The 72089-nt window shown below is 40.8% G+C and overlaps 1 protein-coding gene across 1 annotated transcript; it reads left to right on the top strand.

The window, feature by feature from the left end:
- The first annotated feature begins 14581 nt into the window (after window positions 1–14581).
- On the top strand, window positions 14582–44226 carry ST8SIA3 (ST8 alpha-N-acetyl-neuraminide alpha-2,8-sialyltransferase 3). The gene is made up of 4 exons (XM_075184961.1): window positions 14582–15213; window positions 21941–22063; window positions 30593–31150; window positions 37655–44226. Exons 1-4 carry the CDS (start codon window positions 14948–14950, stop codon window positions 37935–37937), a joined length of 1230 nt encoding a protein of 409 aa, XP_075041062.1. The 5' UTR covers window positions 14582–14947; the 3' UTR covers window positions 37938–44226.
- Window positions 44227–72089: the final 27863 nt, after the last annotated feature.

The raw sequence follows: 72089 nt of genomic DNA, 5'->3' as shown, positions 1-72089 counted from the left end.
ATTGATACTATGTTTCAAAGGACTGTTAGCATGGGAATTATTGATCAACAAATTAAAGATTTTTTTAAGAATAAAACAGAGGCAATCTTTTAGATGCTATCGAGTATACACATGTTCTGTGGTTTTAGGAATAAGATCAGTCAAGCAACCCAATATTCAATATATAGATATTGGCTTGCTATGATTGCCAACGAGCCAACGAGTCTACACTTTTGTCCTAAAGATTCTTTAGATGTCTTAAAAACACTGAGATTACTATCATTCCTATAATAAATTCTACTTCTGCAGATGTTGAGTTTTATGCAATGCACATAAATGTAATGATATAATACAAGACACAACACATTGGGCCTGATTCATTAAGGAACTCAAATTAAGAAGTTTCTTATTTAAGTCTCCTGGAAAAAATGATGTTAAAATGCAAGGGGTGAAAATTAGTTTTCTGTTTTGCACATAAGTTAAATACTGACTGTTTTTAAACTGAGAAATATAATTCTTATTTTCCCTTAAATCCACGGGACCAATATTCATATAATAGCTTATGCTCATATCTACAAGAAAAACTACGCACAAAATACAGTTTCATTTAAAACGTGTTGTATTATTAACATTCTAATTGTAAAACGTATGTATATATTATAAAAGAGTAAACAGTGTAACAATATTTTATACAAAGTATAGATTTTGGTGCAATACATTACATTGCCTGTTATATAAATATACAAGTGATTGTGTATGTGTAAGTGTATGTGTATGAGTCAAGCTTTACCTATTGTCTAAAGGTGTGCGAATGTGTGTGTGTGTGTGTGTGTGTGGAGGGGGAGGGGGGGAAGGAGGAGAGAACACACAGGCAAGACTCCATTCTTCTCACATATATACGGTTACCACTTATGCTCCTATTATTTCATTTCACTTATCTCAATGTCCAACAGCCATTATTCAATATCCACGTTCCCATCACATGAAATATTCTAGATGGCAGCCATTTTACAAGCTTGCCAGCTTCTAGGTACATTTTCTCCTTTGTCTGAACTCAGCATGCTCTAAACACATGGTATTTCACCTTGCTGCCATATTAACTACATCACCATTTCCAACAATAAACCACATTATTTCAGAGATTGAGTTACAAACTACCCTTAAAACCAACAGTTTAACAAAACGTTATATTGAACAATCTGACCACTTTCTGAACAATCCAATCACTTGCTATGCATCTAAATCCTAATTTCCACCACACGTTTCAACAGCAGCATAGTAGACTTTCCAATACCATCTACACGGTTTCTTCACTTTCCCATGAAACACTTTTCCAACATCACCATTCTATCGTACACACAAACTATGCACAACCATTTACATACACTTACTATACATTTACACTAAACTGCATTAAACAAACTATTTTCATACACTTCTATTACACAGCATTTACAATTTCCATTAGCCTTTTCCAAGAACTGAAATACCTTACAATATTTAGAATGGCCGACTTGCTTTGTTAGAAGTTACAAGCACATGTTGTAGCACGCTTGTAATGGCCTAATTGGCTACCAATGAACAGGGTCCAGTTCTTAAACCTCTAGTAATATGCTTTTAAGTCCACACAAATATCTATTTTACACAAGAGACATCTATTCAAAAAAACCTTTGTAACAAACACAAATGCTTACATGACCAAAACTTCACTAATTCAATTTCATCTGAACTCACACAATTTCATTCAAATAACCTAACAAAACTCCATTACAACATTAAACCAACACAGAACCACACAGCAACCATCTTCCATTCAAAACTCAGGCCATGTGTGTCCTCCCAGATAGAAAAACAGCCAGCAAGTGAGCTTCCCTTGTTACATGAGATCAAAAACTTTTCTTGTGGGCGGAGTTTACCTTTCCACAAGAACTGCTCACAGCATTCACATGCTAATAACTAGAGATGGGCGGGCTCGGTTCCCCGAGATCCGAACCTGCCTGAACTTCACCTACCCGAGTATCGAGCCGAACTGGCTCGGTACTCTCGCGCCAATTCGGATTCGAAAAAACGTCATTGTGATGTCGACGGATCTCGGAGCTCGGTTCTCGCGATATTTGTAATCCATAAATACCCGCCTCCACAGCAATCCATCGCCATTTGACAGAGGGAGAGAGAAGGGTTAGATCGCAGGCAACATTAGAGCAAGGAACATTAGAGCAGGGACAGAGCAATTATTCTTGCAATTCTTCTAGCAATTGTTATAGCCGTAAGAGAGGTTGATAGAGGCATTTTTGCAAACATTACTAAGTGTTTGGGGTGTCATATTCCCTACTACTGAAACTATTTTCTGGCTGCAGAAAGTCTTATCTAGCAGCACTATCTATTGAATATTTTGCACTACAAGTCCTTTGGGGTGTCCCATATTCCACAGTGTGAAACCACAATTTTTCTGGTGTTGAAAGTCTTATCTAGCAGCACTATCTATTTCATATTTTACACTATAAGTGCTTTGGGGTGTCCCATATTCCCCAGTGTGAAACAACATTTTTTTTTGTCTATTTCTATTTATTTTCTACAGTCTAGACCGGCGAAATTGTTTTCTATTTTACTACTAATGGAGGGGGGTCTGATACAAACTGACACCAAACTGCCTTTGTCCATTTCTATTTATATTCTACAGTCTAGACCGGCTGAATTGTTTTCTATTTTACTACTAGTGGAGAGGGGGTCTGATGCAGACAGAAACCAAACTGCCTTTGTCCATTTTTTTTTATATTGTTCAGTCTATACAGGCTGATTTTTTTCTATTTAACTACAAGTGGAGGGGGGTGCCTATACAGACAGACACCAAACTGCCTTTGTCCATTTCTATTTATATTGTACAGTCTATACCGGCTGTTTTTTTTCTATTTAACTACAAGTGGAAGGGGGGGAGGGGCTAACACAGACTGACACCAAACTGCCTTTGTCCATTTCTATTTAACGTACATTGAATGCAGGCTGATTTTTTTCTATTTAACTACAAGTGGAGGGTGTAATATACATCCAAAGATGATGGCTACATTGCCAATAGTCAAAGATGGAGGGGAAGACAACCAGGTTTGTCTGTATAATTTGCAGGCAAGTGTTAGAATTAAGGACAGCCTACCAGGGACTAAACTGTTTTTTTCATAATTTATTAGCTTTAGAATTACCTCACTTATCCAAGAAACAGGTGGAGCACTAAATTAGGTTATTTTAGACCAAAAAAAATACTATTTTTTACAAAAATAACAAAACAAAACCAAACAAAACCAAAACCAAAACCAAAACACGCAAGGGCGGTTTTGCCAAAACCAAAACCAAAACACGAAGGTAATCCAGATCCAAAACCAAAACCAAAACACAGGGGTCAGTGACCATCTCTACTAATAACTGACCAACTGAACAGACTTGCACAAACATTCACAAACCGTATGTTTCCAGTAGGGGGAGGAGGGTTTGGTTCAGATCAACTTCAGCTTCAATTATAAAATGAAATATAAAATAACAGATTATTTATATACTCTTCATCAGTTGCTATAGGCAACATCTCCCCAATACAAGTAGGACATTAAAAAATCATGTGACATCAGACTATTATGCCGGAGCAATACGTCACTAAAATCTGTCTGGATAAAGAGAATTAACCACAAATATAATATGAATACAGTTTTCTAGATATAAAGCAGTGCTATTCACATACAATTTACTCTTTAAAATAACTCTAGGCAAGCTGGATAGATGATGCGCTCTTCATAAACAGAAAATATATTCGTACAGGAAAAATGGAGTAGACCTTTTGAAGTTGCAGAAGTTGCTATGTACTATTTAGCTGTATCTATCACATTCCGTGTAGTACTACAGTGACTTGTGTCTCTGTAGCTTTGGATTGCAATGTCTCTTTACTAACTCTATAGTAGGAGTTTTACAGGTGTTTCCTAGGTGAACATTTAGTAATTTCATTCTCTCTTGCAATAAATTAAACACTTCTAATAAACATTTGAACTCAGTGTTCACTGTCTTTCAGTACTTTGCTAACAGTTTATGGAAATCACGTTTTTACAGTTCTGCACAACAGATCAGTTGTGCTTGTGAAAATTAATGTTGCTAGACAATATGGAGGCCAACCACAAGATGGAGAATGTCTCTGAGGCGACAACCACAAGATGGAGAATGTCTCTGAGGCGACAACCACAAGATGGAGAATGTCACTGAGGTGACAGTTGGTTACAGTGTAATATGGAGGTTCTGTGTGACTGCTAGAGAATCTCTGTCCCTGGACACACGTTACGCTTCTCTAGTGATTAAACATAACTTTCAGCAAAATGTTCAGCATATTTATTCATATAAACTGTAAGGAATAGATAAAAAAAATGAGATATTTTTTTCCCTAAAACTTTTGTTATGCAATTGACTCTAATGACGCTGTATATAATTCATATACAGCTTCTTGCACAATTTCTGCTCTATATAAATGCTTCAATCATATCTTGGCTAATAGTTTACTGTTAATAAATGTGATTTGTAGATATTCTGATTACTATATCAGTGGCGCACGCAGGGGGGATTTCTGAGTCTCCAGAAACCCCCCCCCCCCCGCACTAACTTAGTGCCCACCATAGCGGCACTGTCCTATACAGCAGCCGCGGCGCTGTCAAAGAAGCACAACCGCGGACGCTTCTATGACAGCGCCGCGGCTGCTGTATAGGACTGCGCTGCCGAAACGGAGAGCTCTCTCTCGTGTTTTTTGGGGGGGGGTTTTGGGTCAGGGGGACAATCCTGCGTGCGCCCCTGTATATGAAACTATTTGCTGTGTTTTCCTATTAGAGTAACTGTCACTACTTGCAAACAGGTAAATATGTCTCACTGTCGATTCTTTCACTGTCTCATCCTCTTCTGTTATTTCCCTCTATCTATTTATTAATTTCTCTTTATAATGCTATCTCTCTTCTCACTGTGTCTCACCACCTTTGTTCCCTGCTGCTCATCCGTCACTCTATCCAATTTCCTGATCACTGCTGCTGTCACTCCAGTTCGCTAGCTGTCTTTTTCTATATGTTTTTCTCTATTTTCTCAGTATATATTTTTTCTCCAAAGACTGGAACTTTTTTGCAGCCTCTCAGCACAGGGTTTTTCCTGGGTCCTTGTGTCTCTCCTGTATAAGCCTGACATGGTCAGGGCCTGGATTACCAATGGGCTTGATGGGGCTGCAGTTCCAGGCCTCTCCACAGAAATAAGCCCAGGCCAGGAGTAAAAAATAAATTTAAAAAAATGTTTGTTTTTATGTGAGGGCACCTACACTGTCTATTGTATGTACCTATAGAGGATCAATATAGATTTATACAATAGACAGTGTATTTCTATATATATATTTATACATAGATTCTTCTTTTTTTTTTTTATTAAGTTTTCAGAACTCTGTACTTTGTTAAATGTTAAGTGGAAGTGCAAGCTATGCTCTCCGTGGTGCTAGCCACACCCACACACAGCTGGCCACACCCACACATCACTGGCCACACCTCTGGTGGGACGGCACTTCTCATAATAGGCCTTTTCAACTCCAGGCCCATGTGGCCCTTTATCCGGCCCTGGACACGGTCCTGCTACACAGGGTCTTAGTGACCCGCAGTTTCCAGCTATCAGAATCGCTCAAATCTAACATTAAGATTTAAACACAATTTACAGTAATCTGTTATTCCTAAATAACTTTATGGGGCAATTTCCATTGTTATCTCTCAGGAGCGCACGCAGGATTCTCAGGATTCTCTCCCTGACTCAAAAAGAAAAAAAAAAAAAAACACGAGAAAGAGCATGCGCAGCAGCTCCGTTTCGGCAGCGCTGTCCTATACAGCAGCCGCGGCGCTGTCAGAGAAGCGTCCGCAGCGGTGCTGTATACAATACAGCACTGCCGCTGACGCTTGTTTGACAGCGCCGCGGCTGCTGTATAGGACAGTGCCGCTATGGTGGCCACTTAATTAGCGCAGGGGGGGGTTCTGGAGACCCAGAAACCCCCCCTGCATGCGCCACTGTCTTTAGCAGGCACTGGAGACACTCTGGTGGACAGTCAATCAAAGGAATCTGGGTGTCAAGATAATGACTTCCCCCTAGCTAGACTCAAACCAAATCCTATTCCCTTTCTCAGTGTTACTGAAAACATGCTTTAGGCAGCCTACCTCAGAAAAATGTCAGTACCTTAATACATTTTCCGCATTTACAATGATATACATCAGACGCGCTGTTCAACAATACAAATAAATGTATGCAATAAGTTATTTCTTGCCATTTCTTTTTGGGGGAAGGTGTATCTAGCCACACCTCCTCCAGTGGACACCACAAAAGGTATGTGGTTCATATGTGGCAATAAAAGGGAGCACGGTGGTGTACATTATCATCGTCATCATCATCATTTATTTATATAGCGCCACTAATTCCGCAGCGCTGTACAGAGAACTCACTCACATCAGTCCCTGCCCAATTGGGGCTTACAGTCTAAATTCCCTAACATACACACACAGACAGACAGAGAGAGAGACTAGGGTCAATTTGTACATGACAAAGTATAGGAAGATGGGGGCATATGGGATAAGAAAAGAGTGGGGTTCATATGTGACAAGGGGGGATCAGTTGGGGTCATAATATGTGACAAGAGGAGGTGGGGGACATAACTTGAACCAAGACCAATATGACATGATTCTCCACGCGGCATAATGTATTTTTGCCTTGTATTCAAGACTTAAGTGTGGGTTCGGTGAACATGGCGTATGTATAGCATAGGGCAACGGTTCCCAAACTGTGTGCCTAGGCTCCCTGGGGTGCCTCGGTGATCTCACAAGGGTGCCTCGGCCGGGGCCAGTGGTAAGCAAGGCGGGGTACTACTTGGTAATTATTTTGGCTTAGGGGTGCCTCGAAAAAATTATGGAGGCCCTAATGGTGCCTTGAACTGAAACAGTTTGGAATCCACTGGCATAGGGTCTTAGATCATCCACCATTCGATAAGACATTAACGCGGAACTAAATCTATTTTAGTTACAAAATGATAAATTGCTGTCATTGATTTGGATCAGTATATACTGCCCTGCAATGTATGATGTCTTACTTCTTTAGCTGTTTACATAGAACATTTTTTAAAAATAGAAGAGATGCTAGATAATGACATTTGTAAAGCTGGCCTCACACACGGCATCATCAAAAAATTGGCCTAATGATCATACTAAGTCATCCCTAAAACTGATATAATTTGACTGAAGTTGCTGCGATCAGTATTGGGTACGTTAATAAATGCAGTCGGCCACTTTAGGCATGTACCAACCACACTAACAGAATCACCTAAATACGCAGCTTCTTTGAAGAATGATTGTTATATGGTAAAATGTACTTAGAAAGAAAGTATTGGCTGAATTAAGAGTTTATTAAATATATATACAACTAAAATAATAAAAACATAAAACATGCAAAATATTACCAAGAACTAATACATAGACACTTATTATAAGCAGTTATCAAGAGCAAGAGCCAATGAGCAACGTGCCATACAATATTATTAACGTTCTTATCCACAGTTCATAGGAATGAATGACATATCATCCGAGCTTCTTAGAAACAGAACTGTCCCATGTCAACTGCTTACCTTGAAAATACAACATATGCACTGTGGTGAAAAAATCGAATTCAAATGTATCGGATTCCAGTACAGGGGCGCACACAGGATTGTTGGGGGGGGGGGGGGGGGTTCCCCCCCCTGCCTGACCCAAAAAAAACCCCCCAAAAAAAACCAAGAGAGAGCTGCTGCGCATGCGGCAGCGTTGTCCTATACAGCAGCCGCGGCGCTTTCAAAGAAGCATCCGCGGCGGTGCTGTATACAATACAGCACCGCCGTGGATGCTTCTTTGACAGCCCTGCGGCTGCTGTATAGGACAGTGCTGCTATGGTGGCCACTTAGTTAGCGCAGGGGGGGTTTCTGGAGACTCATAAACCCCCCCTGCGTGCGCCACTGCAGTAGATTAGTAATCAGTACATTTAGATTAGTTGTCCACCTCAAATGGACCTCTTTCTTTGGTATTATACATTCCAGGAATATTCAAACTGTGATCTTTAAATAAGTTCTCATTAATCACAGGCACCTATAATCTCAACGTAGCAGCTCCAACAATGCTCACTAATCGATTAACTAACACGTTTCATTTTTTATGGAGACTTTTTCAAAGCATATGATTACTTCAAGTGTATTGCTATATATATACCTCTATGGTTCGAATTAGGAACCTCCTTCTTCTCAATATATAAACATTTTGTAATGTTACCACTATATAAATTGAGAAACACTGTTATTATTATTATTTTATTATTATTAATTTTTATTTATAGGGCGCCACTAGGTGTCCGTAGCGCCGTACAGGGACAAACAAAGTTACAATACAAGGGGAGACAGTACAGTACAGTAAACAATAGGCACAGTAACTCGGTGAGCTCAAAGCACAGCTAGAGGAGCGAGGGGAAGGTCCTGCATATGGCCGAGCCCGAGAGGGAGGGCCCAGATGACAGGGAAACCCCCAGAGGGGAGAGGAAGGAGTGAGAGGGGACGGGGGGGAAGAGGGTCCTCGAGGAGGAGGGCTAGGTAGCTGGAGAGCCGAGTTAAGAGTGGTGAGGACAGGAGAAGAGATGACCCTGCTCAGAGGAGCGTACAATCTAAGGTTATCTTTATTTTTTTAATTAGTATGATGATTGGACACATAATGATTGACATCTTGGTTTAAAAACGGCATATCTTAGCCGCGGGTAACTCGTCAACCCGCCTTGTTTATGTAGCAGATGGATTAGTATCTCTACTTTCTATTCTGTTATAGTAGTAAAAATAAAGGATAAAATAATAGATATAGGAGTGATTTTCATTCATTTAACTATTATCATTGTATCCACTATTGTGTTTAAGCACTAGTCTCTATCTTCTACATGCATAATCCATTATAGACCAGAATCTATTATGTATGCATCAAATTCACTGAACACTTGTTTCTTTCTCTGTATCCATAAAGGGCACCATTATCTTAATTTCATATATCAAGATTCTTTCGCTGATTCATCGATGTTCTTAGCTTATAATTATGACCGAGGGGAGCAAGTGTTTGACACATGCAGGGCAATGGGAGGAAGGGTCATATGTGAGAATAGATGGTGGATGGGGGATATATGTGAAAAGGGGAGGGTTGCTGGGGGACATATGTGACAATGGAGAGTGGATGGGGGACATATGTGACAATGGATGGTGGATGGGGGACATGTGTGACAATAGATGGTAGATGGGGGACATGTGTGACAATGGAGGTTGGATGGGGACATATGTGACAATGGATGGTAGATGGGGGACATGTGTGACAATGGAGGTGGATGGGAACATATGTGACAAGGGGAGGGTGGATGGGGGACATGTGTGACAAGGGGAGGGTGGATGGGGGACATGTGTGACAATGGAGGTTGGATGGGGACATATGTGACAATGGATGGTAGATGGGGGACATGTGTGACAATGGAGGTGGATGGGAACATATGTGACAAGGGGAGGGTGGATGGGGGACATGTGTGACAAGGGAGGGTGGGGGATATGTTACAAGGGGGGTTCAGGCATGTGTAAAATGGGGAGTAAGAGTTGGGGGCGTAATTTCTAACTGATGGAGTTGGGGGAGTATAATATGACTGAAGAGCAGGAGAGAGGTACAATCATCAGGACCACATCACAGATATCTCCGATGCTCACTAAAGTATCACACAGTAATACCGTCCCCATATCCTGGGAACAGTGATCTTGTCCAATTTACTCACTTGTCTGCGTCTGGACATATGTTCATGGAAGTGTTCACCTAAGGTGTATATACATATGCGCAATCTAAGATGGTGGTTTGTGTTCTGGTCTTTCCATGGAGATCAAGTTGGTATTTGGTGAAGATTGTGCCATTGTGATCATTTAAAACACTATAAAACAGTAGCTGTGCATGTCACATGTTTAATGTCCTTAGTTCAACTCATCCTGCTTCATTTTTACTGGAAAATCAGGAGGAGGAAAATGAAAAAAATAAATAATCTAAAAAAATGAAGGGACATATTCAATTAGCTTTGCTTTCCGTGATTACGTTGCAAAGGGAAATCCGCGATATTGTGGTACCGTATTGTCACTTTACACGTGCAGCCGCGCATAATCGCGGACCACAAAGCTAATTAAATATATGCCCCTAAGATACATACTTATGGGTGGTTTAACATACACCCTTGCAGGGGCAGAACGGTGCACCACCAGGGACTATAGCAAAGTTTGGGAAGGGGCCCCACCAATGCAGCTATAAACTCTTTCTTCTCATCTGAGCATATACGCTCGGTGCATATGCCCACGCAATGCCAGGGTTGCCAGCCTGGGCCAGGCACGGTGAATGCTCAATGAAGCAAATACATAGTTTACAGTATTTTTTGCAATCTATGGCCCATCCATCTTCTTCCTGCATTGCCCTTATGATAGGGATCATTGATGCCTTTTTAAATTTTCATTTGAACTGCATTCTGTTCTGTTCAATGCCTGTGTTCATCCAGCCCAGAGCACACACATAGTGCAAGCCATCACAACGTCTTGAAAATTTCTTAAAACAACCATGTGCATTTTTAATTTTCAAATTCCACATTCGTGCATGGCAAAGTGCTGCTCACATGCTTGTGTACAACAGAAAAGTACATACAAACATGCTTAATCAGCACCAGTTTTATGAGATATAGACATACACGTGGATGTACACTATTACTGTGCAACATTTTAGCTGCTACTTCTTAAGTTTAGTGGCTGCCATGTTAGACATATTCTTGAGTACATATAAATCCAAAAATAACGTTCTTGACAGGCAGGGTGCACTTAGGGGTCGGTTTCAAGTTACCCAGAAACCCCCCTTTCTGTATTCACAGAACCTCCCAGTTGGTAGGTATATTACATGTACTTTAACACATTGTCTGCAGCCTAGGACATGTTTCCATGAGCATCTGCATAAGTTTTCATGAACGTTGACCTCAACAAAATGGCCGACATCACTTTTGTCTCTAGTGTATTATTTTACAGTTTTGAATCTAGTGCTTGTCTGACATAGAAAATACAGAAAGTAAATGTACTGTTATCATCTGCAGTCTGATGTGCAGCACTGAATAAATAAATATAACACTAATTGTAATCATTTTTATTTTAATTGGGTGTTAGTGGAAATTAATATTAGTTATAAAGGGTAATATTAATTTGGGTGGTTAGATTTATGTAAAGCAGTGTTCACATTAATGTACAGCTTACCTTATGCCTCATTCTTTTTTATGTAACATTTTATTACATTTATGTACATTTTACTGCTCTAATTCTAGTTTTCATATCTGAATACAGCACTACGGCCTAATTTCTGTTTTGTATGCAATTCTGAATTGTTTTGCTATGCTATGAATGTGTGAACACTGCACAGTACTACTTCTCTGTATGTCATTTCCATGCTATAAATATATAAACTGCACAGTACCACCTATCTTTTCATGCTGTATATTTGGACATTGCACAGTACTACTTCTTTTTATGTAATTCTCATGCTGAACATTTGGGCTCTGCATAGTACCAACTCTCTCTTTATGCCATTCTCATGTTGTACATTTAGGAAAATCTCCCCTACCCATGCACCATACGCCTAAATTCTTGGAAGCCCGGCGGTGGTCATGATTTTTAAAAAAATTAATTAAAGTTAAGCTTAAAATTTTAAAATAGGTAACAATTACCAAGGTTTCACCAAAATTCCCTGATTAGGGTCAAATTTTGCAAAAAAAGTGAATAAAACCGTAAGAAATATAAGCTGTGGAATGAACCCTCTTTCTTTTGGGAACAAAATCACTGCACAAATTGTCACAACATTGCCCCAATAAGAGCAAAAAAAAGTACTTATCCTTCCATAGATTTCCGCTATTTAAACGGAGAGCTCCAAAGTAGAGTGACCCAGAAAATCTTCAGTTCTTATAATTTGTTTTCGAGTCACATCAGTACTGTCAGCGTCTGGCGGTTTCATCACAGGCATATAAATCACAAAACACCCCAGACCCTATTTATGAAAAGATCCAGCGGTCATGTGACCCCGGCCGACCAAACAACAGTTAGTTCTCATTGTTCGTATTGAATCCACTGGTTCTATGAATAATGTTTAGCAAAATTCAGTTGCTATGGTATCAGTGCAAACATACGCTCGGACCGAATGTCCAATAAGCAAACAGGTCCAATAAGTAAACATAAATCATCATCATCATCACCATCTATTTATATAGCACCACTAATTCCGCAGCGCTGTACAGAGAACTCACTCACATCAGTCCCTGCCCCATTGGAGCTTACAGTCTAAATTCCCTAACACACACACACAGACAGACTAGGGTCAATTTAATAGCATCCAATTAACCTACTATTATGTTTTTGGAGTTAAATAAAACATTTATTGTTATGCTGTCTATTTAATCACCCCGTTATCACTAGCGAATGGGTCCATATGTTTCTGCATGGGAGACATTATTTTTCAAGCAGTGCAGCGTTAATTTCACTGGTGCGCTGATCACCGCCGTTACCATAACTTTTACAGGAAAATAAATATAATGTTCACTACAGCCCTTTTATAATAAACAGCCTCTGGTGGTGTGCTGCGCACTGTGACGGTACCATAGGATCCACTTGGTGGTTCTAAACACGCCCCTTGGGCGGAGAACAAGCATTGCGCTTAGGTGTTACTTGCAAGATCTCCTGAAAAGATTATCCAAAAACAGGGGCACTGAGAGTGGGGGGGTGCAGGTACTAATTACCGGGGCCCGGGCATGCCAGGGGGCCCGGACTGAAGACCACAACCTTTTTTTTTTCCCATTCACCCGGCGGGAGGGAAAGGGCTAATCGGAAGGGGGGGGCGGAACTAATCAATTCGGCCTGTCAGTGATCTGATGGAGACAGGAAGCCAGGCAACAAATCAGACTGCTGGAAGGCTGCCTGTCATTGCAGAGCGCTGGAGCGGAGCTATTATCCTCTAAAGAGAATGTCTCCAACGGATGTCAGCAGGTAAGTACAAGAGGCCCGGGGGTGGGGGTGTTATATGCCTGGCATTGTATATGTATATGGAATTGTGTGTGTATGTATGGCACTGTGTGTATATGGCATTGTGTATGTGTATGGCTTCGTGTGTGTGTATGAATGTATATGGCAGTGTGTGTGTATGGCAGTACATGTGTGTGTGTGTGTGTGTGTGTATAGCATTGTGTATGTGTGTGTATATATGGCATTGTGTATGTGTGTGCGTGTATATATGGCATTGTGTATGTGTGTGTGTATATATGGCATTGTGTGCTTGTATATATATATATATATATATATATATATATATATATATATATATATGTATGGCATTATGGGGTGTGAAGGATATAATATATTTTAGTTCTACTGTACACCATACATTGCGATCAGCTGTATTTCTGTATTCTGTATTCCACTATGGTGATAGAGTGATCATCTTTGCTTCTAAGTTAAAGGCATAATATGTCATGTCTAAAGAGGTGCAGCCACCCCCCATGTTGGCCATGCCTCCACCACTATGTGGCCACTCCCTCTTCAATGGCGCCTCCAAGCATCAGCAGCACACATCATTTCTCCTATGTGTGGAGGTGAGGGAAGCCTAGAAAGTTGCTGTACAGGGGCCCCAAATTCCTCTTGGCGGCCCTGTCCAAAAGTAGGCAAGTGTGGTACTTTGTCATTACAGTATCTCTTTTAACTATGGGAATAAACAATTGCAAAAAAAAAAAAAGCATCCATCACAGCTTTTTAACCTCTAAAATAGTATAGGGACTGTGTATTAAATTGGCATCCGCCATTAAAACGTGAAAAAATGGATATCACAGTTTCTCCTGCCATAAGCCACTCAACGTTTCTTCACGCAGACGCCATAGATTGATATGGGGAATGTGAAGTTCTGCAAGGCATCAAGCTTTGAAAACCTTTGCATCTCTGAGAAAGATAATGCCATCTTAAGGATGGCGTTACCTGTCATGTTCTATGGGATCCAGCTGACGCCTCTCCGGCTTCGCTGGACCCCTCACCCTTGGAAGTACTGTACACAAGCTCATTGCACTTCCTCCATTCACTGCTGGTAAATAGGAAAAACAGTTAGCGCTAGATGGGTAGCCCTGGCGCGGTACATTTCAGCAGTGCTTAAATATGCATCACTGCGATATTGATTGGCGAGCAGGATTTTAATACACAGCAGGGGCGCACGCACAATACACAATACAGCACCGCCGCGGACGCTTCTTTGACAGAGCCACGGCTGCTGTATAGTACAGTGCCGCTATGTAGGGGTGGGGTTTCTGGAGATCCAGAAACCCCCCCTGCATTATAAATGGAAAAAGGAGAGATTCTGCTGTTCCACCTATCCCTGAATATGGCATAAGCCTGTCAGTTCATTCATTCAGTCCCTTGTATCTGAATTACTATGTCATGTGTGGGTGAACTAAGTCCTGTGAGCCTTAATAAGGATTAAATCTAAGGGTGGATCTCCCTGTGGTGTCACACAGCTCTCTGCCTGTTTCCTGTGGTATCCCTGGCAGAGGAAACCTCAGTGTAACAGATGCACTACGCATGCACCCAGCCACCTAATGCATATGGATAGCCGGGCTCTTTAGTAATAGCAGAGAGGGATTCCTGGGGTTGACGCTTTTCTCTCTCCGATTAGAGGCAGTTACACTAATGAAGCTGCTGCCCATCTGTCTTGGAGGGTGAGGACAAGGCTGGCAGTGTGGTACCATGAGGGGGGATCTGAGCACAGACGTATCACAGCCCACAGCCAGCTCCACTCTGCGGCTCAGCCCTCCATTTTATTGTTAAATCTTTTCTCCCCCTTTTTTTGCTGTGGCTCTACCTCGCTCTATGTGGATTATCTGGTCGCTGTCTCCTCTTTGCGCGTCTCCCCATCGACCTAGTTCTTGTGTTGCATTGAGCTGGCTCTCCCCAGGGATGAGAATTTGCAAGATGGTCCGGGTGGCTAGTGTCCTGGGTCTGGTCATGCTGAGCGTGGCTCTGCTCATCTTATCCCTCATCAGCTATGTGTCCCTGAAGAAAGAGAACATATTCACCACCCCTAAATACGCCAGCGCCGGGGGCCCCAGAATGTACATGTTCCATGCTGGCTTTCGGTAAGTATATACATTGCATTGTAACATGTCCTGTGCGTTGTGCAATTCATCACTTTGGGGGAAGGGGAGGGGGGTCAGTGTCAGTGGTTTGTTCATCTTGTGTCTATACCACCGTTGTGCACATACTGCTTGGTCTGACAGTGCTGAGATTGTACATCATGGAGTGCATGCCTGATATATATTCCAGGGCCATCCGCTTTACGCAGGCGCACTGAGCTCCTTGCGTCCTCCTGTGCTGCTGGGGGCTCCTCTCTGCTCCTCATCAAGAGGTCATGATTTTAATCATATTGTAAGTGAGGTCCACATGCATGTTTGTCACCCATCTGCAGCTCCTCCCTCATAGGCCACATCATTATTTTACTAACTGCCTTAGTGGGATTGTAACAATAAAGCCTTTAGCAAGTGCTGAGTGCTCCAACATAGTAACCATTGTAAAGAATGAAGAAAAACTTTGATACAAAGGTGAATGAGTTCTCTGTACAGCGCTGCGGGATTAGTGGCGCTATATATATAAATAAATAGATGATGATGGTCAATATATAAAAAAGAAATAATATTTACATATACATATATTTATATATATATGTGCGTTTTTGTCTCTATCTCTCTCTCTCTCTCTCTCTCTCTCTCTCTCATAATATATAAAGGCCACAGGTATCAGCCTGTACTGAATATACCCCTTGCACCTCAGTAGCTGTGTTGAGAGTTGTAGTGCTATTTGTTTACTATATTGTACTGTTATTTCATGGACTGTTTTGTTGCTTAGACTCTGTACGGCGCTGTGAACCTCATTTGGTGCCCTATAAGTAAATGTAAATAATAAAACGAGGGTGGCGATCTACCGCATTTGAAAAGTCCTGTAGGTTTATAGTTAATTTTGAACTAAAAGTAGGCTAACACAGCTGTCCCAGGCGCTGAACGGATAAGGGTCTGCTGATATGTGCTAGGTTTATTCCAAGGGCCTAATTGAATATACTGCATGAATTATTCACCTGTGTATGTTAGGAGGTGACTTTACAAGTCAGGGAGCTCTCCGTGGTACTAATTGTCAGGACATCTTCAACTGAGGAAACTGATCCCCAACCTACAGTTGGGTTTAGTCTTCAGGCCCTTCGTTTTCATGGACGGATATAGGTTTTACTAGCTCTTCCCACGTGCGTTTTCTTATCATTGGCAATGTCCTCAATAACAAAATGATGCATGTGCATAGTGTTTATTAAATGTAATGATTTTTTTTTTAGAAGTTAATAGTTATTTGGTGCAGAGGAGTATTTAAAATGCAATACAGTTAAATTACAGCCATGTTCAGTACATCGTAATAGGGGTTACAACACTCTATGGACCCCCTAGACTGTATCGTGCTTATATACACCTGACCATCAGCAGAATTGTCCGTTGAAAATACTGGGACATATATATTTATACCCTTATGTCCATTGTATGGTATTGTAACTGTGTGCTAGCAAAATACTTAATAGGGCACATTGTACATGTGCTTCATATATAAGCCCTAAGAGGATATGCTACTGAAAAAAATATTTCATGCATTAGAAACGGCAAAAAAATTAAGAAACAATACAACCACCACCAGCTGAGCAGATCACCCAATTACTCTCTTCCAATTACCTGTTATTATTAATGGGTATAGTACCTGACAGAAGTATAAATGTCGCTGCTCACATAAAGTATGGAATTACAGATGCAGTTTGCTACCTTTGCGTTGGGTGCCAAAATACCTTGGCCTCCACTTGTGTAATATGTTGCATTATAACTAGTTCCTTTTCATCATCATCATCATCATCAACATTTATTTATATAGCGCCAGTAAATTCCGTAGCGCTTTACAATTGGGAACAAACATTAATAATACAATACTGGGTAATACATACAGACAGAGAGGTAAGAGAACCCTGCTCGCAAGCTTACAATCTGTGGGACAATGGGAGTTTGAAACACAAGGGCACGTGCTACATCATATTGCACAATGAACCATTGTTTCAATGACAGCCCAATGCGGAAACCTCACAAACAGAACATTTACAAGTATATTATTATATTTTGAATGACACGTTTCCCAGAGCTAGTGTACCCATCCCCATGTTTCAGTCTGCTTTACCTGAATCGCTGCCTGGGATATTTGGATAAAGAATGAACAAAGGCCAACGCTTTTCAATCAACCTCTAGGCCCGTAAACCTGACATGTCTGTTATTTATAGGTGTTAGGAAACTCCTGCAAATTGAATAGTTTTATAGGGCGTAATTCACTGCTTCTCGGTTAACAATAAAAAAAATCACATTTTGGTTTTATTAGAACTTGATTTCTACCCTGCGGTCTGAAATAATTTTTTTCAGAATTCAAACGGATTTGCCTTTAATGAACTTAATGCTGTTCTTTAAGAGAGCACACTGTTAAAATGGTTGAAATCTGGCATTTGGCAGCTGGAGCGCCTGTTGAGATTTAATGCTAGTCTTTACCAGCAGCATGACCACGACTCCAATCACGTGTATAATATAAATCCTCTGGTTTGAACAGATTAAGCTAAACAACTGGAGCGCCTCTGAGTAACACAAGTTATTGTGTGTTGTAACAGCTGGTGATGAACTATTTAATTGCCGCCGATTGCACCACAAGTACATTTGCTAAACTGCTGTGAAATTGTGATCAGCTTATCACCCAACTACACACAATGTACAGTAATTGCATACATTTGTGAATCAGGGAACAATGCTGTATTCCCGCATATGAATATATCCGTTATAACACTTTATATTGTTGTGTGCGTGAATTACCAACGGGTTTGGATCATATTGTTATAACATTTATATACATTTACTTTAATACTATTAGCATTGTGTAAGTTTGTAGGCCTTACTTATAATGCACAAACACATACCTGCACATAATACCATTAAAGACTTACAAATATATTATAAAAAGGTCTATATTAATGAATCTAGTAGTATTTTCTCTTTGGCTTTAACTACTTTTGCGGTCTAGGAGCCGTTTTGGCCTAATCTTGTATGTGGTCGCTCTGTCTTAAGACTCAGGGCCTGGTTCATTAAGGATCTTAACTTAAGAAACTTCTTATTTAACAAAACCATGTTACAATGCAAGGGGTGCAAATTAGTATTCTGTTTTGCACATAAGTTAAATACTGACTGTTTTTTCATGTAGGACACAAATACATGTTAGCTTATTTGTACACTGAAATTTAAAGTTGATATTTGTGTGCTACATGAAAAAACAGTCAGTATTTAACTTATGTGCAAAACAGAACACTATTTTGCACCCCTTGCATTGTTACATGGTTTTGTCCAGGAGACTGAAATAAGAAGTTTCTCAAGTTAAGATCCTTAATGAATCATGCCCCAGAACATTATCTGCAAACTATAGATGCATGAAAAGCTACATGTAGATAAAAACTATGCTTATTAATTGTTTATTCTCAAACATATTTACAGAGCTGTTTGGGTTGTTTAGAGGGCCAGGATTACTATTCCCACTAGGCCAGTGGTTCCCAAACTGGTGGCCGCAGCTCCCTTGGGGTGCCGCGGTGATCTAAAAGAGGTGATAAACAAGACAGAGGACTAATTGGTAATTATTTTTGCTTAGGGGTGCCTTGAAAAAAAATATGGAGAGCCTAAGGGTGCCTCGAATTGAGAAAGTTGGGGATCCACTGCTCTAGGCAATTAATGGAAGAGTCTGTCTTCAGTGCTGCACATAGTCAACTTCATAGATCACTGCATATAACACCTATGTAACTGTTTATAGAAAGTCACTGGAGATATGAACCATCATATAGCAAATATAGATACTGGCTATTCCAGGAGTGGAAATAACCATAACCTTGCATATCGCACAGGAGAACACAGTTACCAAATCAATTTGGCTGTACATTCTCCTTGCCCGCTCACTTAAGCTCACCTCCCAGTTCCAAAATAGTCCAGCTGGTGGGCAATCCAGCCAGAGATAGACCGTCTCTGGTGAGTCGAATCTGATCACTGCTTTCATATGTCAAATTTGGGATCACTGCAAATCCCATTTTGGGACTAAATCACTTTTCTCCCCTATCATGCGCTTCTGGAATAACGCTTTTAAACTTTTCTGGAGGGCAATGATTGCCCCGTTTCCTATCCTTGTATGAGAGAGGTATCCTGATAGTTTGAGAGGTCATGGTCATTGCATTCCGCTGGCTATGCTGCAAGAAAAATTTGTTTTCCCACCGGTCAGCCCCTTTGCATACCTACAGGTTAGACACTTTGTCGACTGTCCCCCTAAACCTGACCTAACCGGGTCCCTGATCCTGTTTAAGTATCTCTATGTGCCCAATATTCTCCCAAAAGGCATTATTTCCACTCTCTGTAACCTATGCATCACAACACAAACAATCCTCTGCCCCAAAACATGAGATCAATTGGAAACCTGATTTGGGCAGGCCCCTGGAGGAGGACACCTAGGCCACAGTGTGGGAGACCTTGTGAAGGAGAATGCCTGTAAAGTATATTATAGGTGGAACCTGGTTCCAACATAGTTGAAAAGGATCTACAGCACTGCATCCAAACAATGCTGGAGAGGCTTCAGTGAGATAAGATCTAGTTTCCATATCTGTGGTCCTGCCCTAAGATCACTCCTTTCTGGGATAGTGTAGCCAGCAACATTACTAAGCTCTGGATCTCTAATGCCCATGCTCCTTCCTACTTGGCTTCTCTTTGGAGGGACTGGATAAATACTCAAACTTTCCATGCAAATCCTCAATTTGGCCAGAAGTTTGGATGCAAAGCATTGGAAGTGTCCAGATCTCCCTTCTTGACAGCAGCTCCTTAATAAAATACGGCATTTATCGTCCATGGAGACAATTTCTGCATACTTAGATAACAGGTCCAACAAATATGTCAGAACACCAGGGTTGGAACATAGTTCTCTAGGTACCCAGTCCTCTAGGTTCACGGATCACACAGGTAAGGAGGTTAAAAAGAGATAATGATCCCTTTATTTGTCAAAATATGCACGCACGCAATAAATACAACAGTGCTCCCCGAGGTGAAAATTATTTCCCCACCTTCAAATAACCAATATCAGTATACACTCATTATCAGTACAATCCACAACAAAGTCCCCAGCAGCATATCTCAAATAACAGAGTCCCAACAGTCACAAAACTCCCGACAACAAGGTCAAAGTTAAACAAAAAAAGTGGTCCTGTGGATTCCAATCCGATTGGTGGGTCTTTGTATCTTCCTGATTCCAGCCGCTTGGCTTGGTGGGACTCTGTGTACTAGTCTCTCTACTCCTGTAGGTGCACCAATTCTCCAGAATCTACGTGTCTCTCCCATTGGAGTGATGGTAAGTCTGGTCTAGAATTCAGCACTCATTCTTTCCTAGAGGATTCCTGGTCCAGCGATCTCTTGTGGCACTGATAAAGTATATCTATTTAACATCAGACCAAATACCAGTCCTCTCAGAAAAATCCAACAACCCTCTCTCTCTCTGGTTCCCCTTTTTAACCCCCTCTCAAAATCCCCTGGTCCTTGCCCCCCCCCCCCCCCCCCCCACCCCATGGCCATCCTCCCGGTTACGGATCCATTCTTATTGGTGGATGCTGGGGTCTGGGAGGTACTGAGTGTGGAGGTAGAATATGTTCTCAGCAGTTGCTCCCTTGCTGTTTTCCTGCCATCAAGTCTGGCTTGTATCATCTTGGAACAATGGTCAGTAAATACCCGAATCCACCTCCTGATCTCAGATAGTGTCTAGTCCCTCCCATTATTAACCCCTTACATCACTTTGTGACGTATAAAGGTCCCCAGCTGTTCCTTACTTCCTGTGGGTCTTCACCCCTTCCCCAGGGCCATAACAAACATAGACCCGGCCACTGGGTGGTATTTAAGAATTCATGGTTGGGCTGGGATCCCGATTGGCCCACTGATGACAAGACCAACCTGGTTGGTGTGGGCTGCTGTAGTTACTAGTCCTGTCACAAAATATACTCAAGTTTGGTGCAACTAGATCATTTATAACAGTCCATCTACCCAAAGAGACCCTTCCAAGGATTTACAGACCGCTTCCTTTAGTTGATTGTAAATGTTTGGTTTTGTTGTTACATGCAAACGCTTTAATTTGCCCATAGAAGACCTGGCGATGCCGGGGGTCCCGGCTCTGGCCTCAATTACCCTTTCCCCTAGTTTCCACCTTTCCCCTATCCGACCCCCCACCCACAACATACTGTAACACATTTTACTATATTTAGATTTTTGGGTTTTTACTTATCATTGCCGGATATCAACAAGTACTTGATATTTCCTTTTCTGTACTATTTCAAATAGTTATGTTAACTTGGTGACTGGTTTATCCATTTACTTACCTATTTTGTACAACTGCTACTATTCTCGTCTCTGGTAATAGTTTTTGCTTTTTGTATTGTATTTGAAAACATAAAATTCCAGCTGTCCCTTTAATACATCCCTAATTACCTACATGTGCTAGACATTTGTTCCAAGCACCTAGTACTCTTTCTGTAAGATACTAATGTCTTATACAATATTTCATGAAGTCAAATAGCTCAAACAACCATAAGAGCTTCCTAAAATAATGTGAAGATTTTATATCTGTAGGAAATCTATATATCTTACAATTTTATAAGGCTTCTTCTTGTATTTGTGGCCTCAAACATCTGACAGTTGTTATATAGTCCTTTCTGTGCATACATTTTATCTCATTATATATTGCCAGGTCGCAGTTTGCAATGAAGTTTCTGGATCCCTCGTTTGTTCCCATAACAAACTCTCTGACACAAGAGCTGCAAGAAAAACCAGCCAAGTGGATATTCAACCGAACAGCATTTGCTCGGCAGAAGTAAGTTTCTCAAAAGTACTTTTAAATGTCTCATTCTAGCTACATAAACCCCCATCAATATGACTAGGTTTCCATCATAGATTGTTCATGCCTTCTGTGGCTATGCACAAGCGTTTATTTTTAATATTATTACTTAAAGGTGATTTATTTTTAAAACATTGCATCTACTAGTTACACTTTAGTGTGGTTTGACAAAAATTGAGGGATTTTACACCTTCAGACAACCTTAATTTATCGGTTACATCTTTCTGCGATTTTCCCCAACGTATGTTTGTCCTGTGGATTAGTTAATTTATTGTTTTGATTTTGGACACTAAACATAGATACTCCATGGTCATTTATGTACATAGAATACATGCGTCCCTGCAATGTATATGCCGTTTTGTGTCATCATTTGCTGAGTTTCTGTTCAGAGAGAAGTACACAAATGGCATTGCCCAAGGAGGTGTCACGATCACTTACCTATCCTCGCTCCAGCACTGTCAGAGGGTACTGCCACTACCGGATATCGACACATCACATGGCCGCAATCTAGAGGCGGGAAATTCAAAAGTGCTGCACTATTTCAACTTGAGACAATCCATTTACCAGTTTCCGGCTACACTTGACATCTGCCTACTGATTTGTACTTCACTGACAGTCCGTTCACCAGTTGCCGTCTACGCTTGACCTTTTTACCCGCCTCCTGATTTTGTACTCCGCTGACCGCCTGTGAGCCAGTTCCCGGCTCACCTAACCTCATTATTATCTTCTGTATTCCACGCAGACCGCCTGTGTACCAGTTCCCAGTTCACCTAACCTCATTATTATCTTCTGTATTCCACGCAGACCACCTGTGTAACAGTTCCCAGCTCACCTAACCTCATTATTATCTTCTGTATTCCACGCAGACCACCTGTGTACCAGTTCCCGGCTCACCTAACCTCATTATTATCTTCTGTATTCCACGCAGACCACCTGTGTACCAGTTCCCGGCTCACCTAACCTCATTATTATATTCTGTATTCCACGCAGACCACTTGTGTACCAGTTCAGTTCGTTACCTTGTCTAGGCTTCACCTACCTCCTCACTCTCATTTCCGCAGTGTTACATCTAGTGGCAGGCCAGAGAACCGCAATCTGCGAGTTCTAGGCAGCTAAACCATCCTGTCTTATGGTGGTACTTGGGGAACTTGTTAGACTTCACTTCCATGGTCGTCCAGCGCCAATCTAGATTAGCACTTGGAGTTCATACTCCTGTGGTCTATTACAGTTTGCTCTGACCAATGGATTCCGCGGATAATCCCTCACCTAGGGACCTCCTACAACATCTCATGGGGAGAGTAGAGAAACAATCAGGACCACAATTTTTCAGGGCTTTTCCAACCGCATAGACACTCTCCAAAATACTCTTGCTGCATCTGGCCAGTCTGTAGCGCAGTCTGAGCCAGCACCTCCACCAGCAGCCACCTCCCAGTTGCGCATTCTAATCCCCCTAAATTTGATAGGGATCCCAAATTATGTGAGGGATTTCTGAACCAATGCGCTATTCAATTTCAACTTCTTTCTAGGAACTTCCCCTCAGACAAAGATAAAGTCGCTTACATTATCTCTGTCTAGCGGGGCAACTTCTTGTGTGGTCCTCTCCTTTATGGGAATGGAATGACCCCTTACTACACAATTGTGCTAATTTCCTGAGCACCTTCCAGAAAATTTTCGATGAACCAGGAAGAGTGTCTAATGCAGCCACCGAAATTCTGCATCTGCGTCAGGGCACTCGATCTGTGGGCCAGTATGCGATTCGATTCAGGACTATGGCCTCTGCACTCCATTGGGATGACAAAGCATTGATAGCAACCTTCTGGCAGGGACTCTCCGATTGGATTAAGGACGAGTTAGTTTCACGACAACTTCCCTCTTCACAAGATGAGCTAATTTCCCTGTGTAACAAGATAGATCTTCATTTTAAAGAACCAACACAATAGAAGGAATAGAACTGCCGCAATACCTTCCGCTTAGCTCCCCAGTTCCAGGCACCTACTGTCACTCTTGAGGAACCCATGAAATTTGGCCAATCTCACCTTTCTTGCGGAGAAAGAGAGAAGATTTAAAAATAAGTTATGTCTTTATTGCTGTTATTTTCACTGTATTGCATCATGGCTCCAGCTCCCATTCCTCTTCCTGCCCTTCTGGATATGGGTTCTGCAGGCAATTTCATCTCAGCATCCAGCGTTACTCAGTTTTCACTTCCCACTCTGCCTCTAGAATGTTCCATTTATCTTACCGGCGTGGATGGAAGCAAAATTGCCCATTGGTCTCATCCAAGTTCATACAGCTCCCCTGACCCTATAGATTGTGTCACTGCATAAGAAAACCATTTCTTTTCTTGTCATTCCCAGAGCAATTAACCCTGTGGTATTGTGAATTCTATGGCTCTGCCTTCATTCCCCCACTCTTGATTGGCCACTCTCATTGCCGACATAGAGTGGTCCCTCTGGTTCAATTACTTAGCTCTAGCACCTAACCAGTCACTCCTTTCCCAGTATCATGACTTTGTAGATGCCTTCAGCAGTCAAAGAACAACAGATCTTCCTCCTCATCGGATTTGAGATTGTGGAGTTAATTTACTCCCCGGTAAGCCACTTCCTCAGGGTCATGTATATCCCTTGTCCGTTACAGAGACTAATGCCATGGCATAGTTGTGTTATGGTCACTGTTCCCACCTGTTTTCCTCTTCCTGCATTCACTTGCTGGTCTGAACTGAGCATGCATACACCTGGTTTGCTCAATACTTCCTGCATCCTCTTGATTGGCTAATTGCCTGTCAGCGCTGTCTATTTAAAGCACCTGCTTCTCTACCAAGTTGCCAGATCTTCAGGTCTACTCTCCTGTTCATTTTCCTGTTCCCTGGCTCCTGTTTGCTACCTGTTCTCTGAGGTCTCCGGCACATTTATCCGCAAATCATCACAGCCTCTCTGTCTACTTCACTATCCTGAGGTAAAGCTCTGCAGATTATTGCTACCTGTTCTCTGAGTCTCCAGCACATCTATCCGCAGATCATCACAGCCCCTGTGTCTACTCCACTATCCTGTAGTAACGCTCTGCAGATTATTGCTGCCTGTTCTCTGAGTCTCCAACACATCTACCCGCAGATCATCGCTACCAGTCTCCAGTATAACCTGCATACTTGGCTGCTGTTCCCTACTCTCAGTACATTGGCTCTACCGTTGCCCTGGGAAACTGCCTCTAAGTCTCTCAGTCATTGAGCTAATTCTCATCCATGGCGTCTTCAGTTATTATCTTGGTTCTCAATACAGTCTCGCTCATCACCCCCTAAGAGGGCCACGACCTGCGGTCTGGGAGCAGCTAACTCAAAACTCCCTTACACTCCGCGCCTCTCGGGAGGTAATATCACGTTAGCTGGCTGTACGGGCAGTCCTCTGACCCTAACTCAGTGACAGTATGTCCAGAAAAATCTGAAGTGGGGCTTCATCCGAAAATCATCATCTCCTGCTGGGGCAGGATTCTTCTGCGTTAAAAAGAAGGACAGCAGTCTTTGTCCCTGCATTGACTATCAGGACTTAAATGCCATCACAGCAAAGAACAGATACCCGCTTCCCTTAATTACTGAGCTCTTCAACTATATCAATGGGGCCCCTATCTTTTCTAAGTTGGACCTCAAGGGGTATACAGTCTCATCCGTATCAAGGAGAGGGATAAGTGGAAAACGGCCTTTAACACCCATGACGGCCACTTTGAATATTTGGTCACTCCATTCAGCCTATGTAATGCTCCCACAGTTTTTCAAAGTTTCATCAATGAGATTTTATGAGACCTTCTTTATCAGTTATGGTATTATATTTGGATGATATCCTCATCTTTTCCAAAGATCTACAGCCCCAACGAAAACATGTGGCAGAGGTTCTCACTCATCTCAGAATTTAAGCATCTGTTGTGTAAACTAGTGAAATGTGTTTTCAAGCAAACTCAGTTGCCTTTTTTACAGTTACATCATTTCCTGTACTGCACTTAGAATGAACTTAAAGCCATCACCGGCTGGCCCCGAAAAGCACCCAGCGGTTCATAGACTTTGTGAATTATTACCGCCAGTTTAGCAAGGGTTATTCCACACTGGTTGCTCCTATCACCGTCTTAACCAAAAAGACGGCCAATGCCAAGCAAAGGCCCTCAGTGGCGGTGAAAGCCTTTAAACTGCTCAAGACTGCCTTTTCCTCAACACATGTATAGAAACAACCTAATTGTCAGCTTCCCTTCTTCATAGAAGTGGACACATCATCTTATGGAACTGGGGCCATCCTATATCAGCGAGACTCTTCTGGGACGCTTCATCCCTGTGGCTTCTTTTCGTGTAAACTCCAACCCGCAGAAAAACCCTATGAAATCGGAGATAAGGAGCTCTTGGCCGTCAAATTTGCCCTCACGGAATGGAGGCATCTCCTGGAGGGAGCTCAATTTCCAGTGACCATTTATACTGACCACAAAATCTGTTGTAGTTATAATCTGCTCAAGGCATAAACCCTCGCCAGGCAAGGTGGTCACTGTTTTTCACCCATTTTAATCTCATTCTTACCCACCATCCGGGCTCTAAAACCAAGAAGCCTGATGCCCTCTACCGGTCCATCTGACACGAAATCTTCTCAGGAGAACTAATTTGTTTTGGATCCCAAATGTATTATGGGTACAACTGCTTTGGTGGCCACCAATTGTCCCCCGGGCAAGACCTTCATCCTTCCCAGATTCCACATCAAATTGCTGCATTGGCATCAGAAAGACATGGGAGCTGCTCACTCTGAGTTATTGGTGGCCATCTCTGCTCCATAATGTTAAGAAGTTCGTTACTGCATGCTCCGTCTGTGTCCAGCATCAGGTTCCTCGACAAAGACCCTATGTGCCAGTCATTCCATTACCCGTTCCTGATCATCCTTGGTCTAATTAGTTTCTACGAGGAAGTTAGTGGAAACTTAGACCAGGGCAGGACAGTAGATGTGGTCTACTTAGATTTAGCAAAGGCCTTTGATACAGTGCCACACAAGAGGTTGGTTTACAAAATAAGGGAACTGGGTCTTGGAATCAACATTTGTACTTGGATCGAAAACTGGTTAGAGAATAGGGAACAGAGAGTTGTGATAAATGGAACATTTTCTAATTGGTCAAAAGTCTTAAGTGGAGTACCTCAAGGTTCCGTGCTGGGGCCACTCCTTTTTAATATATTTATTAATGACCTTGGTGATGGTTTAGAGAGTAAAGTTTCTATTTTTGCAGATGACACTAAACTCTGTAAGGTAATAAAATCAGAGCAAGATGTAGCTTCTCTACAGAGGGACTTAAATAAACTGGAAGATTGGGCGGCCAAATGGAATATGAGGTTTAACACAGATAAATGTAAGGTTATGCATTCAGGGATAAAAAACAAGAACGCAATCTATAAATTAAATGGAATTAATTTAGGAGAATCTATAATGGAAAAGGATTTGGGAGTGCTCATAGACAGTAGACTTAGCAATAGTGCTCAATGTCAAGCAGCAGCTGCAAGGGCAAACAAAGTATTGGCATGCATAAAAAGGGGCATAGATGCAAGGGAAGACAGTGTAATTTTGCCACTGTATAAATCGTTGGTAAGACCTCATCTTGAATATGCAGTACAGTTCTGGGCACCACTCTATAAAAAAGATAATTTGGAACTAGAAAGGGTTCAAAAAAGGGCGACAAAATTGATAAAGTGTATGGAGTCATTAAGTTATGAGGAAAGGTTAGCCAGTTTAGGCATGTTTACTTTAGAAAAGAGGCGCCTAAGGGGAGATATGATTACTATGTACAAATACATTAGGGGTCAATACAGAGAACTTTCATGGGAAGTTTTTACCCCAAGGACCATACACAAGACACGTGGTCATCCCCTAAGGTTAGAGGAGAGGAAATTTCACAACCAGCAAAGGAAGAGGTTCTTTACAGTAAGGGCAGTCAAGATATGGAATTCACTGCCAGGGAAGGATGTGATGGCAGATTCAATAGATATGTGTTAATTAAAATAAAGAATAGTAGTGGATATAGGGTAAAAATAGGACTGCAATATTGAGTCTGGGGGGATTTTCACAATTGAAACAGATTGGCGGTTGCTTACTCTGGATCAATTTCAAATATAAGTACAGGATCGCAGGAGATTCAAAATAGGTTGAACTTGATGAACTGGTGTCTTTTTTCAACCCCATCAACTATGTTACTATGTTAAATCTGTCAATGGGTCATTACCAATCGCTTCTCCAGAGCCGCTCATTTCACGCCTCTTAAAGGCCTTCCCTTGGCTTCAATCTTAGCTAATCTCATCATCAAGGAAGTCTTGTAGGAAGATTGTTTCCGATCGAGTTATACAGTTTGTGTCACATTCCGGAGAAACTTTTGTAGAAATATCGGTAACAAACTCAGCTTTTCATCTGCATATCACCCCCAATCTAACGGACTAACTGAGAGAACCAACCAAGAGCTTGAAAACTTTCTACGGATGTATGTCTCAGCCAACCAAAGTAATTGGGTCGAATTACTCCCTTGGGCAGACTTTGCTCACAATTATCACTTTCATGAAGCAATTTCCAACTCTCACTTCTTTGTAATTTACGACTGTCATCCCAGACTACCAACTTTGCCTCAAGTTCCTTCCTCTGCAGCGCCAGAAGTGGATTATCTCTTTCACAATTTTTACATTCTTTGGGCTCTAGTAAAGGAAAGCTTGAGTAAGATGTCTGCTCATTTTAAGGAAACTACTGATAGAAGGAGACGTGCTGTACCTAATTTGATTCCCAGAGACATAGTCTGGTTGTGTACCCGGAATCTTCGGCTGCAGGTCCCCAGTATTAAACTATCACCTAGATTTATTGGTCCTTTTAAAATTTAAGGCATTATCTACCCAATAGCATTTAGATTGGACCTGTCTTCTTCTTTACGGGTATCTAATGTATTCCATGTTTCTCTCTTGAAACCAGTTGTTACTAACCAGTACTCCACCCTGAACAACCCTTCATCACCAGTATTGGTCCAAAATAAACAGGAATATGAAGTTAGACAAATTCTGGACTCACTCATTTCCAGAGATACCTTGCAGTTTTTGGTAGATTGGAAAGGCTATGGTCCTGAGGAGCTTTCTTGGATTAGAGCTACTGATGTTCATGCTCCTCTGCTTCTCAAGCAGTTCCACAAGAGGTTTCCTGATAAAGCTTTCTAGGGTGTTTGCGGTCAACCCTTATGGGAGGGGATACTGACACGATCACTTGCCCTTTCTTGTTCCAGTGTTGTCCGTCCTGCTGTCGGTGCAGGCGCCTGGCACCACCGGGTTTCAGCCCATAACAAGACCGCAATCTAGAGCCGGACAATTCAAATGTGCTGCACTATTTAAACTCACTGTGACACTTCAGCAGTGTCAGAGCAACAAGTATTCCAGCTTGTCTGACTCCCTGTTCCTGTGTATTCTGCCTGTATCCCTGCTTCCCTGTGATGTCTTGCCCTGTGTTAACTCTCAAAATTGACAATCTGTGTACCAGTTCCTGGCTCTGCTTGACACTTGTACTACACTGACAGTCCGAGTTCCGTTCCCGGCTCCACTTGACTTTCCTACCCGCCTCCTGATTTTATACTTCGCTGATCGCCTGTGTACCAGTTTTGCGGCTGCCTGACCTCGTCACTATCTTCTGTATTCCACGCCGACCGGCTGTGTACCAGTTTGGTTTGTTACCTTGTCTAGACTTCATCTACCTCCTCACTCTCCTACTTTCACAGTGTTATATTTAGAGGCAGGCCAAAGGACCAAACTTGCGAGTTCTCGGCAGCTAAGCCCATCCCACCTTGGGGCGGTTCTTGCTAAACACCAGGGACCTCGTTAGACTCTGCACCTCTAGTCGGGCAGCGCCAGTCTAGATTAGCACTTGGAGTCCGAACTCCTGTTATCTGTTGCAGGAGGGTGCAAAAAGTTCTGATAGTTGGAACAGAGCAGAAGAGGGTGTTTTTACCTTAATATAAGTGAGGTGCACTCTTGTGCAAATTTGTATCCCTTAAAGTTTCACAATACAAAATTAATGTTTTTGCAAAATGAAATTTTTTCAAGCTTATACCTTTTTTTAAAAAAAATATTTTGGCTATAGATTTTAATTTTATTAAAAATGTATAAATTAAATATTTATTAATATTTAATCTTCAATTAGGAACCCAATCATTTTGAAATGAAAACCAGGGACAAACATTTGATTTTAAGTTTGCTCAGGCTAAAAGATAACCTCATGCTTCCTTTTAGTTGGCAAATAAGGTAAAACATTTATAAGATTCGTACCCCACTTATCCTGTTAATTTAGGGGCATCGGAGGTCTTAGTTATGGGAAAATTAGGACCGTGAGTTAATGCATTGTGAAAAAGGAACTAGGAAATAGGAACACATGGGAGCCGTTAGAATAAGTTCTATAAAAAGAAAACATTTTCTAAAGCTTCTGTCTTCGTTGAGGGATAAGTTATGTGAAATAATAACTGAGATTAATGCTTTTTTTTCAGGAGGGAGATTTTACAGAACGTGGATGTCATCAGAAATTTTTCTCTGACCAAGAGCAGCGTACGGACAGGACAATTGATGCATTATGACTATTCCAGCCATAAATATGTATTCTCCATTAGCAATAACTTCCGATCGCTTCTTCCAGACACCTCCCCCATTGCCAACAAGCATTATAACATTTGTGCCGTGATAGGAAACAGTGGCATCCTCACGGAGAGCCAGTGTGGCCCCGAAATAGACAGGGCCGACTTCGTCTTTCGCTGCAACTTTGCTCCGACCGAAGCTTTTCAGAAGGACGTCGGGAGGAAAACCAACCTGACTACTTTTAACCCGAGCATCCTTGAGAAGTATTATAACAATCTCCTGACCATACAAGACCGGAACAACTTTTTCTTAAATTTAAAAAAGCTTGATGATGCCATTTTATGGATCCCGGCATTCTTCTTCCATACGTCTGCAACCGTCACAAGAACGCTGGTTGACTTTTTCGTTGAGCACCGTGATCAGTTGAAAGTCCAGTTGGCCTGGCCTGGAAACATCATGCAACATGTGAACAGGTGAGAGACTTTAATTCATTTTAAAGGCTAAATATGCACTTGTCACTTCTTCATTTATTGTCAAGGTAAAGTGAAAAACCACCAATAGACTGTAAGAAAACAGTGCCGCAATAGGCCAATTTAACATGTAATGTAAGGTAATACCGTGTTGTTTTGGTTTTACCAAACAAAGATTTTTGGACAAAGCATCCCTCAGTCCTTCATGACTGTATTCCTATCCACATTTGAGTAGCCCAAGTAATTGTTGGTGTTTGACAAACAAAACAGGACATAAGGATCTGACACTTCAAACTGTTGTATCCAATAATTCTGTTAGTGTTACACGTCCTCAATTTTTAGCATTTTTATTATGCAAATGTCTTGTAAATCAGTTTGGTGTTTTTAGGGCCATGGTGTAGCTTCTAGAACTGGACTAGTGGAGGTCTTCACCTTTAGCAGCTGCCTTTCCTGTAGGACAAGACGGGTTTGGAGGTACTCAGATGCCCCATGACTTAATTCTATGGTAGTAGATGCTAATCAGAATGACTGCAGCGCAGGGTAGAGAAACCAGAATACTGGAGGCAGAAACCAGGGACAGGCCAAAGTCGTGGGTCCGTAGCAAGCAGGAAGGTTAAGGTACAGGTCGAAGGGCAGGGCAAGTAGCAAACACGGAAAATCCAGGAAAACAGGCTAAGGTCAAAAGGGCACAAGAATACAAGAAGAGTCCAAATAACAAACACAACAGCAAAATCAGGTCACAGATAGCTAAGTATCCAGAAGTACAGGGTAGCTGGTTAGCAGTTTGTGTCATACACAGAGCGCTATATCCAGCAGGGAGGCTAAGCCCTGCCTTATATACTAATGACATCCAATAAGGAGACCAGAGTGATCACTCCTCCTATACTTCCAGGAGGCTACTAATTAATGTGTGGGCACCTCCTATACGTCAGGAGGGAGGTCATTAATTATACATAGGCGCTCACTACCAGAGCAACCTGGCCATGGTGACGGCCGGGGCAAGAAACAAGAAGAGACGTCCCGGCTGTTGCCATGACAGCCGGGACACGAGAGGTAGCGAGCCGCGGCGTCCCATGACTCCTAATAGGTTTCTATAGATAAGTAACCTGTCTTTATTTATTAAATTAAATTTACATATCTGCTAATTTGCATACTGAAGACGATACTGTGTTGTGGACAGGACCGGATTAACCGCAGGGCTTTATGGGCTATAGCCCAGGGGCCTCGGCCATAGTGCCGGCGATCATTGTCAGTGTGGGCTTGGCGCCCCCTGCTCTGCTTAGTGAGGAGGTCACGTGAGACTGTGATTTCTCGTGACCTGACCGGGCGAGGAGACTGTAGCGACGAGCCGGAGAGGAAGAAGACAGCAAGTAGGTAAGTAAAATATATTCCAGTGCTCCCTATTATACCCCAATATCTATGGAGTAATGTACCTTATGTATGTTCAACAATTTGCAGGAGTGCAATAGTTTGAAAACAAATGGGGGTTTATTAAGGTTAAAACAATGCTAACTGGTTATACCTATGCTAAAACCAGTTAGCATTGTTTTAACCTTAATAAACCACTATTTGTTTTCAAACTATTGCACTCCTACAAATTGTTGAACATACATAAGGTACATTAATCCATAGATATCTTTTTTGCTTTTTCAAAACACAGAGTAGGTATATTAAAATAAACATTTGTCAAGCGACATATGCCCAATCCAATATCCCAGTAATATTGGATTGGGCATACGTCGCTTGACAAATGGGGGCCTCACAATACCCCTAGCCCAGGGGCCTACAGTGTCTTAATCAGACCCTGGTTGTAGACCTTAGAAAATTCTGAGACATCTATGGGTGGTTATATATCTTACTCTTGTGTGTTACTGTGTAATGGGCTAACTTCAGAAGCTGAATGAACCGAAATTGCATCATGCTGCATCCAGCGTCTGCCTTGATTATGACTACTGGCAATGCGGTCCTTACAGTAATATGTAGATCACTAGGCCAGGGTCTGTTTAAGCTGCATTCACCGTCCAATGAATAGAGAGGAGGGTAAAGTTTGCAGCCATTCATGAGCATGTGTTCTAAAGAAGAGTGAGGTGCTTGTAAACTATCCACTATGTGGATTTACCCATGCAGAGTAAATTAAATAAGAGAAGATCTTACAGACAAAATACAATGCTGGTGAATTGTGCAACTATAAGAACCAATAGCATCTTGAGCCCTCTGGGTATATTTAAGTGAAAAAAATGCAGCTATGACATATTTTTTCTGTATTATATGGGTGTACTTTCCAAATTTAACTTTAAAAATCCCATACAAAAAAAGTAGATACCCTCTTTAAATATATATATGTTTTATTTGTTGTTTGAGCTTTTTCTGAGCAAAGCAATAATGGTTGATACCTCTACTTCCCTTGATGTCCACAGAAATCTGACAGACCTCTATGTGACACATTAATAATCTGAAATTATTTCACCGTTCTCTTGCTTTTCCCTGTGTCAGATTCCAACTCCAGTCTTTAAATGTGATTTGGCATTTCATCAAGGTCTGTAACCCTACCAAATCAGATTTGCCAGTTTTTATTACAACAATCCATCTATTACATTTTTATAGTCCTCTCACAGAGCAGGTCTTAATTTCATTGGTCGACCTTTATTGAGTCTTTGTGGCCATAGCTGGAGGGATCCCTAACGGAGATTGCCAAACAATGGTCGACATTGGTTACGAAATGTAATATCAGCCCAGCTAATGGCAGACTTTGAGTAGAGATTGGAGTTGGCATACAACAGTAATATGAAATAAATGAAGATAAGTCAATTAAATGCAAAATAAAAATAATAATAAAAAATAAAATAAAACAGACAATGTCAAATTAGTCAGCTTTTTGGTTATCCAAATATTAGTAACTCATTAATTCTGCAAAAAAACACCCCACCTAGACATCAATGACCTGAATTATCAAGGCACGCATACTGAGAGCAACCTGCGTTTGTGTTAAAACGCACGGAATTTGGGCATACGCACGCCCGAATTCAACAAGGAGCGGATCTGAATATATGTGCACTGATGATTTCGGGTATAGGTCTGATCAGCTCTAGTGCACAAGATACTGCAGGATACGTCCAATGCCTATGTGAAATACGTGGAATATAAATTTGCATATGAACGCACAGAAACAAAATCAATTAATGTCACTTGTTAATAATATAGGGCCTGATTCATTAAGGAACTTAGGCAAGAAATTGAGTAAGTTTTCTTACATAGGTTTTCTGGGCAAAACCATGTTGCAATGCAAGGGGTGTAAATTAGTTAATTATTTTGCATTATAAGTTAAATACTGTCTGTTTTTTCATGTAGCACACAAATGCTTGATAGCTTATTTGTACACTGAAATTTAAAGTTAAAATTTGTGTGCTACATGAAAAAACAGCCAGTATTTAACTTATGTGAAAAATAATAAACTCATTTGCACCCCTTGCATTGTAACATGGTTTTGTCCAGAAAAATTAAGTACGGAAACTCGCTCAAATTCTTGCCTAAGTTCTTTAATGAATCAGGTTCATAGGCATTAGTGATAAAACAGTATACAAAAAACTGTTTTTTATATATGTTTCCCATGAAATTAGTTTATTATGATGTTCTGAATGTCTACTGAACATAAAAAAACATAAAATACATTTTTATAGTTGTTCCTGATTGCAAACACATGTTATAGCATGCATACCAGACTGTCATCCCTACTGATCAGGACTCAGACTAGCCCTGTAGCTAGAGTAAGAGATACGACAGAGAGTCGACTACCTTTGCGACGCCCAAAGCTTGATTTAGACGTGGCTGAGTGCGCTCGAGTTTGGCACGCCCTTACTGTAGATTGTTTTTTTGTTTTTGTTTTTAAATATCCATAATTTGGAGTTGGCCTAAGCATATGATCATTTGTTCCTTGTTTTTGTTTGTGAAACCCAGAAGTCATTTCTGCATTTGTAGAGGTTTTACTTGCAAATTGCTCCTAAGAAGCAAAGCTTGGAAATTTCCTAATTTATTCATTGCTCTCATGAGACCACTTCTGCAGCTCTTCATATGGTCACCAGAACAACCTGTCCTGCACTGATTAGTCCATACAAGGTGCAAACAGTCTTGTTGCAGGTGGATGTTCTATGTCAGCACAAACCTGTGTCATTGCTTAAAACGAGCGATCAATGTTGTTGATATATAAACATATAATATAAATAAATAAATAAACATATAGCTTCTGGAGTCTGTACAGATGCACAAGGGCTCGTTGTAGCCTGAAAGGCTATGTGGTATAACTGATGGGTGGTGAATGGGTCTTCAAACACTATGGGCCTGATTCATTAGTGATCTTATCTGCCGTTTTTTGCTTATCTTAAGCAAATCCACTCCGTGCCAGTGGCGGATCCCGGGAGGGGGGGGGGAACGGGGCGATCGCCCCCCCTAGCAGGGGCTTGCTGCCGACAGCTGCACACTGTGCAGGTCCATTCAGCAGGGACAGTATGCTGCCTGGCTGCTCTGATTGTGTTTTAAACACAATCAGAGCAGCGGGACAGCACACTTTCACTGCTGAACGGATCTGCACACACTGTGCAGCCGCCGGCAGCCTTAGAACACAGAAAGGGGGCGTGGCCTAAATTGCCCCCCCTAAAATCGCTTGGGGTAGGACAAATGTCTGGGTTCGCCCCTGCTCCGTGCATGCTCAGAAAAGGGAGATAAGAAGCAAAAATCCACTGCATACGTGAAGAATTTCTTAAGTTAAGATGAAAATCCATCTTAACTTCACTCTTATCTCCCCGTTTCTTCTTAAAAATAAGCATCTTAACTTTTGCACAAGATAAGATCACTAATGAATCTGGTAGTCATTACTGCGAACAGCTAAATTCCATCAACGACTACAACAACATGAAAATGGCGACTTCTCTAATTCCCAACCTGGAGGAAACAGAGAGTTCAAGTGACTTACGAGAATTCTGACAACGGAACATACCGGCACTGAGATTTACGTCACTTCAAATGGCGACAGTTACATTGCTGCTATTAAGGTGGCAAAGCGAGGATCCTCCAGCTGTATAATGTACAATCCTTTGTAAAAAAAACATTATACAGCCGGCGGGTCCCCACCTTGCCCCCTTAATAGCAGCAATGTGTAACTGTTGTCATTTCAAGTGACGTAAATCTCAAGAACTCTGTATTTCCTACAAGTAGGGAATTAGAGCAGTCATCATTTTCATGACTATGTAACTGTTGCCGAAATTATGCTTATCGCACACTCACACCCCAACCCTAGGAACATGGTAGTAAGGTTGAAAAAAAAGACAAAAGTCCATCCAGGGGATTGTATGTGTTAGACATAGTTTTCCCTCCATAGCTCTTCGCCTGCTCTCTCTGTCATATTTTCAGACTTTTTCAGTCTGAGCCATGCCCCCCAATTAATTCATACCCACCCCCATTGATATTGCATGTCCTTTCCTTTAAGCCATGCCGTTCAGTGCATTGTGAGAGGATTATCACACCTCAATTAGATTGACAGGATAGCTCTGAAAGGAGATAAAGATATATTGGGGCGAAGAAAGCAAGTAATGGAACTGTACTTAATGCTGAGCTCTGCCAGCATACTTATTAGCACCATCGTAGAAACAGGTATATTTCATCCCTTACTATTCACATTACATAAATACAAGACGAAAATAAAAATATAGGGTTCAAATCCCTTTATGACAAAAGATGGGGAGATTTCATGAATGTTTGCTCACCTATTTGTTTATGTAGGGGCCAAATACAGTAAGACATTTACTAGAACCACTGTCTACTAATCATTTATATCCAAAATGTGTAAGGAGGACTGTATGTATGAGCTTAAAGATCCACCAATCCCAGATGACACCTTTTAAATGTCTAGTTGGACTGGCCAGAAGTGTAGTCAAACAATGACTATGTTCTATCCTGTGTGCATTCATCATTCTGTTAAACATATTAGACCCTATAAGATCTTGCTGAGTGTATAGATTTGTCCAATTTCACTACAGATGTGTGGCCAAAAGGATATATACACAAATGCCTGGTGCTCAGAATTAAGACTAAGAAAATTGCTAAACAAATAATCGTATTGTCAGTTGGGAGTTATGATTAACACAGCACTTATCACCTTAGATCCACTTCCGGAAGCCTGTTCATGGATCCTAATCTTAATGACCAACCTGGACACTGTACATTTGCCTACCATGGACCACACCCTTAAAACAATCTAACAGAGTCTATTAAATCTGCCTCCAGAGATATTAAAACATTTGTTATTTCATATTATAAGCATGTGTGTACTTGCAATGCATAATTTTGCCTTTATCTGCACTCAGTAAAAACTGTGTATGATGTACCCAAGACATACTTGCAAATGAGAGGTATTTCTGACAAAACATTTTGCAAATACGTTTTTCGTTAATAAATAGAAAGCAGTCAGCTTTAACCAGTTGAATAGGTTCCTGTAACTGTGTTTACTTTTCATAGGTATTGGAAAAACAAGCATTTGTCGCCTAAAAGGCTAAGCACCGGAATCCTGATGTACACCCTAGCCTCTTCCATCTGTGAAGAAATACATCTCTATGGATTTTGGCCGTTTGGTTGGGATCCAAATACAGGGAAGGACCTGCCATACCATTACTATGACAAGAAAGGAACAAAATTCACCACTAAATGGCAGGAATCTCACCAGCTTCCCGCAGAGTTCAAACTGCTGTATAAAATGCATAGAGAAGGACTGACTAAGTTAACATTGTCACATTGTGCCTAAAAACATAACAGCCAACATGAAGTGCCAATTGTTATTGAAGTGCCCAAATGTAATTGAATATTCATCAAAAAAAAAACAAAAAACAGAAAAAATGTACTTCATGACATAGAATGTAGATTCCTTGATTCGTAACTTTTAATGTTTGGTATTTGTCGAATTTTAGCAACAGAGAAATCATTCATTTGCGCTCATTGGAGAATGACAGTAATTGAAAGTATTTTATAAGAAAAAAAAAGAAAAAAGTTTGTTTTTCCATTCATATTTCTGCTGCTAAATATTTGTTCTCATGTATTTTATTACCCATCAGGAATATCTGTAACACCGTGATATTCCACAGCGATCAATGTTAATCCAAACAAGCAGTAAAGCACAGGTATTTATTTTGTGGGGTATTTATATTAGCAATCAGACTGTGAAAATTATAAAGCATACACCGCTATATGCAAGCTTTAATGTGGAAGCGTTAGATAGGTCTGATTTGCACAAGTCAGCGTTTTCTATTTATTTAAATTTTTCAAAAGTTGTTTTCCTTACGTTAAAAAAATGATTGTCTGGGGTATATTTACTAGTATTTCTTAGCTCAAAGCTGTTAAATGTTATTTATTATTTATTAAACAATGTGCTGAGAATCTGGAATTTGCCAAAACAACATTCAGAAGGGATTCTCTTTTCACTGTTAATAAATAGCAATTTTATAATAGTAAAAGATAACTCTATGTAGCTTATTGAATAGCTTGGTACTATGTTTAACCCATAGCAACTAGAGTCTAACATGTGTTACACCAGTGATGGGAAACAGGAAACAGGAGGCTCAATGTCCGCATTCGGCACTGTCGCGACTTGACCTATGGCACCCTGTTCCTTCCTTCTCTTCGTTATAACTTGTAACACTTGTTTTAAATGTCTGCTGACACGTTATTATGGATAGGTGTCTCTTTCTTTGATTAAATGTATTGTTTTACCTTATTACTGCGGTTAAGGCCCTTTTGAAGCTTAGAGGGTCGCCAGGGGGGCCCCTAAACTGTATCAGGTTACCTATCACTGTTTTACGCAATTGTGGAAAATGAGAACAATTATCTGCTTGATTGCTGTGAGTTACAGAATTGTCCATATAGCATTATGTATATAATAAGCTTCTTACTAGTCACAGAAGAAACATATAGTACTAGTTCTCGCTACCCCTCTGTCTTTTTTATTCAGCTACGGTAAAAGGAAGTAAGTTTTAGTCTTATAATCTAGCAGTCTAGTAACATACTTTATCCTATCAGGATAAGGGCATTAGATTTGATACTTTAAAAATAAAATGTTACAATATTGAAGATACAATATATTTTGACACAGCTGATATATTTTTGTGAACAACTCGAGCAATGTTTTGAAATAATCGATCATAAAAGAAAATAGACTGGTGTTATAGGTTTAAGTATTGTGCAAAAGAGACTGATCGACTGTGAGTTAGACATAAAAACCAAATTAGTACTATTTTTGGAAAGAACTGCGACAAAGTAATTAAATACATAATATTCTTCTAATATCATCAACGTACCATAACCTTAACAAAACTAAAACAGATATCAAAGACTAGAGAAAATTACAGAGAGATGTGTTGACATATATATATATATATATATATATATATATTGATCTATTGATTAGTGCTGAAGATTTTACTATATTTTGTTTGTATGTTGGTTTATTTTGGCTTTGACCTTCGATTTTATTTTTTATGAGAACTATTCTGTCTGAACAATATAACATATTGAGGTTTATTTGCTAAAGTAACGTAGGTAGAGCACAGTTGCTGTAACGCATATCAACCAATCAGATATTAGCTCCCATTAGACTACTAAGCAGTTTGTAGTTGCTATGGGTTACAGAACATTCGTTCTCTTGGCACCGAGTTTTGAAATAAGCCTTATAGTACTTAGGAGAAAGCACATGTCCTATTTCCAAAAGTACAATTTAATCTGAGGTGCTAAAGCTCTGTCTTTATTATTTCCTACAGCATAAAATCCATAGCATACATTTAGTGTAATGAGTACCTATATGTTTTAATAACCTGCGTACATAATTACATACCTATAAGTTTAGATGTATTTTTTCATCATTTGATAAATACTGTACAGAGGAGAAAAGATATTGTGTAATGTAAATTAAATGGATACAAGTTACTAAGGAATTTTGTGAGCATATAAAAGCATGGGGTTAGAGGATGAGAAATGTTATAAATGTCACCGTAATCTAAGTTGACTTCTAATATCCATAATCATTTACAGTAGGGGGTGAATTGTTCCCTAAAATATATATTTATATATAATATATACGCTTTGTTCTAATGAACATTGTGATTACATCAGAACTCACTAGTTATGTCATATATCAGCCAGAAAAAAAAAATAGGTGGTTAATAAAAGGTGCACGACCACCTACGTAAAATATTTTAATAATGTGCCCCTCCACCCAACCAGAACCCGGTTAGGGGAGGCTGCTACCCAGGGACTGTAGCAGTAGAACAGAAAGAGAAATCTAGATAATCACTTGTAAGTGTCAGCAGAGGGAGGTGTGAGCTTCAGGACCAATCCAAGCCACAATCTACTGCTTGCAGCTTGTGATTGGTCCTCCTTCTCATCTTATCTCCAGTTTTCATCCATGACTGTAAAAGGAGCATAGAATCCACAGGAAAATGATTGCAGGTAGCAGCCCCTGTAGAACATCTAGGGGTAGGAACATATTAATAAAATCTTTTTCATAGTTGTTAGAGCAGCTTTGAGGTTAAGATGAGATAGGTAATAGTGTTGCTCTAATTTGTAATCAACTCATTCAGGATTCAGGAGTCACACACAGAACCCTTGTAGATCCCCTAATAGCTGCATAAGTAAATAAAACAGTGTATCCCCCATAGCATAAGTACAACATTTAAAGGACAAAATCTACGTTCTCACCAAGCTAAATGTCATCAACGGTCATTTGCAAATGACCAATAGCCAAATGTCATTTGTGACACACAAATTTTGCAAGTGAAAATGGTGCCATCTGCGGAACTTGCAAAATCTTGTGTCTTTTGAGGGAAGGAGCTGAGCAGATCATCCTCATCAACATTTATGTAACGTCAGCGCTTTACAATTGGGGTCAAGCACAGTAATAAAACAATACTGGGTAATACAGACAGACAGAGAGGTAAGAGGGCCCTGTTCGCAAGCTTACAATCTATGGGACAGTGGGAGTCTGATCCATGAGGGTAAGTGCTACATTTAGAATATTGGTCCAGCCAGAATGAAATGGTAAAAAGTGCTTTGTGGGCTGTGTGATCAGTCACACAGCAATGTTGGTCAGGCGGTTGTTGTCTTGTGTGAACTATGTAAAGGGTGGAAATAGAGTAACTTAGTGAGGTTAAGAAGGTGGATGGGGAATATTATAAGCTTGCTTAAAGCGGTGGGTTTTCAGAGAATGCTTGAAGAACAGAGGAAAGTCTTATTGTGCGAGGGAGTGAATTCCACAAAGTGGGTGCAGCCTGCAAAAAGTCCTGTAACCGGGAATGGGGGGACGTGATGAGAGTGGATGAGGGACGCAGATCTTGTGCAGAACGGAGGTGTCGATTTAGGAGATATTTTGAGACCATTTTAAGATCCGCACATTGGCTTCTGAGTCCGGGCTGCATGCATGAATGAGCTGAGCTATGTGCCAACATGTTAAAATTAGATTTAGTTTTGTGGGATGACATTATTTATTTGATTTATTTAACTTAAATGAGATTCAAGGCATGGAGAAGGTGCATTTCTTGGACATCTGTTTAGCAGGGGGACGTAGAGCATCTTTCTATCTGAAACTTTCAGACACAAAAGCGATACACATAATAGACAGTTCTGATGTCCCCTAATTCTCTCTGATTAATTTAAAACATAAATGAGGTTAAACTGAGCACTATTCTAGGATAAATATGGCAATTACTGAAGCGGTGGTTATAAAGTGGTCGTAGGGTAGAGTTTGCAGTGATTTGTTCACTCTTTCTACCAATGCATGTTGACAACTATATCCAACATCCTGCAAAAATAGGTACAGACTGATTTTCTGAGGGCACTTCCCAAAACTGGAATTTGGGTGTACACCTACATATACATGAGCCAGACAAAACAAGTGCATTTATGCACAACACAAAGCTCTGAATGAGAACATGTTTTACACTTTTGCAATTTGGTGTTGGGAAATGACCATAATGGAAGGCATAAACCCATGTGTACAGCTGGCTATACACACAACAAATCACTGTATTGTTGTCCAATTACATCGATATATAACTGAGGCACTCATGTTACAATAACATTTTTACCAATCTGATTTTTTTATGCGCCTTCATTTTGGTTAGAGAGAGCAGTAAGATTTTCTCACAACGTCGATCAGTTGTAGGATCACTGGACTTCGATCTGTTCACTTTGGATAAAATGATTCCACTGAAGATGACCAAATTATCATTTGATTTGCGAATCGAAATTGGGCCAGGTTGGATAGATTGCTCGCCAAGCATATGTTGATTTTTTAACAATTCAATAAAACTATATCGGAATAAATTATCTGACTGAAACATGTGGCCAGTTAAGGCTCGATTGAATGGCAGGCAGCAATCATCCAGGCATTATACTAAAATTGTAAAAATGTTGGGTTTTTTTTTGTTATTTATTTATTTATTTTATGTTGTATGTTTTATGCGCATATATTATGTTTAATTTTTCATCTTTTTATTTTTGTTGTATATTTTATGCACATTTTTTATGTTTTCTTTTTTTAGTTCATTTTTCTTTTTATGTTGTATCTTTAATTTTTCATTGCCTGTGTTAAATAGATGCATCATAGAGTATTATAGTAAAGATCATTTAACGTTGCGTGGTAATTTCAAAGTTTATATTGCTAAGGAAAAGACTTGCATTAATTCCTAGTTTTGACAAGAGTCTCTTGGGGCAACAAATTGTAGATGAGATGGGGCCCCATTTTCTTCTATTTTACATTTTATTTTGACAATAAATCTACTACCTGGCACAATGGTTACTTATTTTTTTAAATAAAAGCCAATAATATTTGCGGATTTGTAATTTATTACAGGGTAGAGATTCTAACGCATGGTACACAAAGGGGAAAACATTCAGAATATTTAAGATTTTTTACATAACAATTCAAAAAATCTTCCTTGTAATATTAATGGTAATAACGCAAATGATATAATTAAAAATTACCTGATGACAAGTGGAGTGGACTTTATTGCATATTCTGTCTATACTTTAACTCACATTTCACAGAATGTACCAATGTGTCACATATTGTTTTCAGTGGAAAATGTGTATAATGAACATTATTCATTAACATAATGAAACATTATTTTTGAAGCAAGGTGAGCTTTATGAGACGAATTGTACAATAAAGGCTGCTCCATCTGCATGTAAATGTATGCATAAGTTTGGTGGCAGATGATGTGGGTAAATTAAATTAAGAGCGTACCTTCCTTTAAACTTATTTTCTTTATATATTTTTAGAGAAGTTGTTAGAGAGTTGATTGTAACGGTGTATAGTAGTGTTGTCAATATAAGTTAGAATTATATTAAATTATTGACCAACTAAGCTAAAGCTAATCATTGTTTAACACAAGGAGTGGACAGACCATTAATTATTTATTAAAATTTTGCTCTGGGTGAAATATAGAGATCAAGAGAAAATCGAGTTTTCCCCTTTATGACATCATCTTGTAGCACTTTATGCAAAGAGGGACTGGCTCATTTGCATAAAGTCACTGTGATGTCACAGTTGGCATTTAAACCCCACCTCTTTGGATTTGCAGGAATTGTGTTTGTTTGTCTTAGAAAACTTACTTCGAGGCTGACTTCAGTTAGTATGAATTACACAGCACAATGATACAACCAATTAGCTTCTCTGTGAATGTCCGCTAATCCCCATCTACTCATCTGTACAGTTATGGTAAATTTAGACACAACAATGTTTTCTATGGAACATGGACATGTACAAAAAAAAATAATAATCATTTAATGGCCATATTAAGTATTATTTGAAGCAAAAGTGCTTATGTAAATATCTTGTTCAGTACGGAATCTATATTCCTTACATTGTAGAGGTATTCTACATATTTAATTGTATCTGTATTTTGTGAATAAAAACTGCAATGATCCACTTTACATCTTTCAGTTTTAGTAATTGGTGGATGTAACGTGCCTACCACTTGAAATAGTGTGCCAAAACACAGTAATGAATGCATTGTTTTTTTAAATAATAAAAGTTTAATTGTGCATATACAGTATGTGGTGTTCATTATTGATATATAGGAAAACAAAATTAGCACTGTATTTGGTTGAAACAGATGTCAGTTTGCAGAACACAATCTCGTTATTTTTCAGCTAATATTTCTCATTTTAAAAAAATATGTTCTTATTTCATGATACCTACAAGTCCAAAGGAACCAGCAAAAGTTTGAAAGTGATTAGAACAGGTTAAGATAACAGCATTTGGGTTGGCAACGAGGGCAAATGCCTGCGGACCCCCGTTTACTCTAATTTTATTCACCTTTTATTTATATTATATTGTGCTTCTTAACTAGCCAACGAATATAGGGCCTGATTCATTAAGGATCTTAACTTGAGAAACTTCTTATTTTAGTCTCCTGGACAAAACCATGTTACAATGCAAGGGGTGCAAATTAGTATTCTGTTTTGCACATAAATTAAATACTGACTGTTTTTTCATGTAGCACACAAATATCAATTTTAAATTTCAGTGTACAAATAAGCTATCAAGTATGTGTGCGCTACATGAAAAAACAGTCAGTATTTAACTTATGTGCAAAAAAGAATGCTAATTTGCACCCCTTGCATTGTAACATGGTTTTGTCCAGGAGACTGAAATAAGAAGTTTCTCAAGTTAAGATCCTTAATGAATCAGGCCCATAGTCTCTAGTTGGGCAGCTAGTTTATTGCACGCACCCACTTCCTCTTCTAGAAGAGACTCCTCCTCCTGGCGCCAACCATTTATCTATTATTGGGAGTGTTGTGTTGGGTTGTGACATCGTAGCGCAGCTCCGCACCAGCTAGACAGGTAAGACGCTGCCGGCGGCTGCACCTCCGCATCGGCAACCGGTGCTCAATGTGGGGGCACCACAGTGACTGTCAAGACTGAGTGACATAATGGCTCTCATAATGTGTTGTAGGCGCCCCCTTGCATCCTAGGTCACTTCCTAGGTTAGCCTAGTGGTAGTACACTGTGAGGTGTGTCACGAAGAAGGCCAGAAGATGGAATCCTCCTGCAGTAGTGGACTCACTAATGTCAGTGACTGCATGTCTGTGACCTGCGGGGAGGAGATGATCATCCCTATAAGGTGGTCTGGTGTCTCCTGCATACAGCACCGTAAAGGAGTGTAACCAAGACAGAGAAAACAGAACCGGGGCAAGAAAGCATTGAGCCTTTTCTTACAGTCCTATTTTATTCGGTCTCTTTTTTGATAGCCAGGTCTCTATGTGACTGTCTGTGCTGTCTGAATGTTCCTGTATCTGTGTCCATCTGTGGCCCTCGTTTACAATGATGAGTAAATCAAGCTGGAAGGTGAATTACTAGCTTGAGCCAACCCTGGTGAGGTAGGATCACCTTCGTATCTAAACACCTTCATGATCAATGGAACATTTTCACCCACAAAAAGAAATCTAATTTTTCTGAATTCTGTGCTCCACATTTTACACCAACCTGACATCCACAGTGACCAGCACCTCCTTGAGGTAGCTTCCATACAGAAGAGTGGTGGAGAATGGAGGGATTACTATTTGCTCCTTTTATCTAGACTTATTTTCAGGTGTCTTTGGGACATCCAGGAAGAAATGGACATAAAAAAACAATATGTAATAACAGAGTAAACGGAGATGGTCGGATTTGGAGATGTGTTCATAGAGGTCATACCGTAACTCACTGAATTATAATAGTTTGCCAAAAGAGATATATTTAGAACAGTAAAGAACCAAGGAAAGAATCCTGTGACACTTTGTACCTTAATAATGTCACTAGCTCCTAGTTCCAAAATTCTCTGTGCCTAAGTGACAACTTCTCTTTATTGCAATCGTTTAAACAGCAATGACCTTGTATGAGTTTTATAAGTATTACTAAACATTTACCCGAAAATCCCATTTTATTATACCTGTAATATTATATTATATAAGCATTCTATTATTGCATGCTTTGTTTGGATTCGTTCCAGGACTAACACTGCATAAACCAGAAATCCATATCTTGCAGTGATGAGATCTAATAAGACAGACATAGCTGTGTGCAGGTTTAATTTTAAGTCTGCATCTTTATCTGTAACTTGTGCTTTCCTAGTGGACAGGCTTGTCCTTTAGTCGCCTCTTACTTAGTAGGGCAGAAGAAAATTAAAGTACTGATTGTTGGGAAGCAGGGGCAAACAAATGATTTGTAGAGGGGGGTTTCCACACCACACCGCCAGTGGGCGTGACCAGCATGCATGGGGGCGTGGCTATAATGTTAGACAGTGCTTGGCTGCTCTCCAACTCTTCCTATCCCCATAATATACATGGGCAATGCTGCGTGCACTACTGTTAGGTGCACGCAGCTCTCCCTTTTCAAGCAGAGCTGTGTGAAGCGGGAGCAGAGTCCAGCCACCTCAATTATACAGTGCCCCAGGCTTGGAGGGGGTTTCCAGGGGGTTTCCTCGGTTTGCCTATGGGAAGGGAATGACCATCAATTATTAGAAAAAAAACAAAGTAAACCATTGTTAACTTCCATTAATAATGTCATTAAGAGTTAGTTTGTAAATGTAATTTAATATATTTTAGGTATAGGCAAAAAAACCTCTTATCCAGAGACGCACAAACCCCAGCACCAGATAAATATTTCCCATACCTGTAATTGCTACGATATGAAAACAACAAATCCTCACACATCTCACACACATCAAACTTCACATACCGTTTATCTTAGTTTTTCAAGAAAGGAAAGAAATAGACAAAAAGTAATACGACCTCTTAATACAAATAACACATTTCTGGTTGTCTACAATATTGCTATCACAAAAGTATTCATTAAGAGAAGAGAGAGTTTGTATGTGTGTGTGTGTGTGTGTGTGTGTGTGTGTGTGTGTGTGTGTGTTTCTGGTTGTATGTGCACGTTTGTGTGTGTATATGTTATTATTTATATGATTTGTAGGGCGCCAGACAGAAAAACAGGGTAGACATAAAAATAGAAAGATGGAAGAGGTGGGACAAAGTGATAACAGTCAAGGGTCAAGATTTTGATTGGCCGATTCCTGCTTTCCTTTCACAAAAAATATTCATATTTTATGTATACCCATACACCCAGTGGTGGAAGTGGGTTGGTATATGCTGTTATACCACATCACCACTTCTACTGCTTTAATTTTAAAGCTATCAAATTCCATTCATTTACACTTTCCACTTCGCCACATCTAAATGTCCACTCTGAGCACTGAATACACCATAAATAATCCTGCTCTTGAAAAGCCTACAAATCACACTACCATAAAAAGGACTAGTGTTTGCCTATACAGTCCAATCATTAGACTAAAGTCATTATAAGATAAAGCTCTATAAGACCCTTGTTCTGGCACATAAAATAGGGGTAACATTTTTGCTATTAGAAATATTGTTTTTATATTAAAGGTTTTATTTTTAGTTTAATTTTTTTATTGTTTCAAATGTCAAGCGTAACCTCACCAATACATTCTCACTCCACCGTTCACATTCCAATTTTGTGTTGCCTATTTGCATTTTTTTTTTTAACAACATTGTAAAACCATAAATCTATTGCTCCCAGATGCTCGTTCTCAGTCTCTAACTGCCAAGCCCTATTGTCGGCCTACTAGCTGTGGTTTTTCTTACAAGAGCTGATCATCTTCTTTGCAATCCAAACAATCAGCTAATTTAGCGCATTGTTCTTCGAGATGCCGGCGGTTCTTCTGGAAGAGAAAGCAGCGACAACGTGGTATGTGTTGAGTACAACTCATTATTAAATCAGTCTATCACATTGACACAACTTGAAATCTCTCTACAGGCTCAGCTTTTAAGCTGTTCATTGATTTTAAAATTCTGTTTATGACCTTTAAGGTTTTGCATTGGCCTTATTTGTTTAATGCTACTAAGCCTAGTGCTTTGTATGCTCTTGAGGTCTTCAGTTAAGTTCCCGGATTTTTTTTTTCCAGTCGAAGAAGCGTTACATTCTCTGCACTGCTTTGAAGTACTTCTACAGTCAAGAGGAGATTGTGAAGGTCAGGTGGGACCTCTTAGGAAAAATAAAGAGAAAATATCCCTGTGTGTGTGTGTTTGTTTATCTAATTAGGGTCCTATGAAGAGATGCTGCAGTTGCCGGCATTGTGAGTGAATATGTCCTAACAACAAATGGTCAACCAATCTTCCATTATTTTGACTTGGAAAAACAGGTAGTTGGTAAAGTCCAAGTAGAAAGATAAAGAAACTGAAAAGCAAAAAAGTAAACAAGTAACATAAAATATGTTGTAAAGTTAAAAGGTGTGTACTGAAAAGAAAATAGAAAACTGTAAAAGTAAAGAAAACATTTTTAATAATGAACACTATTCCCAATCTACAAACACATGAAAACCTAAATACATATGACTCCTGTTAGGTAATGCAATGCTAGATAGAGGCAGGAGAGAGGTTCAAACAACTGTGAGTTTTTTTGAATATGTTGAAAACATCCAGAGTAACCGATGATCATATATATACAGATACAATACAGTTTACTACGGACTGAAAAGCCCAGAGCAACGTCCCTAGTAATGGCAGTTTCTAAAAGATAAAGATCTCTAAAGGCACTGGCAGTCTGTAGTACTTCATACAGAATATTATAAGTTCAGATAGTAGAAGCAGACAGAGTACTCACATGATGCAATCTTGGTAATGGAGAGTATCTAATATTCCTGATCACCTGAAACCCGAAAAATTCCAAACGCAACTGAGATGAGCCCAAAACCCTTCATTGCGGTACAGCAGGCAGAGTGATATAGAAAGATATTCTTCCTAGTCAGCAGATAATCATCATCATCATTTTTGTTATATAGCACCAGCAATTCCGCAAAAACTCTACAGAAAGTATTTGTTATTCACATCAGTCCCTGCCCCATTGGAGCTTACAGTCTAAATTCCCTAACACACACACACAGGCTAGGATTATATTTTATCAGCAGCCAGTATGTTTTTGGAGTGTGGGAGGATACTGGAGAACCCGAAACATGCAAACATGGGAGAGCATACAAACTCCACACAGATAAGGCCCTGGTCAGAAATTGACCCATAACCTCAGTGCTAAGTTACCGTACTACCCCCATATTATATATGCTAAATATGCAGTGCTTATGTTAAAGTTGGAGTACTCACAAAGAGGATTCAAAGTAAGCTGGATGCCAGAATGCTAAGTTGAGGTAGTAATGCTATTTTGCCAAGGTAGAGAGTCTGAACACATTGTATGCTGTTTCGCATTTGAGCTGAAGCAGAAATATGTAAACTGAAGAATATCAGCGATCAGGAGTCAAGAGTAACCTCTATCACTGACAAAGTGATAGAGAGAAGCACACCCTAATTTAATGAGACAGGTGTGCAATGACTCATACTCACCACAGTTGAAATAGTAATGTCAACGTACACAGTCTGTGACTCATGCTCACCACAGTTAAAGAGGCAGTCAAAATATCATAACAACTCCATCTCTGAAACTGTATTTATAGTAGAGATTGGCGGGCTCGGGTTTCCTTGAAACCGAACCCACCCGAACTTCGGGGTTCAGAGTACCGAGCCAAGTTGGCTCGATACTCTCCCGCCTATTCGGATTCCAAAACTAGGCAAATCGTCATCGTGACGTTGGATCTTGCGGATTTTGGAATCTATAAATACCGCCCTCCACCGCGATCTAGCGCCATTTCACAGAGAGACACTGAAGGGGTAGCAGGGTTCTTACCAGTCTCCAGTGCAGTTAGGCAGTGTTATTAATGCAAGTGAAAGAGAAGTGTTGGCAGTGTTCTTCCAAGTCTTCAGTCACATTGTACTGCGCCAGAGCTCACCCAGAAATAGGAGAATGAGAATGTAATAGGCTGGCATTGTTGTTCACAGAGCTCACAGAGAAACAGAAGGGTTAACAACAGTGGTCTTGTCACTCTTCAGTCTCAGTGTCATTGCCTGCACAGAAACAAAAGGGAAAGGAGGGACATAATAGAAACTTTGAAATATATAATTATGAAGGTTTTTTTTTAACAAGGTACAGGAGGGTAACATTCTTCAAAGGAAGAAAAGTACTAGAGCACAATGATATTATGTACTGAGGGAAGTAGATTCAGAGGAAATTGGAGAAAAAAATAGCTTCCTTCTCTCAGCTACATCCAAGGATCTGCAATCTACAGTCTCCATTCTCATCCTCATCAGTGTGTACATCATTGTTGCTCACACAATATTAACTATTCCATGCTCTAAGACTATATTACAGAAGTCTCTGTACTTTGATGTAATTGCCAGCAAAGGACTTTCTCATGGAATTTGTAGTACATATTAAGCCAAAGCTGTCACGGTTTTGGGGAAATTCTTTTAGACCAGAGCAGATGTTGAAATGTTGTGCAGACTCAGGTATCACCACCACTGGGTCTCTTGGTAAAGCTAATTTTTTCATAGCTGCATTCACAATATAAACTGAAGGAGTAAACCTTGTGGTGTCATGTACTACTTGAGCTGTCAACTGGCTGACCAGCAACTCATTGCATCTCTTGAGATATGTGTCGTTTGGAAATAAATATAACACATAACTCTTAAACCTAGGGTCAAGCACAGTCGCCAAAATTTAGTGATCACATTTAAAAATGTTGATAACTCTTAGATCCAGGCGAAGCGAATAAAGTACTTGATCTACCAATCTAATATTCACAATTTTTTTCCAAAAGACTAATTAAGGGAATCAAGGTAGCTGTGCTGAACTCACTTCACAGTAGACTTTTTAGGGTGTAGAGTAAGCGGGGATGGCCTTTCGCTGTTCTTCCATCCACTTAAGCATACAAAGGGGGGAATTCTACGTTATTACCACCTCTTGCTTCAGTTGGTGACAGGGCAAATTGTATTATTGTGGTAGCAGCTGCAATCTCCTACATGCTGTTGGAGAATGGAGGTAAAGTACAGAAATTTTTCCAGCCACAGACAGCATCTCCTGCACGTCCCTGTCATCATCCTCATCTGCAGCAACGAATTATATAGCGCCAGTAATTGCGCTGCGCTGTACAGAGCAGATGAGAACTAAGCAGTAATTGCCGATAATGGCCTTCCTCATGGAATTTGTAGTTCATTTTATGGCAGAGCTGTCATGATTTTTGGGCAATTCTTTTAGAGCAGAGCAAATTTCAAAATGTTGTGCTGACTAATCTGCATCTCCATTGGGTGTCTTGGGAAAGCTAGGTTTTTTTCCGAGAAGCAGTTGCCAGAGAAACTGAAGGAGTAGACGTCATTACAAGATGTTGATAGCTCTTGGATCCTGGTGAAGCGCATTAAGTCCTAGATCTACAATTACATTATAGTTAGCGGATTTGCTTCGTTTTATCTCATCCTTCAATTTCTCTAGCTGCTTCTCAAAAAGTATAATTAAGGAAATCGCTTGACTCAAGCTAACCGTGTCTGCACTCTCTTCACAGGTGACTTCTTCGCTGGACTAAAGTACATTCCCCTCAAATTCTAGTCTTCTTGCAGCTGCTGCATTCTCCTACATGTTGTTGCAGAGACCTGAAAATGACCCTACATTTTTCGGGACACAAACAGCATCTCCTGCATGTCATTTCCATTTTTTAAATGTTCTGTAACACCAAGTTGATTGTGTGCGCAAAACAAGAAATGTGATGGAATTCCCCCCCCCCCCCCCCCGCAACAATATTGGTGTCGTTATCAGAAATCACATATCCTCAGGAGAGTCCAAGCAGGATTAGCCATGTTGCAATGAAATCCCTTAGTTTTTGTAACAGATTGTCAGCTGTATGCCTTAGTGAAGCCGCTGATATACAGAGTAGCCTGCCTCTGAAAAATGTGAAGTTTTTGGGTACACGCTGCTGCTCTCCCTGCTGGTGAAGGCGAATCAACAATCCAGTGGGCTGTCACAGTCATATAATCTTTAGTTTGCCCAGTTTCGCTTGTCCACATATCTGTGGTTAAGTGTACAGTGGGTAGAATGGCATTTTGTATCCCAATAATTACATTTTTACGAACTTTCTGGTAGAGGTGAGGAATAGCTTTAGATAGATATATAGATAGAAAGATAGATAGAGTCACGAGTTCGATTCCTGACCATGGCCTTATCTGTGTAGAGTTTGTATGTTCTCATGTTTGCATGGGCTTCCTCCGGGTGCTCCAGTTTCCTCCCACACTCCAAAAACATACTAGTAGGTCAATTGGCTGCTATCAAATTGACCTTAGTCTCTTTCTCTCTGTGTGTGTGTTAGGGAATTTATACTGTAAGCTCCTATGGGGCAGTGGCTGATGTGAGTGAGTTCTCTGTACAGCACTGCGGAATTAGTGTTATATAAATAGATGATGAAGATGATGATGATAGAGGCATTGGTCCTAATTTTGGGACATGAAGACCTCTAAAAGCTTCTTGTGTAGATCCTTAGGATCTTGGAGTTGCCCCACTTCAATTGTCACAAGGAGAGATGCCAAAATGCAGGTGCAGTGTTATGGAGTGCACTCAGTCAATCCATATATCCTAAAAAGTTATAACATAGTACCATATACCATTACAAATCCAATATTCTTAGGAAACACTTGATTATACACTGGGAAATAGGATATAGCCTAATAAATTGGGACATGTCTGCGGTAAAATGAGGGCAAGTCTTCGAAGAGTGGGAGCGAAGTCAATTTCTTGCCTTGATTTTTAATTTGGGAATATTGGGGTGTATGTGGTACATAAGCACATACCTAGTTCTTTCCAAAAGATACAAATAGAAGATCACAGCTTAATATTAATGTGTTGGTCTGTTAAATTGCATTAATAACATGAGATGAGGTGGACATATATTTTAGTAAAAGTATTGTTAAATAGAATTTCAATTATTTACATGTAAAAATATCATGGACCAAATAATCCTGAAAGATATATACTGACTATTTCTGCATACTTTCCACTATTTCTGTATTGAAAAGAAGGACAAAAATAACCCTGACATTCATCTAGCTAAGGCTGGGTACACACTATACAAAATTTCCCCCGATGTGATATCCTTAATGACTTTACCAACGAGTGAAAAAAAAATATTGATGCATGTATGCACACTAAATGCATTTTACAAGATTTACCTTCATGTCTGTGCTCTTCATCTGTTATAACCATCGACTGAAAAGATGGACACTGCCGGTCCTGAGTGCATACACACTGCAGAATCGGCAAGGCATCGTTCCATTGTTGAATGAGATTTTTAGTCCGGTTTACAAATCAAACGATACGATCCGCTTTGAAACGATGATCGCTAATCGATACGATATCGGGCCGAATAGTCGATTACCGTGCTATTGTCCTGATAATTAGCTGAAAACCCTGTAGTGTGTACCTAGCCTAAGTCATGGACTGTTTTAGTATGGGAACACCACCAATCCAATATTGGGACTGTCCCGCCCAAATTTGGGGCTGTTGAAAAGTATAGTTATGTAGATGTCTATTGTTCTGCCACTTCCTCCGTATTGTTCCACAGTTGTGCATTGTTGGGCAACATTTAAAATCATCATTTCCCATGTTTCTATCTAGTACTCAATGTGTTCCTTACTGTGTTGCCTGTAAGGGTTGTAGAGAAATAAGGTCTGGAAATATCACAGCACTGGGTAAAAACAGATTATCTCCCAACTTCTTGTCTGTGAGAAGAACTTCTTATCACATTGAATCTCACATGGTCTTTTCCTGGATAGTGATTCGTTATGGTAATATTTTGGAAACAAATGATTTGGGAAAAAGAGGAGGAACCAGCATGTTCTGTTCACCTCATAGATTTTATTGAACCTCCACTGGGAAGTTCACTTCTGTATGGATGGCAGTCGTCTTTCCAGTTTGTATATGGCTGTGTCGACCCCATAGTAGCAAAATCCATATCTCATACTAATTCGGTAAGATTTTGGGGGGGTTTTGTTTTAAAGAAGGTTTTATTTATTTTTATTATTTTGCCAAATTGCCATGTTGTGCTCTCTGTAAACATAGACTGGCCCTATTACAATTACTAAAGAAGGTTTCACTAATATTATATTACATCTCAATCATGGCATGATTCCCAGTTTAATCTCTGTTCTCCATTTATCATGCCGTTATGTCACTGGAACAAATACATACTAATGAGCATTGAACTGACAGCCATTATGTATGAATTCAGGGCTACAGCTGTAATTTAGCTTAAACTGCAGTAGTCAAGGAAATTACTTTAAGAACTCCGGCCCAAGCAAAGAAAGATATACACACGCCTTAATCTGATCATTTTCTCTTCATTAATTCTCTGGAAGATTGCACTGCTAAACACACACACAAAGAGAAATGGTAATTTGCAGATATTAATAGCTGTAGCTGAAAAGGGGAAATGTAAGTAATGGATATTTTAGAAGATTAGCAGATTTTGTGGGCTAGAGTTGGCAAGTGACCACAGATACATTGGATACAGAGAGGAGAGCTGAATGTGACTGATAAGGGAGATGGAACTGTTGGGAGTTTGTGAAACTCAATCACTGATGGTGCAGTTTCTTGAAAGGATCACTAACTAATCGACTGCATTGTTACACTAAGAATTATCAGTCTAAATCCTGCCGAGAAACACAGGCTCCGCATTGTATTATTTATGACATAAGCTCAGGGGACATAAACCTATATTAGGAATGTCAGACTTCTGAGATGTATATAGAAGTCTAGGGGGGGTATTTATAACACTCTAAATTGGTTCGTTTATTCACCGTTTATCCTCAACTATTTCCCTGTTTGTAGTGCTGTGGAACGGGGCTTTCACAAAAGAGGATTTTGTTGTATAGCCTTCTTGCTTTTCCCCAGAACGATACAATGAAGACAGGACAAAAAGTACATTAAATCTGTTTATAAAAAGATGAAATTAAATAATTATAAATAAAATTAATAATTAAAGTCAAATCAGAATATTTTTTTATGCTGGAATTCTCTTCTACAAAAGAGCTGTTCGGGAGTCTCGGAAAGTACTTCTGGAAAAGACAAATGAAAATGTCTTACTGTTTATTTTAGAATTTTATTAAAACTCTCCTTTTCTCATTTAACATTTAGCTACTGTACCCTTGTTGCCAAAAGCCAACCTCATCCAATCCATCAGTAAGATATAAGTAATAAGTAAATTCAATGGTTCCTAGGGAACTGATATGCTGATATAGCCATATGTGGGGTGCTTTGATATATATAATACTACTTTTAATATGCAGCATAGGGTATTGTAACAGAAGCACAGGGCAAGTGGTGAATGACAGAGGTATATGCCTCAGGCTGTCTGCCTTACATGTTTTTAAACCCCAGAAAGATTGTCTATGTGTGGTAATAAACTTCCCAACAAGTGTGTTGGGCTATTTGATGGGCTGTTAAAAGGATCCCTGAGGTTTAAATGAAGAGAAAAGGGTGGGCTCCATTTATAAAGCCCATTTCGGATTTTCCAACCATCTAGCAAGTGCTGGTAATCAGGAGTTGCACCTGCAAAGTTCTGACAAAAGCTGTTGAGCCCTGGGAAAGAGATTGGATGCCTCCTGAGAGATACCGCAAATGGTGACCAATTAGCTCTATATTTTGTATGTGTGTGGGACACAAGGTCCTTCACAGGAGATAGGGTGTTCCTGTGTGTATATCTTGTGATGGACAGGCAAGGTGTTTATTTAGAAGTTTTCTTTGTTTTTTTCTGTTTAATAAAACTGGCTGAGAACAGTTGTACCAAAACTTTGGCCTTGTGTGACTTCTCTGCTTCTGCCCCAATAGATGGCACCTGTTCCCTAACCCAGTTACAGTATATATTATAATATATAGCCTCTATCAATTATACAATTATTATTGTATACCTTGTGTAATTTAATTGTTCGAACAGATCTAGTCTTGTGAAATATATAGCCACCAGGAGAAGAACAGAGTGCTGGCAGGCATTAGTGGAGTAGTTCATGTGTCAGTGGAGCTGTAGTGACCCAGTGTCTCTGCATACCCTTGAACCCCCTACACCCCTTCCACCGCTTCACTGTCCAATCAGCAGGGCTAACGTCTGTGAGCTCAAGCTTCAAGGTGCATGTCTGAAGCTGTTTATCAACTGATGCTTCTGTGAGGAGAAGGTCCTGGAGCCATCCACTGTCTGGAGGATCCACACGCTGCAACTGTTATCTCAATGGTCCATAGAAAACCTGAAAGTGAAAGAAAGAGAGGCAAAATGGCATTGAGGGAAATAAAAGAGACAGAGAGCCACAAAAAATAGAAAGGGAAAGGACAGGTTACACAAACAGTCAGAGAGGATATGGTGGAAATTTAATGAGGAGAAAATTTATGGAAAATATAGAATAAATAATAGAAGATGATAAATGAGTAAAACGCAGCATCCGGGCCACGTTAAGTCAGTCCTCCAGAAACTTAGAGAGTTCAAATTATTTGAAAAGTTGGAGAAGTGTGAGTTTGAGGTGTCTCAAGTGACCTTTCTGAGCTATATAATTTCCCACCAAGGATTTATTATCGACCCTAGTAACGTTCAGGCAATACAGGAGGCGATTCAACCTACCAATCTGAAAAGCTTTGCACAGATTTCTCGTCTTTGCGAACTATTATTGAAAATTCATAAAGTCTTTCTCCGTTATTGTTACTCCTCTTACTGCTATGACCCGTAAAGGAGCAGATCTGTCTGCTTGGTCTTCAGAAGCTTAAGAAGCTTTTCTTACAATAAAAAGGTCTTTTTGTGAAGCAGCGGTGCTCAAGCACCCTAGTCTGGAGCAACCGTTCATCATTGAGGTGTATGCCTCTGATCTTGGAGTCGGGCCTATCCGGGCCTATCCTGTCACTGGTTAACCCTTTTGATAACAAACTATACACAAGTGCATTCTTCTCTCGTAAATTCTCCTCTGCTGAGATGAACTATGATGTAGGCAACTGGGAGCTGTTGCCCATTAAGTGGGCCTTTGAAGAATGGAGGCCCTGGCTAGAAGGAGCAAGGTACACCAGTACAGTGTACACCGACCATAATAACATGCAATACATCGAGCCTGCTAAAATCCAAGACAAGCTCACTGGGCTTTATTCTTTTCTAGGTTCAACTTTTCTATAACATCAGGGGCGCATGCAGGATTGGAAAAAAATAAAAAGCGAGAGAGCATGCGCAGCAGCACTGTATACAATACAGCACCGCCGCGGACGCTTCTTTGACAGCGCCGCGGCTGCTGTATAGTACAGCGCCGCTGCATGGGGCACTTCGTTAGTGGAGGGGCGGGGTTTCTGGAGACCCAGAAACCTCCCCTGCGTGCGCCACTGAACATTTAGACCTGGGGCTAAAAATGTAAAAGCGGATCTGGCTGGATCACTTATAAATAACTTATGTTATACATTTATTTAAAGGAAATAGCGCAGGGGGTTTATTTATATAATTGTAAATAGACTTATATTTGATATTTTGTGTATTTTGGTATAGAAAATGTCTTGTTTGGGGTCTTGTAACTTTGCTAGAGGAAATCTCCAATCAGGCATATGTGGGGAGGGAGTCTGTTTTGCTGATAGCAGCAAATGCTAAGTAAGTCTATTCAATGTGAGTGACTAACACTTAAATACACAACAGGGAGCCGTTACCTGTATCCTGGTTAAAGTGAAAGAAAATCTCTGATCAATGTGATTTAGGATGTCACAGGTTACTGCAAATTTTGTTACGTGTAAAATACATTTAAATCCATGTTTGGGGAAACATATTGCATCCTGATGCTAAAAATAACTCAGACTTCAGGGGCTGGCATACCCCCTGCGAGGCTGTGTCCAAAACTGTATAAAACAACACTGGTTTGTAATGAAATGTATCATTTTTGTTCCACCTGACCTGATCACTGGTATCTTAAACCAGTGTGAACAGTCCTTGTTAGGACTACTGGAGCTAAATAAACAACACTTGCTTCAAAGACCTGCTTGACAACTTCTTCCATGCTGGAATTCCTGTGGCCTACAGATTAGACCCAACTCTAATCCGTTCCCGGCTGTACTGAGGTTTGGACCCAGCTTTCCGGTACCACCGCTCTTCCTGCTACCCAGCAGCTCTGGCCAGTGTGATAGGCCAGGGGGAATCCATCCACAGCAACCCTGATCTATAGGAGGAGGTCAGGAGTACCAGCCCAGGTACACCAGCAACAGGATACACCAGCAGCGACAGTTACCCAGAAGGAACGCAGTTCTGGATGCCGTTAAGGAGTCCAGTGGTGGCAGCAGCTTAAGCCCCTCCTACTGAGGTTAGAGGGTACATTTGGGATAAAGAAAGGGAACGGTGGCACAGTAAGCCCAGCCAGTTCCCAGCAGCAACAGACAGGATGGCATAGGCGGTCCATCCTGTCACAGCGGATTCCTTCTCTAGGTGTTTTTTCAGCAACATCCTGAAGTCAAGCCTCCATCTTCTATCATCCTTCCCAGATTGTTGCTTATCCACGCAGTTGAGAGTGGCTCAAAATCAGGCTCCATCTGAAACCCTGTCTAATGTCTGGCTTGTTCCTAAACATCTGAGGAAAGCAGCTGTAAGGGAACCGCATGAAAACAAAGCAGCAGGACATCCAGGAATCTATAAGAAAATCCTGGTTTTATATAATTCTATATGGTGCCCTTCTATGAAGAAGGACACAAAAGAGTTTATCCAACCCCGTCAAATTTGTACACAAAGTAAGAGTCTTACAGGACCTTCCACAGTTCCTCTCATGCCACTTCCTGTTAATAATAACCCATCGTCATCAATTTCAATGGACGTCATTGTTGGGCTGATTCACTCTATGGGTTTCGTTACGATATGGCTAGTAGTTGACTGCATTAGTAAAATGGCCCATTTCTTGCCAAAGAACTAGCTTCTTTATTTAGCCAAAACATCTTCAAACTACATGAGATCCCTGCTAATATCTCCAACAGCGGTTCACAGTTTATATCAAGGTTTTTTAGGTCATTTTGTTCAAGTCTGGGCGTGGAAATAATTTTTTCGTGTGCCAATCACCCTCAGACTAATGAAAAAATCGAGAGGGTTAATCAAGTCCTCATTCAATATCTGAGATGCTATGTTTCCCATATACACCACAACTGGGCCGAGGCTTTACCATGGGCAGAATTTGCATACAACAATACTCTTCACTCATCATCTGGTACATATTCATTCTCCTGTATTTATGGTTATCACCCCAAAGCCTGGTCTTCTCTGATCTCATGCCTACTGATAATCAGGATATCAGAACTACCATTAAGAAGCTCAGGATTGTTTGGAAGAGAGTTCATATGTCTCTCTCTTAGGTAGCTACCCAGTCAAAATTATTCTCTAATAAACATAACAGTCAATGTAATTTCAAAGTAGATGACAGTGTTTGGCTCTATTCACAGCATAGTTGATTGAAACAACCTTCTAATACATTTGGACCCAATTTCAGTGGTCCATTCACGATGATCAATAAAGTAAATCCAGTAAGCTTCCAATTGGATCTTCCTCCCTCTTTAAGGATATCCAGAACCTTCCACTGCTCATTATTTAAACCTGTGTTTAAAAGTAATAACCTCAAACCCAGTACCCAACTCCAGTTTGAGTAGATGGTGAAGCAGAATTTGAAATAGAAAAAAGTTCTTGATATGAAATAAATCCAGAAACAAATTCACTACTTGGCCCATTGGAAAGGCTATGGCCCAGAAGAGAGGTCCTGGGTCCCTGCGAGATATCTTCATGCTAAAAAATTAGTGGCTGAGTTCCATAAAAAAACAAAACATTGCAAACCTCCGTATTTGGGTCCTTCGACTCCTCCTCAAGGGGAGGATAATGTTAAGAAATAAGGATCTCGCCTGATTGTGCGATCTGTCATCTGTGCAATTATTGCTACTACCATGTGTAGTACCATTCCTGCAGTCCACTGATTCAGCTGGTTGCTAGGGAAATAGGAACAAGATTTTCTTTTGTTCCCAGTCTGGTTACATCAGCTGTGCTATTATTTACCACACCCGTGCAGCTATTTATCCTGCAGTTTCTGATTGGTGCTACTGCCTTCATAAACCTCTTCTTGGCCGCGTACCAATGCTGGTGATAGTTTTGGCTTGACCTAGTGTGCCTTGTATCCTGACCTGTCCTGCTATCAGTGTTTGACCCGGATTGTTTAAAGGATTTTTCTGTCTTCTCCACTCCCGACTCTTGGCTTGTTAAACGGATATATATCCCTACTTGCCCTGACCCCTGGCATATTTATACCTGCGGTCTACTTTACTCCTGACCATGCCCTGTCTGTTATTTACATGAACCCCTGCCTGTCTGTCAGTTTGCAACACTACACCATCTGGTTGCTCACTACCTGCTACCGTGTGCTGTCCACATCACCAGACAAGTGTCAGTCTGATTCTCAGTTCACTTTACGAAACCATCAAGGTTGCCCACTACCTCCCTACAGCAGTTCTGTCCACTCCACCAGGCAATTGTAAATCAACAACTACTACTACTACCCAAGCTTAAGTCCTGGGGGTAACTGAGTACTGTGGAACGTATCTAGTTCCTCTAAAAGGGGGCAGCTAAAGGTGAACATGTCAAGAAGCGGTTCTAGTAGTTAAGGATTATATACACCTTACTCATAACACTCACACCTTAGTCTGGTTCTGTTCCTAGTGTGCTATTGTTCCAGTCCTTCCTGGTTCCATTCATCCTTGATATCCTAATTCAGACTCCTACTCATTCCTCATTACTCTTCTGCCTTCAGGTTCTGGTTCTGTTTGGATCACCTGGTTCTTACCTTGACTTCCGAGACTACTCTTCTGCCTCCCGGTTCTGGTTTTGTTTGGATCTCCTGGTTCTTACCTTGACTTCCGAGACTACTCTTCTGCCTCCCGGTTCTGGTTCTGTTTGGATCTCCTGGTTCTTACCTTGACTTCCGAGACTACTCTTCTGCCTCCTGGTTCTGGTTCTGTTTGGATCTCCTGGTTCTTAAAGCAGGAATCAGAAAAGTGAAGAGCAGAAACATGGAAATAGAGAAATAGTTGGCAGAGAGTAGGCAGAGATGTAACGGCAGTAGCAGAATAGATCAGAGCCTTAGTCCAGTGACAGTGAACAGTGTAAGTGAATATAACACAGCAGGAGTAGGATCATTCAGGGACACATAGACCATGAAGCACAAAGACGATGGGGTCAGACCAGCCCTCCTGAGCTACACTGCAGAGGCCACGCTCGGAACCAGATCTTCAGTAATGGTGCCTTCAGGAGTCACCATTGAGCCTGAAAACATCCGGAGAGAGTACAAACCATCACCCACTCCCTACTAGATCAGACAAGTCTTGGCCTTGCAGGCCTGTACTCTGCACATAATATACTCTTATAATAAGACCTACCCAGGTGAATAACTTAATAATGAATGTTGCGAGCACAAATAAGAGTGAGCGCTACCAAATCCCTCAGGAAAGAAAGCAGGGGCAGGCTGGGCTGGGGGCAAGGGGGCATCTTCCCCCCGGGGCCGGTACCATGGTGGGCTACCTTGGGCTGGGTCAATGGGCCACTTGCATTTTTAAAGCCATGTTAGTACAAACATATTACTATAACACAAAAGGGGAATCAAAGAACTGTGCCATACTCCTTAGGTCACTGGAACATACAAGTTGTCAGGACACATTTTGTAATTGCAAAAAAAAGCAACATGTTCAAGTCAGGAATTTAGTAAGAGTATTTTAGGCGTTCAAAGACAATTTGCGCTCTTTGTTAAGCATGGTAAAAGTGTTTTTTTGCATCTGGAACTCGTAAATGTTAAACTGTGTTAGTAACTTGTTAGGTTAAGTCCAGTTATATAATTAATTCAGTGATAGACAGTACTATTGTTTAGAATAATCAATAACTTTAGATAGTTCTTACTGCATATTGTCAATTGACCACGTTTACCAACAAGCTATTACAGACAAGAGCAGGGGCGCACGGAGGATTGTCAGGGGAGCCGCCGACCCGAAAAACCCCCCCCCAAAAAAAACGAGAGAGAGCTGCTGCGCATGCGCAGCAGCTCTGTTTCGCCAGCGCTGTCCTAAACAGCAGCCATGGCGCTGTCTAAGAAGCGTCTGCGGCGGTGGTGTATACAATACAGCACCGCCGCGGACGCTTCTTTGACAGTGCCGCGGCTGCTGTATAGGACAGTGGCCACTTAGTTAGCGCAGGGGGGGTTTCTAGAGACTCAGAAACCCCCCCTGCGTGCGCCACTGAACAGGAAGGGTGTCATTGTAAGAGCTCCAACTAGTAACTTTTCAAACTCACTTGATATATGTCAGCAGCAATCTCCAGCTCACAAGTAGGTAGATTAGAATATATCCTTTTTTTTTTCATCAAAAGACAACAGAAAACTTAATAACAGTAATTAACAAATTATCTTATTGTCAGTGGCGGAGATGTGAATAAAAAGATGTGTAGAGTTATGTATTATAGAACGAGCAAATTTCAGGACACAAAGGTGCATTGTTAAATACTTTAAAAAAGATAGAAGCTCTATTGTTGATTGTAATGCTGTTGCCTCTATATGAAAATGTATATAATATTATAAGCCTGTCTGTATCTTAAAAGCATTACAATTGTATTATAAACACTATATATAATATACTGTAATGTAACTGCGTTATAAAATAACATAATCTTTTTTCATGCTACAGTATGTAGCTCCAGGATATTGATAATTTGTTTTTCTTTTCTTCTATCAAAATGTGAGATTAATTCATTACAATGCAACAACCTGTGTGTCAGGAGCTGTCACAGATGGGGGGGGGAGCATTCTGCTTTATGCAAATGTGGAAATCTGGATACGCAGCCCCCGTGCATGTTCAAGCCTCAGTGATACATACATCATCTGAACAGAGGACGCGTGGCAACCAGAACATAGACACATCTCCCTGTGTTCTGCATACAAGAGAATATGGTAATCCATTAGAGGTGGTATGACCTAGGGGTTAATATGCTTGTCTGGCTGTTTGATGTAGTGCTGAGAAAAATGATGGATCACGAATGAAAAAGTCAACCATCAAAAAAAGGACACTGGTATATTCTTCAGTTAAAAAAATAAAATAAAAAAATAAATCAACTCACAGCACAGAAACATGTTTTTGTAGTTTTAAGAACCTCAAAGAAGAACTAAAACTAAAAATATCTTAAGATTGTTGTAGTCAGTGAATTGTTCTTTCTTATATGGCTCTATTCAATAAGAAGGTTGCTCACTTGATGTTGACATATTCTTGCTATGATCATTACCATTCTCTGGGATCATTTATAAAAACAGGAAAATGTTTTGGGACATGATTTGGGTTTTTATGCCCAATTTTACCTCTTTTTCCGCAGCAGCATTTAGTTTAGCACAGCCAATCTGCATTAATTGCAGAACGAGCGAGGATGGCTGGACCTGTCTGGCTATAAGTGGATTGGGGTGCTCCATATGTTAGACCGGAAGGATAACAGCCATAATGGTTCAGAGATTGCACCTTGGAGTAACGGGAGTCAGTCATCGGTCAGTGTTTTTAATGGGACACCTGCAGATTCATATTGGTGAATTTTACAGAGGAAGAACATTACTATGGACAGATAAAATAGTTTAAAAACAAACCAACAAGTTGGATGTATGAACTTTGTTTCATATAGAGATGACCATTTCACGTGCAGCCCTGTCCTCACTTACACAATCATAGTAGTGGACAGGTCGCTGCATCCCAGCTCACTCATCCCCTGAAATACTTTGTGCTGCTGTTAATATGATCCTTTTCTGATCAGATACAAGCTGTGCCCCCCTCGCCCACTTTGAAAGTGCAGACATTCAGTCAGGGAAGAGCTAACAATAATGACAAAACGTGGCTCTGACCTTTGTCGAACTTACCTTTAAACTGTCGAATTTGTGACCCTTGATTTAAGGCCAGCCGCTCAAGACCGTCGAATGAGCAGTATTTTAGAAGGAAAGCTAAAGAGTTCAAATAAATGAAGGGGCTGGTTCGCAAGTTACAGAAGGCAGTATGCTGAGGCATTGTTTTGACTTTTGTAAACATATCAGTCATGGGCCAAATATTGGTCACGGTGGTAATCGTTTTCACGATTACCACTAATCCGACATGGACAAGCCCTACAAAGAAAATCCAAATTTCTGAAAAACCGATTGGAAAATAAACAGACTTACCTTGAAGCTGGAGATCTCCGATTGGATGACCATGCTAACAGCAAATTATTCCGATTGGACAAGTGTTCGGCACTACAGCTTGATGTCATTGCGATGTCTGTCAATAAAAATTTAAAGCGCCAATGTCGGGTTAAGTCTTTAAACACTTAACCTTAGGGGTCCCCACATTGCCGCTTTAAATTTTTATATGCAGACGTCGCAATGACGTCAACCTGCTGTGCCAAACACTTGTCCAATCAGAATAACTTGCTGTCAGCATGGTGATCCAATCGGAGATCTCCAGCGTCGGCTTCAAGGTAAGTCTGTATATTTTCAATTGGTTTGGCAGAAATTCGGATTTTATTTGTAGGGCTTGTTGATGTCGATTTTTTTCTCATCGGTCAAGCGTACCCAACCCATTTGTTATATGTCACTCAAGCCGTTCAAATGGACCATGAAAATGCAATTATGGTTTTATACCTTTGTTTGTTACACACACAAAAAATCTCATGTATGCATACCTCAGCACTTTTTGTGTGGTCAGCAGGGCCACATCAGGGGGGTACGGGGGGTAGTGTTGTACCGGGCCCGGGCTCACCAGGGGGCCCAGTACAACAGCGCAACACATACTTGCCTGTGACAGCCAGATTACATGATCGCACAGAGTAGTGGAGACCAGCGGACTGCAAGACAGCAGGCCCCCAGGTAAGTATGTGTTGCGCTGCTGCTCATGGAGGGGGGGCGCTCATCGGGGGGGGGCGGAGGACACGGGGGCCCGTACTGGGCCCCATGATGTCTGAAGGCTGCCCTGGTGGTCAGGTATCACAGGGCTGTGCCCAGCATTTCTAACGCACTGGACCTGAACTCTATATAGGGTCTCTTTACATGTTCTCCCCTCTCTAGACATGGGGGGGTCTGATTTATTAAGGAACGTATCAGGCGATTGTGTGCGTATAATGCGCACACTTACTGTACGCATGCCCAGAACCGGACAATCCGCCACAGAGCGCAGCCATCTTCACTTTATCCTCAACCGCAAAGGACCCTTCGTACAGCCTATGGTTACAGGGAGGCAACAGGGCGAGGAAGGGGCGTTTGCCCATAGTCAACATACAGTAAGGGTGTGCCAATCTTACGTGCACGCAGCAGCGTCCAATTCAAAGCTTTTCAGCAGTATCTCTACCTCCAGCTACAGATCTAGTCTAAGTGCTGATTACTAGTGATGATGGCTGAGTATGCATGCTATAACATGTGTTTGTAATCAGGAGCCACTGCAAAAATTTATTTTATGTACAGTAGACATTAATAACATCCTAATAAATGTATTTCATGGAGAAAATAATGTTTTGTCATTAATGCCTACATTATTAACAGGTGACATTGAAAAGGTTTTTTTTCTGTGTCTTCTTTTGTGACTTTATATTCCCCATAGGTATTGGACGTATCCTGCAGTGTCTTGTATAATAGACCTATACAGGTTTCCATCACCGCACGTATCTTCACATCCGCTCCTTGTTGAACTCAGTCGTACGTATACCCGATTTACATGCGTTTTACAACAAACACACATTATGCTCAGTATACGTCTCTTATACCCCATTCATACTGCACCAAAATCCCGGGTTTTTGCCGGGACGAGCTCAAACGACCCGGGTCTTGGTGCAGTATGAATGGTACAAGTCAAAAATCCCGGGTCTAAAAACCCGGGTCTTCAACCCGGGATTTATCGAGGGGTAATTCCCGGGTCGGACCCAGGTTGCCTGTATTATGAATGGTGCAACCCGGGTTTTTCAACCCGGGTTGCACAGAAAACAAGCTGATTGGCTGTCTGCCTGTCTCTGGAGGATGATGTCATCGGTGGGAGCCCGTGGAAGATTTGAGAAGGAGTTTAGGAGAAATGGTGGATGGTGGAGTGCAGATCAAGCAGATCAAAAACCAGTCACCTTTCAATGACATCACCATTTTTCAGCCAATGAAAACTGCTCTGGTGATGACTCCCACAAATTGCCAGGGCACAGACTTGTGCAGTATGAATGGGGTCAACCCGGGAAATTCCCGGGTCCGAGGTGCAGTATGAATGGTGTTTCTGAGCTGGGACGCTCCGAGCCCCGGCAAAAACCCGGCTTGAAAAACCCGGGATATTGCCGGGGCGGCAGTATGAAAGCGGTATTAATGAATCACTGACCCACTCCCAAATTTGCAGGGGGATCCCAGGGCCTCCTCCGCTCTGTCCCGGGTCCCTGGCACTCTGTCACCACACTGCTCCTCAGCTCATACCAGCCTAAAGTTGCTAAACTGCTCCTGGTGTGTCCCCACTGGAAAGTGTGAATAACAACACCAGAGGGGGTGTTACATTCTCCCCCCCCCCCATTAGCTGGGCCCCTAAAACTGCACCCCAGCGGGGGCTGCAACATCTCTTAAACAATGCCCTCTATTTTTCAATAGGCCTACAACACATGTGGCATTTTTGCATTATCGATTTAGCACCTGCCCGTACCTGCACTTGTCTTTCCCCCTCCAGGGGCAATAGAACAAGTGGTTCTTCTGAGCTCCTTCCAGGAAATAAATTTTCCCCAGTGGTAAATACATAAAATACATAGTTTGGTATTGCCATTAATTTTGGTGGTTTTCTCTGCAACTCCCCCTTCTCTTAGCTCCAAAGAAAATTTTGGTGGAATTCACTCTAATTTTCCGTCAATTCTCCAGCTCTCAGCAGTCATCTTGGATGACTGCTCCTCTATGCAACTCAAGCAGTGGGATGGAATTGGGCCGGCAGAGTTGCCTTTTTACCAATTTGCTCCTCGTCAGGAAACTCTTATGGAAACAGTATCCCTCAAGACTTTCTTTACTCTCCCAGTCTTCCCGGAAGGGCAGTATATAATACTTACCAACTTTTTACTCTTTCCCTCCGGTAGATCCTGGAGGGAAGGGGAAATGTGTAGAGTGAGGGGGTGGTTGCAGCGAAACGCATAATTTTGGGCCACAATAACGAAAAAGTGTCATTTTGTTGCGGGGGTCGACATGATGCGATTCACTGCAAATCACGTCATAGAGGCTCTCATCCTCCCCACTTCAATAGGAAGTGTGCAGGTTGGGGGAGAATGGCCTGCTCTCCCGGGAGTCCGGGAGACCTAAACAGAACTCAGGATTCTCCCTGACATTCCTGGAGAGTGGGCAAGTATGCAATATGCAGACATCACATTACACAGTCTGCCTCTCTTTGCCCCCTCCACCCAATCCTCAGGCAGGGCAATATACAGACTAGTCACTACACAGTCTACCTTTCTTTGCTCCTTCCAATCCTCAAGGAAGGACAGTATACAAACATTAATGTAGTTGCGACTTCTCACGCTGGGTATCCTTCTCCTCGCTTCCCACTCAGCTGGGTTAAGGGGAACTACAAGTCCCAGCACCAGACAGACCTCTGCTCCAAACACTGTACCAGGCAACGCTTTGGTGCTCCCGCCATTTGAATGCCACATATCTGGTGGACTGCTAGTATACACAGTCCATGCCCATACAGATTACTCCACCAACAATTGAGGACCATTTCCCCCTTGTAACCCTCTGTTGGGCACCTAAAGTCGATCAAGTATGGTGACCCCAAAGGTGTTGCTCCTTTTGGGCACACTGTGTCCTGCAAGCACTAGGTCAGTGCTTGACCCCCACGTCAGGCACCATTATGTAACCCCCTTCTTCTCTCAGGAGATGTTCTTCATTATTATGGGAACTCCTTCTCCTTCTTGGCTCTCTGAATTTCAGGATTCCTTCCCCCCTTTATAAGAAACAACGCTCATACCAGCTTTATGTTGCTAAGCAACAGTTCCTGGTGTGTTTCATCTGGGTCCTAGTGCCGGGGGACACATTCCATCACTGGGAAGTATGAATAAGAACAAAAGAGCGGGTGTTAAATACATAACACCAGAAATTCACCAATAACTACAAACAAAGCAAAGAGACTAAGGGGTATATTTACTAAACTGCAGGTTTAAAAAAGTGGGGATGTTGCCTATAGCAACCAATCATATTCTAGCTTTCATTTATTTAGTACTTTCTGCAATATGACAGCTAGAATCTGATTGGTTGCCATAGGCAACATCTCCACTTTTTCAAACCCGCAGTTTAGTAAATCTAGCCCTAAGTAACAAATACAGAGAGACGTGACTTAGGAGTCCATTACTTATGCACCACAGAGACAGATGCCACGTTACTAACTTTAAAGGGACGAAATATCACCATTTTGTAGACCTCTTTGTAATATAAAGACAGTGGGAGCAGCATGCGTCTATTTTTTTGTAAAAACTACGCTTTTCAGTCCGATTCATTAAGGAACGCAAAAGGAACGCATATTGCGATTAAAAACGCCCGTATTCATTTACAAGTGGATCTGAAGAAACGTCTGCTGTTGAATGCTATAGCCACGCTCTTCTTATACGGAACTTGCTGTATGCAGACATACACAACACAGTGACAGTACAGGATACGCACATGCATATGTAAAATATCTAGTCCCAACAGAATTATTGTCACCTGTTTTTTTTTTTACTTCAAATACATTTATCAGGGTGTTCTCGATGCTTACTGTATATAAAATACATTTTTATGGTTACTCTAATTGCAAACACATGTTGTGGCATGCATACACGGCTGACATCACCATCTCTCGGCACTTACTTCTGCCCTCTCGCTGATGCAAGTGATACGGCTAATAAAAGACGTACCTGAGCTTGAATGGTCCGCATGTGCGTGTGCTCTGGACCTCGGCTCGCCCTTACTGTACATTGCCTACGTTAGTCCTCCCCTTCTCCGTTCCTCCTTTCAAATCGTAGGCAGTCGGAAGTGTCATTTGCACAAAAACAAGACTCACATGCAGTTGCTTTCTCTGGAGTAAGTCTCGTGTTGCTCGAGATCTTACGCAAAAGCATGCCACGTAAACGGACTTACGTCCCTTAAAGAATCAGGCCCTTATGTGCATGTACATAAAAAATGCATACGCATATGTCCATATATATACTTTTTGTGGAGCTGGTGGGTGTACGCCGAGTAGAGTAAGGGCGTGTTCACATACAGCTTTTAAGAGACGCACATCTTGTGGGTGCTGGAGGGATGGTGCAATGCAGCTGTGAGCTGATTTTAATTGGCTCCTTGCACGACCCCTCCAGTTTTTAAACATTAGCCTTGCAGATATAGCATATGACGTTGCAGCCCTCTAATCGCATTACTTGCCATTTTTATTTGGAATAGTGCAAGAAAGAAGATTCCTATTTCATTTTTAAAGGCATCAACATATATTTGTATTTTTTTATTGTGTTTGTATTTAATTTAATTTTACATTGAAATTGTGACTTTTGCAGTTATTAATAACGGTTAAGTCAATATTCTCAGTTGTGTATATAACACTTATATATTTATATACATGTTTATTACTGACACTATGAGGCCACATCTATACATACTTGTTATGCCTGACATACGTTTGGTGCAAATGCTACTTAGACGCCTCCGATGCTACATACGCACGTCAATATGTTTTTTTCCTGCATCTTTTCCGACATACATTTAGAGCGCAAATGCGACACCCTCAATATAATTGTATATGCAGTGTTGTGTAATATTGATTGCAACAGCGGTAGACTTATAAGTGAGAGCCGAGATTTTTAAATAAATTACAGCATCATTTATACAGTGATAGTAGAAGGATTTCTTATACAGAGACATCAAAGCAAAGTATTGATTGTTTAAATTGATGATTTAGTGATTTTATATCTTGAATGAATCCCTGCGATTATCCCAATAATTATCCTTCCCCCTCTATTCTCCCCTGTTCCTTATATTAAAAACCATGTATAGTACAGTGCCCTCTTCTTTTGGGGTATTGAGAAAATCAATTGTCAATTACATTAACCAACTTTACATGTCAGCAGGGAATGGTGTGAGCGCGAGGACCAACCAGGATTTCAGCCGGGGCTATAAGAGGAATGGGGATCCCCAAGGGAAAATTACTGCACGGAGCAGCCCCAGGGGCTGTGGTTAGGGGCTACTACCGCTCTGCTACCTTTCATAAGGCCCAAGGATGACTAAGCGCAATTGGAGCACTTTATAAAGCATGCAATTGCAAACACGGAACTGCATTTATTTCTCAGAGAAGACATTATATTTATTTTCTCAGTGAGGACTATTCTGTTTCATGAGATTGAGTCTTTGGATCACCAGAGCCGTCTCTGTGTTACACCTGTTTTTTCTTTCTAATATTGAAATGAGTCACTTGGAGCATTACAAATCATTATTTTATAATGCACAACCAGAATTTTTTAAACAAGATTAATTTTCCTTTCTTGAAACTAAAATCTCTCCGATTCATGTAAGCACCGTAACAGCCGACATGATTATCAGAGTCAGGAGATACAAGTCAGAATCATATCAACATACTAAGTCAAAGAGAGTAGAAAGGGAATTATTTATAGGCTGCTGAATAAGAACTAAATTACATTTACTATCCTGTCCAAAAAAAAGAAATCCTCGTTGAAGTGAACCCCTTTAGGCTTCTGCTGTGTTACATCTTTGATCCGACTTTATAAATTATTTTGTATTTCTGCTTTTGATTATTGGTGTCATGTTGTTGTTTTTTTTATTTGTACAATCAGTTGAGGTTTTTTAGGTCGTTGCTGCTTGAGCACAGGTGGAACATTGCTGACTCAGTCATTTCATTATCCACCTACATACAACTGGGGACAGACAAAATACATCAATGTCTACCCTCCATAAGACATTATACCATGAGATTTTTACCTGCTCTGATTTTCACACTTAATTTCCAGTTGTAATAACCTGATAAAGTAAAAGGGACTGTCCAATTTTGGACAACCCTTCCCACCTTTAGTTAGGTATCCCACATAGAGAATAGTCCCATCAAAAGACTTTCCTAGTGACCAGAATTTAACCATCAGAGGGCTGATTGTGACAGCTGAGAGAGGAGCCACCAGGACAGCAGGAAGTACTTGTAGGAGATTCCCCAAAAAATAAATATTCCACTAGACCCAATCATAATAATATTACCTATATAACCTACAAACTGGGAAGGACACATTAGGTCAGATTCAATTCGGTGCGAGGTGCCACTGACCAGCGGCTATTGCCGGCTATTACCGTAAGAAATTCACCTAAGTAAAATAAAAGCTTGAGAACTATATATATATATATTACGCCACTTATTAAATACTTGTAAGAATTAATAATGATACAATGTGAAACAGTCAGGGGCGGATTGGGAACATAAAGTAGCCCTGTAAAAAAATCTGGAAGTGGCCTCATGTGGGCGGGACCAAATCAAGTGTAGGCAGGGCAAACACAAAAAGAGGCGGGATTAATACAAAGTTGATTATGCCATCAGAGGGCTGAATATTGCTCATACCACCGTTGTCCCAACATTCCCACTCATGAGACAGAGCCATAAATCAGGACTGTCCCGCTGCAACATATTCATGTTTATTTAATAAAAAACAGACAGGCGGCCTCATTAGGTCATCAGCCTACCGGGAATGTTCCCGGTAAGGTCTATGACCAATCCGCCCCTGCAAACAGTATTTCAGCTATTGTTAACGTACCACACAATATTTATAACTATATAACCCGCCTAACCCATCCTTTCCCTTTATTTATTTTTTTGCTCCCTGATACTTAATTTAAGAAAATTAATAAAATGAATGACCCTAGAAAGCAAATAAAAGAAAGAGCAGTGATCATCCAATCAGGTGCTGCCTTTGCACACACGCCTACTGGCCCAGTACTCATTAATCCCTAGGACTTG

Source organism: Mixophyes fleayi, chromosome 1 (genome assembly GCF_038048845.1).
Source record: "Mixophyes fleayi isolate aMixFle1 chromosome 1, aMixFle1.hap1, whole genome shotgun sequence".
Taxonomy (NCBI): domain Eukaryota; kingdom Metazoa; phylum Chordata; class Amphibia; order Anura; family Limnodynastidae; genus Mixophyes; species Mixophyes fleayi.
Note: the sequence above shows the minus strand (reverse complement) of the source record. Positions and strands in the feature narration are given on the sequence as shown.

Coding starts and splice junctions, on each gene's coding strand:
- ST8SIA3 (XM_075184961.1), top strand. CDS start 14,948: ATGTGGATTATCTGGTCGCTGTCTCCTCTTTGCGCGTCTCCCCATCGA. Junction 22,064..30,592: donor ACAGCATTTGCTCGGCAGAA/GTAAGTTTCTCA, acceptor CTTTTTTTTCAG/GAGGGAGATTTTACAGAACG. Junction 31,151..37,654: donor ATCATGCAACATGTGAACAG/GTGAGAGACTTT, acceptor TACTTTTCATAG/GTATTGGAAAAACAAGCATT.